This window comes from Arachis ipaensis, chromosome B4 (assembly GCF_059453495.1).
Source record: "Arachis ipaensis isolate K30076 ecotype BB chromosome B4, ASM5945349v1, whole genome shotgun sequence".
NCBI classification, from domain to species: domain Eukaryota; kingdom Viridiplantae; phylum Streptophyta; class Magnoliopsida; order Fabales; family Fabaceae; genus Arachis; species Arachis ipaensis.
In genome coordinates, this window is record NC_142439.1 from 16,016,045 (window position 1) to 16,088,133 (window position 72,089).

General features: G+C 31.5%; 2 protein-coding genes and 2 pseudogenes across 4 annotated transcripts in view; 3 read left to right on the forward strand and 1 right to left on the reverse strand.

Moving 5' to 3' along the window:
- Nucleotides 1-18,092: 18,092 nt before the first annotated feature.
- LOC107636132 (putative GPI-anchored protein At1g61900) lies at nucleotides 18,093-22,231 on the reverse strand (annotated as a pseudogene).
- A 16,921-nt stretch (nucleotides 22,232-39,152) lies between these two features.
- Nucleotides 39,153-48,595, forward strand: LOC107639006 (beta-D-xylosidase 1). The gene is made up of 6 exons (XM_088483676.1): nucleotides 39,153-40,060; nucleotides 43,403-43,684; nucleotides 45,164-45,333; nucleotides 45,644-46,092; nucleotides 46,710-47,123; nucleotides 47,592-48,595. Exons 1-6 carry the CDS (start codon nucleotides 39,446-39,448, stop codon nucleotides 48,185-48,187), a joined length of 2,526 nt encoding a protein of 841 aa, XP_088339802.1. The 5' UTR covers nucleotides 39,153-39,445; the 3' UTR covers nucleotides 48,188-48,595.
- On the forward strand, nucleotides 48,542-50,549 carry LOC148566769 (uncharacterized; annotated as a pseudogene).
- Nucleotides 50,550-68,530: 17,981 nt separating this feature from the next.
- Nucleotides 68,531-72,089, forward strand: part of LOC110270943 (cAMP-regulated phosphoprotein 19-related protein) — a 3,689-nt gene continuing 130 nt past the window's right edge. Inside the window, exons 1-7 of one of the 3 annotated variants that reach the window (XM_088483127.1) lie at nucleotides 68,531-68,666; nucleotides 69,094-69,153; nucleotides 71,041-71,103; nucleotides 71,193-71,240; nucleotides 71,381-71,443; nucleotides 71,811-71,873; nucleotides 71,971-72,089. The exon at nucleotides 71,971-72,089 is cut by the window's right edge and continues 130 nt beyond it. In XM_088483127.1, the coding sequence (XP_088339253.1) occupies nucleotides 69,106-69,153; nucleotides 71,041-71,103; nucleotides 71,193-71,240; nucleotides 71,381-71,443; nucleotides 71,811-71,873; nucleotides 71,971-71,979 (294 nt within the window). In that variant the 5' untranslated portion in view covers nucleotides 68,531-68,666; nucleotides 69,094-69,105 and the 3' untranslated portion in view covers nucleotides 71,980-72,089. The other 2 variants (XM_088483126.1, XM_088483128.1) reach the window with 2 other exon arrangements.

Genomic DNA, 72,089 nt, shown 5'->3' on the forward strand with positions numbered 1-72,089 from the left:
TTTCACTTCAATATGTTTAGTCCTAAAGTGCAAAACTGGATTTTTAGAAATATTAATGGTACTCATATTATCACACATCAAAGGAATATTTTCAGCATTTAGTTTGTAATCGGCAAGCTATATTTTTAACCATAAAAGCTGAGAACAACATGAAGAAGCAGCTATATACTCAGTCTCAGCAGTGGATAGAGCCACAGTTGGCTATTTCTTACTAGACCAAACATTCAAGGACTTTCCAAGGAAGCAACATAAGCCTGAAGTGCTTCTTCTATCAACTCTATCACCAAAAAAATCTGCATCACAATAACAAACTACAGAAAAATCATCAATCTTAGGGTACCAAAGACCGAAAGTGGATGTGCCATGAACATATCTAATGATCCTTTTAACTGCAGAAAGATGTGACTCTTTTGGTTTGGATTGGAACCTAGAACACAATCCAACACTTTGTACAATGTCGGGTCTAGAGGAAGTACATAAGAGAACCAATCATTCCTCTATACCTAGTCTCATCAACATCTTTCTCAGTTTCTCCCTTATCTAATTTAGAATTAGGATGCATGGGAGTTCCCATGGGTTTGGCATTTTTCATACCAAATTTCTTAACTAATTTCTTGGCATACTTTTTTTGATGAATGAAAATACCTTTTTCAGTTTGTTTAATTTGCAGCCCAAGGAAAAAATTAAGTTCACCCATCATACTCATGTCAAATTCAATTGTCATGAGTTTTCCAAATTCAGAATAGAAGGATTCATTGGCTGATCCAAAAATAATGTCATCAACATATATTTGGACTAGAATAAAAGAATCATTAGAGTTCTTGATAAATAGATTTGTGTCAGTGGTGCCTCTTTGAAAACCATTTTTCAGAAAAAAAAGAGCTAAGTATCTCATACCAAGCTCTAGGAGCTTGTCTTAAACCATAGAGAGCTTTAGATAATTTGAAAACATGATTAGAATGCTCTTTATTTTCAAAACCAGGAGGCTGCTCCACATATACTTCTCTATCTATCACTCCATTCAAAAATGCACATTTCACATCCATTTGATATCATTTAAAACCACAAAATGCAGCATAAGCTAAGAGAAGTCTTATGGCTTCCATTCGGGCAACAGGGGCAAAGGATTCATCAAAGTCTATTCCTTCTTCTTGGTCATATCCTTGTACTACTAGCCTTGCCTTGTTTCTTGCAATGCTACTATCTTCTCCCAACTTGTTTCGAAATATCCACTTGGTGTCGGTCACTTTCTTTCCACTTGGCCTTGGAACTAAAGTCCACACTTGGTTCTTTTCAAACTCAAGAAGCTCATCCTCCATAGCTTTAACCCAAGAAGGGTCACTAAGGGCTTCCTTGACATTTTGAGGCTCTATTTGTGAAAGAAGGCAACGTTTGATCCTTCATTTGCCTTTCTAGTGGAAGACCTTGTTTGCACTCCATGAGAAACGTCCCCAATGACAAATTCCTCGGGATAGTTCTTCAAGAACCTCCATTCACGAGATCTGGTGGATTTGGTGGCAGATTCAGTCACCAAGGGATTCTGGGTGCTGCTGTTTCCAAGATTTCCTTCAAATTCATGAGACAAAATGGAATTGTCTCTCAAATTTTGAGCAGTTGCAGTTTCTGGTTCAGTTTGACCAGAATTTTCTTTTTCATGATTTTGAGTGATTTCATCTTCCTTTTGAGCTTGATTTCCTGCATCACAATCTTCCAAAGTGCTTTGCACCAAGTTAGTATCACAAAATGTAACATGTATGGACTCTTCAATAATTCTAGCATCTTGATGATAAACCATATATGCTTTACTAGTTATGGAATATCCTACAAACAAACACTCATAAGCCTTTGGATCAAATTTTCCCAAATTCTTTTTGTTATTTAAAACAAAACATTTGCTTCCAAAGATGTGCAAGTAATCTAAGTTTGGTGGGAAGCCTTTCCAAAGTTCATAAGGGGTTTTCTTCAAAAATTTCCTTATGATTGTTCTATTCAAAATGTGGCAAGCCGTGTTAACCGCTTCAGCCCAAAGGAATTTTGGAACATTACTCTCACAAAGCATAGCTCTTGTCATCTCTTGTATGCTTCTATTTCTTCTTTCCACAATACCATTTTGTTATGGTGTTCTTAGACAAGAGAAGTTATGAGATATTCCAAATTCCTCACAAAAGGATTCAAATAAATTATTTTAAAATTCAGTTCCATGATCACTCCTTATAGAAGAGATTTTCAAATCCTTTTCATTTTGAATTTTCTTGCAAAAAGGTTCAAAGGCCGAAAAGGCTTCATTTTTGTGTGCAAGAAATAAAACCCAACCAAACCTAGTGTAGTCATCCACAATTACTAAACCATAATGTTTACCACCTAGGCTTTGAGTTCTTGTTGGACCAAATAAATCAATGTGTAGCAACTCAAGTGGTCTTTTAGTAGAGATGTCTTCCTTTGGTTTAAAAGAACTTTATGTTTGTTTTTCCATTTGGCAAGCATCACAAGTGATGTCTTTGTCAAACTTTATCAAAGGAAGACCTCTTACTAATTCTTTCTTTACAAGTTTGTTTATTGAAACATACGTGCATGGCCCAATCTCTTGTGCCATAACCACTTTTCAGTTTCTTTAGAGTGAAGACAAGCTACATTTTGATCCTTTAGTTCGTCAAGAGTAAGTCCATACATATTATTAAAACGCTTGGCAACAAACATCACTTCATTTGTCTTTTCATTAACAACACAGCATTCAAGCCTTTTGAAAACAACTAAATATCCTAAATCACACAGCTGACTTATACTCAAAAGATTATGCTTTAAACCACATACCAAAAGTACATCATCAATGAAGGTAGATTGCTCATTACCTACTTTTCCAACAGCAATGATTTTACCTTTACCATCATCTCCAAAAGTCACAAAACTGCCATCATACTTATTTAGTTTGATGAAGTAAGTTGACCTTCCAGTCATGTGCCTTGAACATCCACTATCCATGTACCACATGTCCTTTTTGTTCTTGGATGCTAGGCAAATCTGTATGAAGAGTTTCAAGTAGCCTTAGGTATCCAAATTAATTTGGATCCTTTGAAGTTAATCCATCTTGGTTGCCCAAGAGCATTGAAATCACAAACAACATTATAAACTTTGTTTCCTACAACTCTCTTTTCAATGAAACATTGTGCATATGAGTGACCAAATTTCTTACAATTTACACAATGATTTTCTGATGTGTGTCGCTGAAATTGAGGTGAGTTATATTGCTTGAACTTATTAAAGTGTTGAAATTTTCTGGTTTTTGGAGGAAATGCATTTCTTTTGACAAACTGATTTTTATTAAAGTTATTCCTCTTTGCAAAAGCATTTTCACCAGAATTTCTTTGAACATTTTTACCTTTCAAAAATGAGGTTTTATTGTAAAATGGTGGTTTCTTGAAAGCAACCTCATTTTTCGAAATGTAACCCAAACCTGGCCGGTTTGAACTCGGATCAGTTCTTGGTGAAGGCTCGGTTTCACTTGTGTACACTTCATCAAATTTTTCTTCAAAAGTTGAAACATATCCAATACCCAATTTGGTTGGTATGGATTTGGTATTTGATGAAGAAGCCACAAATTTTATAGAGGAAGTGTTGGAAACTGCATCTTCCTTGGCTATTTAGCCTAAACCAGATTTTTCAAACAATGGTCTTTGACTTGCAAGTAATTTGTCCAAGTTACTAGAGCCTTGAGCAAATTTTGCCAAGTCACCATTCAGCCTTTTAATTATATCATTTAATCTTTCATTTTCAGCAATTAACTCATGAGAAGGATCCACAATGTGCTTTCCTTTTAATTTTTCAAGTTCAGATTTTAGAAATCTGTTTTCTTCAATGATATCCAAAGCACATTCAGTTTCCTTCACTTTTTCTTTTAAAAAATCATTTTCAGCTCTTAACACATCTCTTTCAGATCTGCATTCATTGTACTTGTCAAGCAGTTTTGAAGTGTTTAAAGTGAGATCATCAATAATAGCATGTAAGTCCTCAATTGTCAAATCATAGTAATTTACCTCATCAAGATTGTTGTTTCCAGCCATGAAGCAGTCTTTGTCATCTCCTTCAGATTCTTCTTCTTCATTTGAGTCATTCTCAAGATCCTCCCAAGCTGCCATGAGTACTCTCTTCCTTTCCTTCTTTCCTTTGTCCTCCTTTTTGAGCTTTGGATAGTTTAGCTTGAAGTGTCCAGCCTCCTTGCAGTGATGGCACGTTACCTTGCTCAAGTCGAACTTGTGCTCCTTTGAACTTGAACCCTTGTATTTGCCTTTGTTCTTCATCATCCTTCTAAATCTCCTAGCAAAAAACAAAAGCTCGTCATCTGAAATACCATCACTAGAATCACTCTCTTTCGGTTCTATTTGTGACTTGAGGGCTATTCCCTTTTTCTTTGAGTCTGTGTTTGTGTGTGTGGCTTCATAGGCAAGGAGTTTTCCTCTCAGCTCATCATAGGTTATGGGACTTATGTTGTGACTCTCGGTTAGGACAGTGGCAGTGTTTTCCCATTCTTTTGTGAGGCTTCTAAGGAGTTTTCTCACCAAGATTTGTTCTGCATAGTTTGTATCCATAGCATCAAGGTTGTTGATTATGATTGAGAATCTCTCAAACGCTTCATCAATGCTTTCTCCATCCTTCATGCTAAACATCTCGTACTCTTTTCGCAGCATATCAATCCTCGTTTCTTTGACTTGTTTAGTGCCTTCGTGTGTAACCTGGAGTTTTTCCCAGATTTCTTTGGCTGTCTTGCATCTAGACACCTTCCGGTACTCTTCAAAGCTGATAGCACAGTGAAGAAGGTTGATTGCTTTAGCATTCAGCTCTATCTTCTTCTTATCATCTTCATTCCATCAGCTTCTTCTTTTGGAGTTACCACTCTATCAGCACTTGTTTTTGTTGGGATCTTGGGACCGCTCACAACAATCTTCCATATGTTGTAGTCAATGGATTGGATGAAAATCCTTATCCTTTCTTTCCAGTAGGAGTAGTTCTTCCCGTTGAAGAAAGGTGGCCGGTTGTTTGACTGGCCTTCAGTGAGGGTGTAGGCAACTGTGGTTGTGCCCATGTTGTTCGCCATTGGATCTTTGCTCCAAGCAGTTAAGCTTGATTCTTGAGACCTTAGCTCCTGATACCAATTGAAGGTTGTGGTAGGCTTAGAGAAGGGGGGTTGAATCTATGCCTTCCTTTTAAGTTGCTGTTATAATCCTTTTAAAACAAACTTTCAATTCTGATTCTGTTTGTACTCAGCAGCGGAAATTTATGAAACAATTTATTTTTGTCTCGTGAATATCAGAAAACAGAACACAGCAGAGAAGAGAAAAGCTAACACCAGCATGTATCTTGGTTCGGTTGCCTTGTGCTATGCAACCTACGTCCAGTCTCCTCCACAACTATGGAAGAATTTCACTATAGTTAACAGTATTACATACACCAATTTTGCAGGATTGACCCAATCCTTTCACACTCAAGTTCTAACCTAACTTGACATTGGCTATGCTAATACCTAACTATTCACTCTTAGTGCTAACCCAACTAAGAAAGGGATACCTCACAGGTACAAAATACAAGACATAAACATACCTAAAGAAATCTGAAAATAACTCTAGGCTTTTCTCTCAAGTGTATCACTCAGCCTTTTTTAACTCATGGCTTTTACTTGAGTTTTCTCACAATATGCCTTTTTTCTCAAGAAATTACAGAAAGATAAACATTGAAAAGTAAATTACAATCTGTAAAACATGAAGGAGATTGACTTCATCAACAGCCTCTGTGCTATGCGAAAAACCAGATTGGCAAGCCCCTAATTCAGTTCTTCATACTGGCAGAATGCACCTTTGATTAGGTTACACTGTCCAGTTAGTTGAACTTCTTCAAAGAGCTCTCTCAGAACAAAACCTCTATTCACTGGTTTTCTCTCCTTACTTTCTGAATGAACAGCAAGCTTCTTTTATCTCCTTGCATGTTGCTTGGTTCTTCTTCCAAGGTCAACACCTTGAGCCTTGAGCTTCACCAACCCACAGATTCACTTTTTCTCATCAAACCTTAGAGTAAAAACTTTGCTTCTGACTTCTTCATCTTGACCGAAAGCCATAAAGCAGTAACCATAGAAATCTTCTCATGGTCAACTTGATCTTAGCCATTGAGAAACTACTTGGTCCCCAAGTATCACTTGTGACCGTAGATGTAAAGCAGAATAGGGCAGAGAACAACTTTCCCTTGAATGCCATTTTCGGATAGAGCGGAGAGTTGGGAAGAAGAGAAGAAGATCTGATGCATGTAAGATGAGATGGATTACCTTTAGCCTAAGCTTGATTTGGTTTGGATTTTCTGTTTTAGCTTCTGTGTTTCAATCTTAAACTTTCTCTCTCTTGCTTCTTTGGTTACTAGCTTAGGGAAGAAGCTCTTTCTCTTTTTCTCTTTCTTACTTTTTTGAAGCTTTGATTTGACTTGCTCAGAGAGGAGAGTAACGTTGCTTTTGGTAAGGCAAGATGGAGGAAATTGAAATTCACTTTGAGCTTGGATTGGTTTGGTTCATGTAATCTGTTTGGCCCATCCAATTCCTTTGGCTTCTTTATTTGCTTTTTCTTGGGCTTCTGATTTTTGCTTTCAGCCCATTTTGTTTTATTTTATTGCAATTGGGCTGCTTGAATTGAATTTTGGCCTGCAACGTATAATAAATAATTAGTAATATGCAATTTTTAATTAATCCATACTAATTATTTATTTACCAAAAATAATGTTTGTCATCACTAATTGATTTAGTTAATTTCTTAACTCAACGCTCTCTGTTAGCATATTCCACAACCTCTTCCTATTCTTAAAAATAGGATTACCATACAAAAAGTTACAGCTCCAACCATTGCCTTTACTATCACTAATTTGAGTTTTAATATAATTATCACACCACGAGTAAACATTAATATTCACATTATCTTTCCACAAAATATATAGACCACCGGACAAGCTCCGAGGTTATACACAAAAGTATTTATCAAAATCTAACCTTCTCCTAATCCTTTTTATCTTAATATCCTTAGCTCTAGTTTCCATCAAAAAGACAATAGACGGATTTTTCTGTTTACATAAATTTAAAAGTTCATAAATTGTCGAGGATGCCGCCACGCCACGACAATTCCAGCTAAGTATGATCACGGCTGAGGTTGGGGCATATATAGGCCCGCCTCCTCAGCCATGATACAGTTACCTGATTCCCATTCTGCTGTCATCATAACCAAGTTCTCTTCCTTGTCTTCCCTTACTCCATTGCCTCCCTCCTTGTTGGTCTTCTTTTCCTGGTCATCTTTATTCACTTCCTGAATCCCTTCCATTGCAATTAACCTTAAAGCATTAGCTTTCACAGAGTCTTCACCATCTACCATCCTTGATCTCTTACAGTCCTGAGCTTCCTCTTCCAATCTGTCTTCATTTTACTCAATGTTAGATATCATAAGAATTTTCTTATCTTCCCTCTTCTTTTTCAGACTTAACTCAGTTTCTATTTTACGTACAAGTTGGAGTTCCCATCCTGTTATTTCTCCAAATTCCTCTTTTATAACTTCATTATCTTTTTCCTCATCAGCAGCTAACTCCACAAAGTACTCCACCCCTTCTTCATTATTTGATTTTCCCACCTCCTTTTTCTTCCTACTAAAAGCTGTTTGTTTATTTTTTTTTCTCTATATTCCCATTTTTCTCCTCCTTGATTCTGATTGTCTCCAACGTTGTCATGTTGTTCCTTCCCTTTGAATAATATGCTCCTTCCTAATGTGTTTTTCCTATAAGCTGCTGAGAACCTCCTTAACTCTTTTCTTATAGTGACCTCTTTTCTATTTTCTATTCTGCCTTTCTCTTTTTCCTGCATCGTATAGCTATTTACCTCCTCTGAAAATGTTTGTACCGTCAGTCCAACCCTTCTAATATTGTTTTCTGTTGGTTCAGGCCTTAAAAGGTTAAGAGGGACTTTTTCACACACTTTGTCTTTTTGAAAATTATTTATTTTTTAATGGGATTCTCCACCATATTCAGCCCAAATATTTTTTTCCTCCTGACATTTTTTTCTAATCTTTTCAACTTGGGCTTGCCTCTCCAGTTGGCCTTGGCACTTGTCTACAATCCCTCTCATCTCCCTCTCTGCAGCATTAATTGGATAGGCTGCCCCTAATTTTCTTGTGTTATCATTTCTTCCCTGAAAATTTGGGATATTTTACAATACTCGTACCTGCTCCCCTCCCCCATGCTCTCTCCCAGATTAGTTTTCCAAAAAATCTGCTTTTCTGAATTCATGCTGCAAAATCTATTTAGCTCTGATCATACTCTCCTCAGTGTCTTGTTTTCTGTCACTCTCTCTTTCTCCGCTCTGCCATCCACGCGCTTCTTCCTTTACCTCTTTCGCCTTCCATCCTTCTTGTCTTGAGCTACCAACAGCCATGGATGTATTATATCGGCCTTGATAAACTCCCAGACCTGCTGAATAACGCGGTTTTGTCGAATCCCAAGAAGCTATTGCTATTGGATTTGTGCAACTTTTCTTTTCATGCCCAATGATACCACAGTTAAAGCAATAACAGTCTGGCAGTCTCTCGTATTTGAAATGAACCCACATATGTGGTAAAAATTCTCTCGCTAACCAAAAGCCCGTTGGGAGTTGCTTTGTTATATTGATCTCCATTCTGATCCTCAAAAAATATCTCCGCAGAACTCCTTCCACCCTTCGATCTTTGGCTTCAGCAAGAACTCCCAGCATGTTCCCAATTTGAAGAGCTGCTTCTTTATGCATGTAATCCAGTGACAAGCCATGAACTTGTATCCAAAATTCCATTATATCATGATCAACTTCGAAAACTGATTCTCTCTCAGTCCACAGTATGAAGTTAATCAAGTTACCTCTCATATTCCATGGACTGTTTTGGAGTATCTGCAACCCTTTTCTCCTATCTTTGAAGCTGAAGAGCATCTTCTTTAGACTAATCTCTGTAATTGCTACTCCTTGAGGGTTGCCCCACATCCCCATGAGTGCATTCTTACAAGCTTTGAAGTTGATTTCTTTGTCCGATATAACTTTTTCTACAATATTGACACAATCAGTTTTAAATCCTTGCACTCCTGGTTTGTTGAGGTTGATAACTTTTCCTTCTATAGATTCCATGCCAAACTTTGCCATTTCATGATGTTTTCTCTTGTTTGCAAGTTTCTTGCTTCTGGCGTGCAATGTTTGATATACGATTATGTTGTGGTAAAATTTTAAAGGTTGATGTTAATAATATTTTATGGTGTTAATGTGAGTAGCAGCATTTATAACTCCTTTCTGGAGAAGAATTTATTGTTCTGAGAAATCATTCCTGGTGCGAAAAAAGTGGACTAAGAACTATTTTAGTTTACATTGCTAATATAAAAAACTACCTTGGATTGTAGGTGATAGGTTTTTTTTTTTCATGATATTGTAGCTGAGTTTGATGGAGCCACTATGCTAGCTCAATTAGCTAAAAGACCTATCCGATCCAATGATAATTGGGCCTCTTAACTAATAGTGGCATGATTGAGGTATGTTGCACTTAAATATTTTGAGTTGCCCAACAAAAAAACAATGGCTTGAATTTTAGGATCCACATTCTGAATAGTACCGTATCTAAATATTGAGCTGTTATTCTCTAGGTTTGAACTAGTTATAACATTTGAAATTGAAACTGAAGAGTAACCTTTTTATCATATTTTATAATTTTTTTGTGCTGCTTGATGCTAATATACTCAAATAATGGTGCTTTCTTTTTAACCAGTGGTGCTTAGCACAATAGTTAATGTTCGAAGCAACTAGCTGAATCATAACCATGTTCTTCATGTCCAAGATGAGCAAGTTGTAATTAATTTGTGACATTGAGGATCATGTAATTAAAAAATAAAAGAATGGTTAGTTATTGATCTTGTTTGTGACATGACATGTGTCATGTGTGACTAGGACTGTTGTATGTTAATGTGTGGTTATCCATAATAATATGCTTATGATGATTTTGGACAACAAAACCTTAAAGCCTTATCCAAAATTATCTTCTTTGTTGGGCCATAAACATTGGTTACTTGACTTAAACGGAACTGAAATTTGGGCCCTACTAGACAAAATGCAAGACATTTCTTGATAGGCTTATCAGCATAATCCTATTTTCCCCCTCAAATTCTCGGATCACATGTCAGGGACAATTACTAATAGAACTTATTGGCTTTAATGGAATTAATTCTTAAGGTACTAAAGAAAATTAAATATCTTAAAACGAGTTTTTCAGTGGATATTTAAGAACAGGTAATACTAGCTCAACTACTAAAATTAATCAGTAATATAAAATAATATATAATAATTAATTTTAGTTTGATTTTAGTATATACGTATATTTTTGTTTAAGGATCAAAATGACACTTTAATATAACGTCGTTATTCAAAGGCTGTAAATAACCTATGATCCAAAAATCAAGATTGATACTTCTAGTAGTAATATATTTGAATGGTCTAAAGTTATATGAAATTAGTCTTGTACTAAAGAAAAGTTATCGCTCGGGTTTTTCCACTATAAGGTTTTTTATGCAATTTTTTTAAGAATTTATGCTCGTTATGAAATGGTGCTTTCATTTATAATTAACCGATCAAAGAGGATTATTGGTGGAGGGTTATAGCCAAAAGAGGAATTGTCTATAATTGAATTCATCGTTACCAAGTGAAATATTTCGTAGAGTGCAATTTTCCAATACCCAACTTTCGAAGAAGTTAATAGTACAAGTCTTACACTTTAGTCAATCTAATGTGTGACTATTTCTGTTTTTCTTTTCAAGATGCTTTTCCATTCTTGTACACAGATACACTAATTTTAACCCCTTTTTTGTGATATATATATTAAATAAATTATAATAATATCATAATATTTTGTTAATATTAAAATACAAAGTATTTTTTAATATTCTTAATGATATTTTTTTAAATATAAAAATTATTTAAGATATTATTTATTTTATAAATAATAATATATATTAATTCTATATTTATTTTAAATATTTTTTTGGATATGTCAAACGATATTAAAAAAGTATTTTTTAATTTTTATTAAGATAAATTAAACATAAAAAATGTGAAAACTCAGGTAAAGTTGATTTCACGTGAAGTTGATATCTGAGAGCCGTTAGATGAAAATTTAGTCAAATCAGTCAAATTATCTAACGGCTCTCAGGTATCAACTTCACGTGAAGTCGACTGCACCTGAGTTTTCACCCATAAAAAATACGCGTATCGAATAAATATCTTGTTTAAACTGTGTCTAATACATAGACAAAATAATTCAATGAAGTTGTAACTAATTTTTACAGTGTGATTCTTCCTATTAATTCTACTCCTTACCTTATGTACTGAAATTTGTTATTGATGTTCTAAAATATCAAGGCATGTCTCAATACATGAAGATATAACAGATGAATATTGAAAGGCCAAAAAAGAATTGATGATCCAAAAGTTAGGGTTGGTGATAAGGAGTGATAACGTTCTATACATGCAAATATAACAAAGAAATCATGATTATTGGAAGGACGCAAAGAATGATCCACAAATTAAGGTTTGCAGTGCACATACACACCAATCGATTATTGGTCTGCCACTATCTATATATTCAAGGATTGAATTTATTATAACATCGAATCAAATCGTCTATTTGTATATTAAAAAGCGTTACCATATCCTCTATAGAAGAATCTTGGACTTATATACATATTTATATAATTTGTTAATACATTCTTTGTTTTGTGGTGATCAGAGCAATGACCTGTAACATCTAGAAGGTTGGATTTTTTTTTTTTAAGGGAAAAAAAATGAAGGTGGCGTAAGATAAAATCGAACTACCTGCAGGATAATGCAAATTAAAAGAAATTCTGGCAAATTGGTCATTCGAAGTAATCCTCTTGGTATAATAATAATAATAATAATTAAATTTTTAAAAATTTTAACTTTTGATTAGTTAGTTCTTAAAAAGATATCAATTAAATTTTTTATATGTTATTCAGATTTTTAATAAATCTAAGTTAGTTCAATATCTAATGATTTATAAGCAAATTTATTCCTCTTTAATTATGAGTATCAGTTTTTTAAATATGCACCAAAAATTTCTCTCTGAACAAAACAAAAGGAACAATAAAATATAAATTGAAATTTAAAGACTTCAATTATAAGAGAAGAGAATTACATAACGATAAAACGAAATAAAAAAATTTCTACAAAGTTAAAATCAATAATTTGAAAACTTGAAAAAAAAGACAAGATTATTTTACTGAAAGGAAACAACTTGCATAAAAAGAAATTATAGAAAAATTTGAAAAAAAATGTAAAGACATTGAAAAAATCTTACTTGCAGCAAATTCAGAAAATCACTGGAAATGTATAAATGTGAAAGAGTATTTTTTGAAAACAAAATAGAATTGTACATATATTTTATTATTTATAGTGGTGTTTGTCTTATTATTGTCATATAAATATGAAATAATGTAGTTTTATACCGTAAAATATTCATAATTTTTTGAGTTTTCATACGACTTTTATTAATTATTCTCTATTTATTATGAATCTTTATCAAAATAAGTAAAGTTTTGTTCAAAAAATTAGTATCTACATGACAATTTTTCATAAATAAATACGTCACCATATAAGTACTACAATTAAATTTTACGTAATAAATTAATAGAAGGACATAAAGTATCCATTATTTATTATTGTAAAAAATTAAATTGATATTTTTTTCTTTCAAAAACTAATTAGTCCCAAATCAAAATTTTTAAATCCTAATTGTCATTTTAATCTAATAATAATAATAATAATGGATACTACATTTTCAATATTATAACTAACATGATTTGATTGAAGAAGTTTCTTGCATTGCATATTATTCCTAGACTTGGTTCCAACTTTCTATCAACATGGGCCCCACTTCATATTCTCTTGTGGATGTGAAACCAAACCAAATCATAATTCCTCTACACCCTGAGTTATACTGTGATCTTTATTTATTGTAGTTTGGTTTGTATAATAATATTAGTAAGGACATACATATAAATATTCAACGAATCATACTCTAAATTTATTCTTTAATAATTATTATTTCAAATAAATTAATCTTTTTTAAAGAAATAGAAACTTATTCTCAAATCTTTTAAAATATTATAATTTATAATAAATTAGTCTCTATTTAAAAAAAAGGTACGAAAAACAGATTAAATTATAAAATTTTAAAATATAATAAATATATTTTTTTATTTTATTAGAAACTAATTTATCTAGTATTAAAAAATATTATAGACTAATAATTTGTCATTATTTTATTAGATTAATTTATTAAAAAATTAAGATCTAGAGTGATGATATATAGTATAAACATATATGCTAATTGACAACATAACATTGAACACAAAGAACTATATGACACAAAGATACATATCTTCTAACAATAAATACTAATTGAGTTAGGTGCCGCAACTTTCTGTAAGTCAAGCTGGATGTGTTGGACTAAATTAAAGAAAACTATATAATTGACAAATCAAACCATGTTATTAAGCGAGCATAACATGACTTTAACTTCATCATGTAAGAAAACTCCCAATTGGTTAATTATAGTTCAATTATTTTGCTTCATCTCTTAAGAAAACTACTCCTAATTAATCCATTAGGTTCATTTTTATTTAATTTTTTGGGGGAAAGCTAAGCAAAGCAATGTCTTCACGTCACTACTAGCTATATAGTATAACTTAAGGATAAGAATGTGTACATGCAAATATAACATATATACCCCATACTCATACCATGCATATACCATTGTATTGTTTGTATTTGTATGATTGTACTTTTATACTGTTGTATGTAGCAGCTTCTCCATGATGTGCTGCTGAGGTGGTTCTTCATCAAACCTATCTCATCATGAGTCATGAACCAACAAGTAGGGTCAATTATTAACCATGTTTCTTCTTTTTTTTTTTTTTAATTATTTCCTTTAATCAAAGATATAGGTATACTAGGAAGCACTAATACGACACGCGATACGGATACGACACAATACGGATACACCGACACGTTCTTTTTATAAAAAATTGGATACGACACATTTAGGATACGTTGTGAATTAAAATTTAAATAATATATTAAATTAATAAAATATCATATTATAAATATAAGAGTAAATATAGTTGTATAAAAAAATCTTAAAATTATGCAATTATTTAAAAAAATTTAAACTAGTGAGTAAGTAAGCTACCAAAGACAAACGATAAGTAGATTTAGGTTTTGATTTATTAATTATTTTATTTTTAAATTTAAATTTTGATTTGTTTTAATTTTAGAATATTTTAAAATTAGAAAGAAAAAATTGGTTAATCGGACCATAAAATCACAAAATCAATTGAAGATTTGCAGTCTAGCAGAAAGATCCGTCTCATGAACATCTGAATCGAGTTGGACTCGTTCGGATTCGTGACAACTCTACCAAAATTCTGCATCGCAAAAAGACACGTTGTCGATACGCTCGTTTGAAGTATCCACCCCGTGTCGGTGTCGAATTCGCGTCCGACACGAATACGCTGGCACCATGAGAGAATCCGTGCTTCATAGTAGATATATCAATTAACCATGCTAAGTTTTCTTTGTCTTCAAAATATGTATTAAATGTATTTGGTAAGCATGTAAGAAATTTTTGTAGGAGTGGTGATATTTGCGTATAAACACAATCTAATAGTAGAAACTTAAAATACTAGAATAAGGAGGATCACATCAACCTAATTCAATCAATAGTTAAAAAATAATCAACGTCCCTACACAATTTTAAAAGGTCTAGTTTTAAAAAATCATTTTCTCTTGGATTTGGAATCTGAGTATGAAAAATTGACACCAAAATTTCATGTCTTTCTATTTATAGAATTTCAAATACTAAAAAGTTGGTTTAATTATTTGATTGATCTTTATAATTTTTATTAAATTTATAATTAAATTTTTATATTTTTTCAATTGAGTTTTTACACTTTTTTTTTAATTTTGTAATTAGGTTATTTTCATATAAAAAATATTAAAATTAACGGAATATTTTAAGAAAAAAAATATGTGGTCAAAGATGTAATTAAGTCTTTAATTTGCGAAAAAATATTCAATTGATTCTAATATTTTTTATACTAAAAATGACCTAATTACAAAATTAAAAAAATGTGTAGAAACCCAATTTTTTTTTAAAAAGTATAAGAATCTACTTATAAATTTAACAAAATTATAAGGACTAATAAAGTAATTAAACCTAAAAAAATTTCAAACTAAGATTTCATCTGAAAAAAAAAAGATCTGAAAGTTGAGTATTGTGTATGAAAAAATCAACACTACAAAATCATATCTTCTATAAAATTTTAAATATTCCAATAAAATATCTTAGAAAAGAAGATATCCAATTAGGAATTAGAATTTCATTTTAAGAAAGAAAATTATTGGATTTATTCTTTTTATCAGATAAATTAAACTGCCCCTAATAATTCTATGTATTAGGTTATAAATTCATCCAATTTTACACATTAGAACATAAACTCATTCACTCAAACCTTAAACGAATTTCTATCTATTATTTGATTTTCCCCAAATTTTAAATCCAAATACAAGATATTAAAAAATACATGATTTGTCACTTCAATAAACCCTTGGGTTTGATTGGAGTGCATATAGATTGTCATAGCGTTCTGATCCAAAAGAATGAGAGTGTTGAAAATGAGAAAGCCCCACAAAGGAATGTGGGTCCAATTAATTTATGATCCAGTTGGAGTGTGTTTTTGCCTTTGCCACCTCAACAATCCATCCTCTTTCTCTCACTATCTCTTTGGACACTGTCTTTAGCACGTAGCCAACCCATAATATAAGCTTCCATGCAACTCCAATAATCAAACCAGAATCCGATACATTATTAATTTATTATTGTCCAAGCTAACTCAGGCAGCCACCACAATAATATTAATATTCATGATATTCAAAAATATTTCATCTACGTTAAATATCGGTCATTATATATTTTTTTTATTATATTTATATATAATAATTCAGATTTTTTAAACTAAAAAATAATCAATTTGTCATAATAGAATAGTTAAATATATAATAGAAGAATAATAAAGAAGTAGTGTAATAACTTTTATATAAGATGTCAACTACATATTTCAAGATTCATTATTCATGTTGTTCAAATAAATCATTGGTTACTTAGCATTGTCCTTATAATAATATTTTTGCTGCCTTTAAAAATAATAATACTATAAGTGATGTATATAGTAAAATAAATAATATCATATCATAAGATAATGAAGAAATAAATTTAGATCATAATAAAATCAAATAGTAAAAACCAAATCCTAAAATGTTAAAAGTTAATTAGAAAGTCACATAATTATATAAAATAGTTATAAGATTCTTTCTACTTTTTAATCTTGATTATTGTTATTAATGTAAAATCTTCTAATAATATTTCGTCGAACTTGCCAATCTCAATCTCATATAAAATTATTCCTCTATCTCGCCTACTTCAAATTAAATTAAAAGAATGGATCATACTTGGAAATTGAAGAAATATTTTTTCTTTTATTTAATTCACTTAATTTTTGTTTATATATGTATTCTCCTACTTAAGAATCTGATTCATATTCCTACAACTGCATTAAAGATTGCGAATCATATGTTGAAATTTTGGATTATTGCTTTTCAATTTGGATCAGTATGAATTTACTTGGTAATAAGCAGGCTAACTGATGATAAGATAATATATCACAACCAATAATAATTAGCCTATTTCTTTATTTGCCATTTTTTATTTAATAATTAATTTGATATTTTATCCGAACTTTTAGAGACACACAAAAAGTAAAGGAATTCAATAAACAACTCCAAAAATAACAAAAGAAAGATTTAGTTTCAGATAATGAACAACATTACAAAATACTTGAGAAACAAAAAAAAAAAGTGAGTGGGGGAAACTCTATCTATTTAATTAGTTCTAATAATAAACAGGGAGAGAAAACTAATAACAATCAAAATATGGGTATTAAAATAGATATTAAAAATATGTATTAAAATATAAAATATGTATTAAAATATAAAATAGATATTAAAAATATATAAAATAATATATATTTATATACAAATATATAATATCAATTTTGTATATACAGAAAATATTTGTTTATCAATAAGTTGAAAAATTACAACTAATTAATAATAGAAAATATCATATATATCTTCTTCTTTTAGAAACATATGAACATTTCTATTATTTAAAAATAGTTTCCAACGAACTGATGGTACATTTGGGAGGCTGCGTAAAATAAAAACTAATAGAAAAAGAAAAGAAAAGAAAAAAAGAATTTCTGTAAAAATTCTGTTAAACAATAAGGTCCCACAGGGACAAGAGGTGACCCATGAGCTTTTATTTTTTGGTGCAACAAAAAGATAAACAAAGACACTAATGGATAATGATTATCTGTACTTTGTTCTTCCAGAGAATCATTGGTAGTTTGGAATGTATCCGTATAAATATAAAAAAAAATTATATACACACAAATTTACATATTTTTTAATTAAATAATTAGTCATTACGACAACATTTTTTAACTGAAATAATATTTAAAAAATATTGTCTAAAAATTGATAAGAGTTTCACTACACACACGGATAAGATCGGATCAGATATAACTTAAAATTTTATCCAATTCGCACTGCACTTATTGGATCGAATACAATATCTACATTTTTTAAAATCAGATCTGATCTGATCCGATCTACACATGCAGATCGGACCGGATATCGGGTATATCCGTATAATTAAAAAAAAACTATTTTAAAATTTATTTGACTGTTTTTACAAAAAAAAATCCAAAAAATTTATTTTTCATCTGTTTAAGCCTATTTACTTCTAAAATATTATCAATAAAAATTCTATTGAATAACAAAAACAAAATAATAACACAAGAATTAAGTTTAATTATTCTAAGTTGAAGTACAACATAAAAAATTAACAACAAGATATCATAAAATTCATAAAATAACACACTAAACATTACAAGAGAAACGAAGCTTTGCGGCGGTTTTTTTGTCGAATTGCGGCGGTTTCAAACCGCCGCGAAACAGCACGCCAGCGAATTAGGAGCCGCTGTCCATAAGGGTGCGGGGAATGCATTTTGCGGCGGTTTTCAGCAACCGCCGCTAAATGGGAGAAGTTATTTGCGTCGGTCTTAAAACCGCCGCTATTTGAAAAACAAGTTTTAAAAAAAAAATTGCGTCAGTTAAAAAACCGCCGCAATTTTATGCAAGAATTTAAAAAAAAATATGACTAGCAGTGGTTTTTGATGAAGCTCTGCTTTTGCAAGTGAGACACATGGCTTTCCATTTCATGACAGCAGGCTGTCTTGTTACTTATCCCATCCCCACAACCCTTGGAAACATGCTTCATGTCGGGAACGAAGTATCAACCCATATGTATATAACATAGACTGACTGAAAATCACCTAGAGCCAGCTAAACTTATCGTTTGATGACCATCACTATTAAAATTTTTCGCTAAGCAAAAAAAAAAAGACCTTTGTTAGCATGGCAATTAGACAGCCGTCTGAGAACTTTCTTTGCTTGAAAAGGTTCGAGCTTGCTAGCTACCCACCGAAGGACAATATTCTTACAATCACTGATCCGACTTGAGTTCTCAGTTTGAACACGCATTGCATCTATGCCCATAAGATCAGGAACTTTTGAAGCAATTGTTGTTGCAGCTTCCAATATAGCATTCTGACAAACTTGGTAGCAACATTCTTTCACTGGATCAACTTTCTCACAGGCAGATAAGGAGTTTAGAAGTATCCACTATGTCATGAAACTCATCCACATTTTTCACTGGGCAAGATGCCTCAGTGAAATTTGAAGTACGAATTGAACATATCTGCCTCAGATTAGCACTGGCACCTTGGCCCATCAAAATCTGCTCCACATCCGAAAGGCAGTGCCTGGCAGTGGTCCCATTCAGCAGCTGTGAAGTTCAAAACACAGAGTCCTGCAATATGCATGCAATGAGACCGTTAGTCAAAAGAGAGAGACAATCCAAATGCAAGCAATTGAAATCTAAACAAGCCACAACTATTATACAGAAAAGAACCTAATAACTATGGAATAGAGGTATTTGTGAATGGAGCCAACGGTGAAGGTGTAAGAAGAGGAAGAAAGGGCTGCGGAGCACCAATAAGTGAGATTTCAGGCAGCATAAAATCAACATGGTTGTCCTGAGGTACAGAACTTTGAAGATGATCTAATCTACTGCTATGGGACTCATGTGCACCTGTACCAAAACACCAGTAAGAGATAATATTTAACCATGTGCATGTCCTCGTTCTTTCAGAGATCACTCATGAAAAATTGTGCTATTTGCTGGAATCAAAATTCATACATCTCAATATAACTTGTGCCCAGAGTAACAAGTTAATATATCAAGACATATCATATAAGCCAGAAGCCACGTAAACTTGAAAACATGTAGAAAGCTCTATTTATTACTATCTTAATTTCCTTTTATGTCATGGTAAACATTTGCTACATCTAATACATATGGATGCAAATTTTCAGTGACATAAAACGGAATAGAGTGAGCGATTTGAGCCACTGGGAGTGTCCAGAGAGGGGGCAATATTAGTGTAGTTTCAAACACACTATTTTTGTGATACTAGAATAATTGAAGAGAGGCAAAAGAGACAGGAGTTTCATTGCACTCCCTTTGGAATAATAATACTATACCTGCATTTCTTCTTTTGGTAGCTGTTAATTATTTAATGGCATTCCATTTTGCTAATCAAACTAAGTTGTTAGTATAAGACTTCAATAGTAAAAAATATTAATTAAAAACTAAAACTTTCAATTTTCAACTATATGCAATGAATTAATACCTTCCAAAATTTTTACCAATAAAAGACAATAAAAAAAGTAAAGTATCAATTAGGAGGTGTACCTGTTAAGTCTTAATCCTGACACCATTAGTAGTATCCTTAATAATTGCTGTATCTAAATCACTTTCATCACTATGCCAGTTGAATTGTCTTCCCCAAAGCTTCTAATGCTGAAAAAGTTTAGATTTTTGGGTAATAAATAAAAATTAAAAAAGGTTAAAATGTCAATTAATTAGCTTGTTAAAGTGACATGAAGTTTTACACTAATAAAACTGTCACATGGAAATAAATTGATAACAATTTAAAATATAAGATTATAAGCGAATAAACTGAAAATCTGAGCCTAAAAATATAAACATTTTAAGCTAGCAACTAAAAACAGTGACACGAATTTGAATTAAATGCTGCTTTGAAGATTAAATGATACTTAATTTCATGTCCTGGACCACACAAAATTCAGCTCTGGGTTGTAAACCAGTTTTGTTTTTATTTGTTCAGATTCTTCAACTGTGGTAGTGTTTAGCTTTATCCCAAATTCAGCTGCAGTTGTCACAATCTCCATGGAAAACAATAACCTATTTATAGATCAGTCAACTACAAAACTTCATTTAATATCAGCTCAAACCTTGACAATTATTTCCATGCATATCCAAAGAATTCAACGCCCATTTGCATGCAGGTATAGCATATATAGACAAAGGGTCAAAATGAAGTACCCTTTAACTTAATCCAAATGGAAGCATGCAGAGAAGAGTGATGCTCAGAAAATTTGAATGGAAAGTGAAGAAAACACTAGCAACCAAATGTACCTGTAATTAGTTAAGGGTACAAAGTTAGCAAGCTTCCCACATTCTAGATCATCCTCAATACTTTATGTGTTAAGAGCAACCTTCTAGACCTCTCCATCATGCCAAACAATAACATCTATGACAGACCCTTTATCATCATAGCTCTAAAACACCAAAATGAAGCATAAACAGCAAATAATAAATCACATATCCTACTTTTTCCCTTTAACCAAAAAATAATAATAATTCTCATACAAAATGTAGCAAAACATTGTCGAAATTGCTCGGATCAGTATAGTGAAACATATTCAAAACACTTGGCATATTGTCGAACACTTGGCATGCAAAAACATAAACAACACAAAATAGCACTAACAAGCATTCTTTGCAATACCAAATCAAAATTCAACACTAATAACATGAAAAATTAGCAGCATTTCGCAGTGACTCAGCAAAGTATCAGTCAATTAATCCAAACAAATTGAAATTCAAACTCAAGAAGCTCTTAACAGCATGTTTAATTATATATAAACTAACACTAATTTTAATCAGAAAATCCTAATTCTAACCTAAACTCAACTAACAGCGGCAAATAATCCTAACCAAATCAAATTAACACTAGAATCAACATATAACTAATCCTAAATTAACTTAAATAGAGAAGAAAAAGTGATCTAAGAACCTGAGTCGAAGAATAGAGCAAGAATTCAGGAGAGAGGGATGCAGTGGCAGTGACCAGCCACTGCAGCATCTGAACTCGCTGGAACAAGAGTGGCTATATTCTGATTCTGCTACTGGGAATGAGGGAGGCAGGGGCGAGCTAGAGAGCCACAGTGCAAGGTTGTGAGGAGGGGAAGAAGATGGTCGCGGCGGCACTGGATGGTAGCCGGCGGCAAGACAGAGAAGGCAGAAGACAAGGGAAGAGAAAGAGAAAAAAGGGTTTTTGTGATGGTTGTTCGGCGAAGGTGGAAGAAGAAGAAGAAGAAGAAGAAACCTGAGTTTGGTAGGATCTGAAGGTTTGAGGTTGAAAGATGGGTTAGGGTTAAGTTTGGTTTGTCTTGAGAAAGAAAAGATAATGAGACTGAAGGGCAGAGCGGCAGGGGGCGTTTCAAACAGATTGGCAGCGTTCACCAGATTGGCCGCTACAGCTGCCACAAAATGGAGAGATAGCAGCGGCTCAACCAACCACCGCTAAATAGCCGCTGCTATCTACCGCCTCTCTTGTAGTGAAAATTCATATCACATTAGGGTTTACTTTGTTAAACTATGCTATTTATATGAGATATGCGGATATGCGGATATGCGGATTTGCAGATCGAATCCGCAAATATCACTGCCAAATCCGCAATCCGATTCTACCATAGTGCGAATCGAATCTGATCCGATCTGATGACTCTGTGGATCGGATAATATCTGCAAAATTTACATCGAATGCGAATAATTACCGCGAATATGCGGATATTATCCGATCTATGTGCAGCCATAGTTTCTTTCTTTTGCATATACGATCATTGTGTTATATGAGAGGCAATATTTTTTTCTTATTAAAGAACCGTTTTAATTTTGAAGGCAATCTCTGAGAAGTGTTGTCTATTTTTGAAAATTATAGGGGTTTATATTAGACTTTATTTTTTTAAAAAAGAAATTATTTTTAATTATGTGACACCCATATCTAATACGTTAGTTGATTATCTATCATTTTGCAACCGATTAAACGGGATAATTTGATAAATAATCTTGATGGATAAAGACCTCAATAAAATATTTTGAAATAATTGAGAGACACTTTGCCCCTCAACCAAATAATCAAGTATCGAAATGAATATTTTTTAATTATATTGTAATTTCACTTCATAGAGATAGAAATTTAATATAAAGAGACCAATCCTTAAATTCTAAATCATACTCGTGGATGCACAAATCCCCATTTTTACATAAACTTGACAAATTTTTATTTTTATTTCTGTAAAAAGTAATCTCTAGATATTCGTTTTAATGATTTTTTTGTCACCCCTTGACTAAATACATATATATTTTGTATAATTGGGAATTATTTTGTCATTGACAAATGACAATAGAAAGTATTTGCAAATAAAAAATATTCTACGTACACTAAAAATAATCACTAAATCAATTAATACATAATGTGTATTTATACTCTTAATTTATATATTTTTTAACTAAATAATCAATTAACAAAATAAATAATTAAATATGTCATAATAGAATAATCAAATCTATAATAAAGGAATAATCGATCATCAAACTTGTTTACAATACTATAACAAAAAAAATTTGAGATATCATCAAAAGTATAATTTCATACATAGGGATTGATTATTGTCGAATTTTTAGTATACACGTAGTCTAATTTTTTTTTTAATATATGGGATATTATTTAATTTATCTCCATAAACTTTTTTTGTTTAAAAAAAAGTAATAGCATTCACATATTTCTATGATAAAAATTGATGAAATCATATAATGTGCTATTAGCAGATCTTCTAGCAAGATTATGTTATGAATGCAGAAAGCTACTTGAAGCCAAATAGCCAATGTTATGAAATTTTAATTTGGAATCATGATCAAACCGGTATTTTATAATTAGTATATGAATTTGGCATGAGCAGAAAAGTATATAAAAGATACAACGAAAACATAATTAAGACCATACATATGATCTAATTCATTAATTAAATGTCTATTGCAATTATTTCTCCAACGAAAACATAATTTATTACCATTATTTTATATATAAATTTATTTAATTAATTAAAAGTCAAAGATTAATTTTAATACATCATTAATAAAAAAACATTTCATCCTCACTCCCTCGTATAGGTGCTAGCTAGCTTCTGCTTGGGGAATCTAACTATGAAAAAAATTATACTATTAGTCATGTACATTATATCTTTGATCTTGAGATTTTTACAATAAACTAAATACTTCGCTACAAAGAGCACAGAAAATATTGGCAGTTTTTTTAGGAATTTAAACCATAACAGATTATCAACATTTATACACTATTGTACAGTTATGTAAAATATTTTTACAATAACAATATATAAAATTAAAATCTCAGAAAATAGTAGTCTGAAATTGATCGAATAAAATTTGGAGTTTTTAATAAAATAATAAGCCATAACTTTACAGTAGACAAGGAGAAAACTAAAATAACTATTATTGCCATATATACAATTTGTGTTTATTATACTTCTTTATGTAATTGATTGCTCTAATTTTTATGCATGCTTATCTCTTTATGCAATCAACTTGGGTTGGTCGAGTGGTCAACTCACTCGTCCGCTTAAGCAAGTGTCAGGGGTTTAAATCCCGCCTTGTACATACAGCAACTCATTAGGCCAGCGACAAACCCTTAAATGGAGCTCAGATCCACAACGAATTAGTTCTTGACCTGTCGAGTTGGGAGATATCGTGGACAAAAAAAAAATATCAATTATGGGATGCTAAAAAAAAATGTTGAGATACCTTTCCGAGAGGGCCCAAAAAAAAACCCTCTCACATGATGATATTATTATTATGCCATCAAAAACACATGCAATTGTTTGTTAATAACGTGGATCGACGTGGGATTAATATAACAAACTTAGGAAATATGATATGTGAATGAATAATGATAGGTACTCAAACCAAAAACTACGCCACAACAAAGTTTCAACTATAAAAGGATTACATTTTACCATAATTATTGATGGTGCGTGCTATGCTTCTAGTTTAAGCTTTACCCACAAAATGCCTTTGTGACCATTTCGGTTATTGTTCTATTTTTGTCTTCATTTAACCACTGATGTGTATAATACAAATTGCTTTATGCTTAACTACAGAGAATATCTAACTATTGTTAAAAAATTAAAACAAAAAACCAAAAAATAAAGAAGCTATATACTGCAAAAATAAAGACAACCACCTAATTTCATATGGAGTAGTAGAGAATACTTTTAGTATAATCGAAACAAGATATGATGGGCCAAATGGAAAATAGAAACAAACCCACTTCGCTCATGTAACACACTTAAAGCTTCTAATATATATTAACGGAAATAATAATATCAACTTTTGGAATTGTTAAGTGTTCATAACACATAGTAAAAATATTAAAATAAATAACCAAGAATGATCTATTTTGTGTTAGAAATTTTACTCAAATAATTTATAGATTTAATTATTTTTTCAGTCTCTATAGTTTTGCTGAATTTTCAATTAGATTTATATACTTTTTTTTTTTTAATTTAGTCCTTATACTATATCAGATTTTGTAATTAAGTCCCTGTTGTGATAAAAATGTTAGAATTAACGGAATATTCCGTTAAACAAAACAAATATATCTAATACTTGATTGAATATTTTTTATAGTTTAATAGAATATTTCATTAATTTCAACGTTTTTAGTAAGGTAGAGACTTAATTACAAAATTTGATATGGCATATAGGAATCCAATTGAAAAAAAAAATATAAGAATCTAATTAAAAATTCAGTAAACTATAAAAACGACAAAATAATTAAACCTAATTTATATCATATACAAATATCTAATGACGCTTTAGCTATTTTAAAAATATTTTTCTTCTTCAAATATACAAAACCGTTATATACGATATACCACAACGAAATTAATTTTTATTGTCAATTCCTTATCTAAAGAACGTCTAGTCTAAATTGAGAAAAAATTATTTATCATCATATTTATCATCGGATTATAATCAATAAAAAAATCCTCGACTAAAACACAACATACCGTCGAATTTTTTGGATTTGACGCAAACAAATTTTTATTTTGACGAATTATATTAGTATTACTATTAGATTTGTTTAATGAAATGTGTGATTATAATTTATTATGTTAATTTAATATAATTAGAGATTAAATAATATTAAGATATGTTAAATAGAGTGAAATTAAGAGTGCTTGAGTTATTAGAAGATTTTATTCGAATATTAAGACTTAAGAGTACTTGAGCTGATGAAAAATTTTATTTGAGTTTAATGAATAAGTTTTTTTCAATTGCATTGCATTGAATTTATATCGTTTATTTTTGTTATGTCTATTGTTAATTTGGTGAAATTAGAATTAGGTTTTAATTAATTGCAATGTTGAGTTTTATTTATTTCTTTCACATTAATTTTTAAATTAGTTTTACCTTGTGAATTTAATAACTTATCTTTTTTATTAGAACGGTGCTATTTTCTCTGAGATTAATTGGAGTTCATTTCTTTCATAGTATGTGTAGTCATATTTTGAGTTGGTTTTCTATTTCTGAATATAATGAATTGTTTAAGTTTTATGCCCGACTAAATTTTTTTAGGATAGAGTTTTAAGACGGAAGTGGAAGAATGTTGCGTAGTGGTGCATTCTCGAAACTCTTATTTGCCGAAAATTTGTGGTTATAAGGGGTTGCACGCTAGAATGGTTAGGATTTGATGTTTTATTGAATGTGTATTTGTTCTAATTTATGTTGGCAGATGTTTCCTCTGTCGAATTTTCGTTTAGATTGTTTAAAACATGTTTGATTTATCAGAAAATAATAATTAAATTTAGTGAAAAATTCTAATTATAGAAGGGCACAAATTACCCGATATACAATGTTAATGGATATCGATTCCATTCTTTATAATAATAAGTGGGGAAGAAAACAGACATTGAAATTTGAGTTAGTGGGGATAGAGACAGTAGTCATTCTAATTGGTATAGTGTGTTGCACAATATAATTCGATTAGAGTATTTTTGTCGCACTATGTACAAGGTGTGGGTGTTTAAATGTGAATGATATGATCCAAGTTCGCGACAAGGAACACGAAAGTACAAAGACTACAATATCACTAAAGTAAATGTGACCAGGAAATATAGGTACTTAGATCATTTTATTCTATCTCAAAATGTACTATAAGTATACTATTTGTCTTATCTAAAGTCATGCAAGTCTAGTTGGGTTATTGTGGTTAAGACTAAGTTAAAAGATCACATCGAGTCTTATGCGACAAGGGATCAGCAACCTTATTGTATAACCCAGATAAATGAAAAATAATTAATAATAAATTAATTATAAACAAAAGGAGTTAAGAAATAAAAAATTTATAATTTGAAAAATTACTAGTGATAATTTAACTTAGAAAATAAAATTGAGTGCAAAAATATAATTAATTGAAAAAAAATATGCATTGACGTTAAAATTAACTGTACCGGCTTAAGTCAGTTCGGTGCTGTGAATGAGAAAACTAAAATTATAAAAATGATAAGAAAAATATTTAGAACAAAAATTGAGCACTTATCATAAAGGTTTTGGCCCTAGGTGAGATCAAACGGGCTAAAAATTGAATTGGGATTTCAATTGGACCCAAGTCCAAATCCAAAGCATATAAGCCAACCCCATTTAGTGAAAATTCAGCAACCTTTTTCTGTTTAAGAGTGAGAGAGCAGTGGATAGAGAGAAGAGAGAAAGAGAAGGAACCCTAATTTTCACTATTCACCATACACACTAAGATTCACATAATTTTTAAATCAAAGGTCCGATCGATGACTCGTTTACAATTACCCATTCGTCTCGACTCCTTCTTCAATTCTATCTAACAGTGTGGTAAGGAATTTCGAAAATTCTTGTCCCATTTTTAGTTTTTCTTTTTGATTTCGTGTTTTGGGTTTGACATGTTGAGTGATTTGTGATTTTGATGTTTAGGAGAAGCTTAACTATCATTTTTAGCAGAATTTTGATCCATGAACACGTGGTATAAGGTAAGAAAACTCTTTTCTTTTGATTTTTCTAATTACATACAAAACCCTAGTGTAAATTGAGATTTTGATGAAATTAGATGAAATAAGGTGTCTTGTATGCTTGGGTTGATTTGGTACAAATTTGGGAGCTTGGCTTGATTGGTGGGAGCTTGGAGGAGGATCAGTTGAGACTTGATTGTGCGAGTTAAAGCTTGAGATTAAGCGGAGAAGAAATTCAAAGGTTGGGAGACCGCGTCATTAAAGTACAAGTCTTAGTTTCGGATAGGCATTCTGTAAAGTTATATGAAAATCTAGGTTAAATGCACTAGGATAGTGTTGAATGATGTATGTTGATGATGGCTTTGTGCTGGAAAGGATTGAGACTAGAAATAATGGATGAGGGTTGAGACTTACCATATAACCCTGTTGGGATTAGTAGAATCCTAGGCATGAACCTTGTGTGTTTGGAGACTAGGATTGTCTAACAGGTTCATATAGTTTTACATAATCTTTATTTGGAACTATTACCCTACTGGAAACCTTCGCCTTCTCACCCGTTATGGAATTTGTTGATTTTCAGATACAGGGCGTGACACACCTTATTAAGTGTGCATGACTCCTTTTGACGAAAGCAAAGACTTGTCTGTTGGATTTCATTTTGGACTTAGATGTTTATTCTCAACTTTTGAATATGTATTTGTATATTCTTCTTAGAGATTCTGTATTATGGAGAAACATGATTATATTTTGTATACTTTGGGTTGTAATATTGTCTAGGCGGTCTTTTTTTCACATGTCGAGACTAATACTACTTATGTATCTATTCCGAATCTTCTATTTATATTTATGTCCCTCTTGTTATGTATCTAATGTTGTTTATCTTTAACATTTCATGAGTGATACGGTGATTGTTTTGTTATCTTTTCTTCACAAGCTCCTAATTATATTAAATATCTTCAAATACAATGTATGTATATTTTTTTTTAGGCATCGTAATGCCTCACCACCTTTCATTCACGACTATAGCGTAAGGATTTGTATGGTAGGATGTTACACTTACCAAATTGATAACCCAACTCCTTTGAAAATGGTGGTGGACACCGATGACCCGATCACCTTTAAGTCGGCTGTCATGGATGATGACATCATTAATCTTAGGGTAGATGATCACATACTACCACTAGAGGATGACGATCTTCAAGAAGAAGAGGAGGTCGATGGAGACGACGAAGAAGAAGAAGATGAGTTCAATTATCAAAAAATTACCTTGAAGGAGGAGGATGATGAACTAGAGAAAAAAGATGATAAATCTAAATAAGGTTAACCTAAATATAGTTTAACTAGTTTGTTGCATGTTTGAACCTTATTTTAGTGAAATCATATAATTATAATGAACGCTAGTCTTAGTTCTATCTTATGTATTTCTTTATCAAACTTTGATTATGACAACAAAGACTATCACACTCCATATAGTCATTAGGGCTTTGTTTTGATTAGTTTAGCAATATTTTATTCCTTTCATATTTTTATTTTGTATATTTAATATTTCACATAATATATAAATTACTTTTTTCAGATAAATTACTAATTTATTCTTTACTAATTAGGAGTTGACTATCAATTATTAACTATTGAGGTTCATTATAGATTGAAAAGAAAAATTGACTTTTCTGTTAAAATTTTTTTAACGGTAACGATCATCCAGATTTATTATAAAAAAATAAAAAAATTGATGCTTCCGTTGGATTCACTGTCAGATTTTTTTTATGGTAACAAGGCACGAAGTCTCCTTTGGCGCCACAGTTATCGTCGAATAATTTTTTATGATAAGTGGCATCAGATTGTTGTAACTTAAACATCGTATTCCATCGCTAATTCCACTACAAGTTACCGTTGGAAAAAATAAATTCAATGTAAACATTTACTGACAAGGTTTATATTGTCGGAAACAATCCGACGCTAAATTCAACGGTTATCAATTTACTAGAAAATTATTTTCGTTATTTCGCTGGTAAATTCGACGGTATTCAACATTTTTTGGTAGTAAAAGATTGATTCTTTTCCGTAAATGTGGTTCTTATATGGCTCTTTAAGAGTCTCCACTTGCATAGAGTTGTTCAATCTGTTGGCCTTTCTGATACTATTGACATTGTAAGGTCCTAATTTCCAAGTTTTGTGTATACTTATTCTAGACAATACAAAAAGATTTTGTTACCAAATTGAAATTAATATTATTTGAAATTTCTTTTAAAAAATTGAGACTTATATGTAAATGCTTGGACCGTTCATACATCTACAAAGTCTTAGCTTGTTCTCTTTTTTTTTATATAGAGGTGTTTGAATAGTTCAGAGTTAATTGGTTCGCATTCAAAGTTCATTTGTGAAATTTCTTTTGAAGTGGTTCTAATCTCTAGAGCTAGAGGCACAAAAGCAAACTCAAAAGTTAGAAATACGAACAAAGATATGCCAATCTAGCAAGACATCGCCAATAGAAACAAAATCATCAAGCAAAACATATATGAATCAAAGATGATGAACTACTAGAAAAAATAGAGGATCATTAGCAGAATCGGATCTCTTTTCTCTAATCTCACTTGGTCAAAAAGAGAAGTTTAAATCAATGATAGAAGAAAGATATAGAGGAATAAAGGAGTCGGTGAAAATTTAGGGCTGGAGGGGAGGGGTTGGTAGCGGGACCCACTACAAAATTTCTATTTATTTATGGAATTTTTTTTATGGAGGTTTTTTAAAACCTCCCCAATCTATTTTATTTGTGGCATAATCTAAAACTCCCATTAATTACTGCTAGTTAAAATTTAAAATTTCAAGTCCAAAATAGTCCAGAATCTAAATCAATGTTTATGTGAGATCTGAAACCCTAGATCTACCGCCACCACTTTCATCTCTTCTCCATTATCACCATCAAGCTCGCTCCAATGTTCGAGATCAGAGGAAGAGTAAGCTCGCCACTGTTGCCATTCATGTCCTCGTCGTTGCCGCCATCAAGCTTCTATATCAATGTGTTGTTTCCTTCGTCTACACGCCATAGCTTTTGAGATCAGAGAGAGTGAGTTCGTAGCCACTGTCGGCGCCTCCATCAAGCTTATCAGTCGACGCGTTTAATTTTCTCCTCAATCACCTAAGTTCAATTTCTGTTTGTTCATTTTTTTTTCTTTTTTACTGTTATTTATTTAACTCAGTTTGGATATTCTTTTGTTTTTCACTTTTTCTCTACATTTTTCATGCATATATAACGTGGTTGGAATTTGTTATGAAGAAAGATCGCAGTCGTGGTAGTGTGGCGGCAATGATAATGCGATGGCAATGGCGGCGGTGGAGCAAAGAATGGTTCTTTATAGAGCGCAACAGGTGAAGAAGATTAGACATGGACCGAGGTCCCGAAGCTCAGAGTATCGCGGCGTCACCTTCTATCGAAGGATCGGACAATGTGAATCGCATATTTAGTTAGCAATCAATAATTCAATTATAACTTTCTTGTTGAGTTTTATTTCTCCATTTTAATCATTTTATAATTGATGCTATTTTTATTTTATTTTATTCTTCTTTTTTCTCCTGATTCAACAACTCCATGCTCCGATTCATGATTATTGATTAATTATGCTCTTGATTCAACAATAGCATAATAGATTCTTCCCTTTTCTTGAAAATTGATACTTTTCCTGACAACAACAGCACATATTAGAGACCATTGGAGCAAAGCAAAAGATGTTGATATTTGATAAGCACAACAATGACCCTCAGGTTAGTAAGTAGAACCATTTTCATTCATTTTATTTTTTCAACTCTTGTTTTTTATATTTTATTGTATAAGTTGATTATAACATCTTTGCTCATGTCAGGGTTAATGCACTGTCTAACTAACCTTATTGCAGTTTCTAAGGATGATGGTAATTCATGATGCAGATTGCTTTAAGTTCAGTAGCAGAATTGATTTAAGACAATGAAATTTTTGTTTGCAATTGTTTGAATAGAGCATTCTAATTATTTTGTACTAGTCACTTTTAAGAGATAGTAGTTGGGAAAGCTGTTCCAGTTTGGTACTGCTAGCATCCAAATTTTGATTATTTATTTCTTCAAGTTCATCTGATCACTGTTTCTTGTCAGATATAATCTGTAACAGGTACAATATACTTGATCAAGGTTTTGTTAAGGAATCGGTGTTTTCATTTTGGCTGAACCGTAACCCAGAGGAAGAGAATGGAAGCGAACTTGTTTTTGGAGGTGTTGATCCCAATCACTACAAGGGAAAGCACACTTATGTGCCTTTGTCAAGAAAAGGATATTGGGAGGTTAATCATTAAATATAGTCTTTTTCTTTAAAAATTACAATGCATTTTTTATTTCTCTTCTTTTTTTACTAACTTTTATCCTTTTTTTCTTTGCAAGAATTTGATATGGGAGATATACTTATTGGAGACAAAAAAAAATGATATGTGAAGAACAAAAAAATTAGTATAATTCTGCTAGTTTTTCTTATGACATGATCATAAATGGTTCATGATTTCAGTTCTAATTTACTGACCTGATCACATTTCTATCCAGAAATTTGTACTGACAGCTGTTTAGTTATTGCAGACTTAGGGACTTCTTTGTTGGCAGGTCCAACGATATGAATAAAATAAGTACTCTAACTATAGTTGCCAGTTTGTTCTTCAATTCCTTTTGTAGAATTTAGGGAGGTTAATGAAAGGTAGGTAACGAATTCCTTGATTTGGGATATACAAAAGCTTGGCCCCAACTTGTTCTCAACCACTCTCTCTCATCTCATTGCCACCAACTCTTACCACTTCTTCATTCCCTTCATTCTCATCCAAAGTACTCTCTTTATTATCTTTTCCTCCATCGAAATTTTCAACCCCAACTAGTAAAAATATGAAAGATCTTGTTAGCATTTTTATGTATTTTCTCTATCTTTCTAATATCATCCACTGTATTCTAATGATACTGATCTTTATTGCTGGTGGTAACTTTCTGGTTTTGGCAGGAAAATGGCCAGTGCTGGTTTATCTGGAACTCTTTCGTCAGGAATTAGAAATTTGAGCCATCTCTGAACATTGTGAGTGTCTCTCTTATTCTTCACATAAATTGTCTATACTTTTCAAATTTAATGGTGAATTATGGTGTATTGTTGACTCAGAAGTATCTGAAAGATGCCTTGTTTATTATGCTTTTTGTTCATAAATAGTCATAATAATCTTCCAATAATTTTTAATAGATGCCAAATAACGGTAGGAAAAAAATAAGTAGTCATAAAATACAATGAACTTATTTTATCATGTGACTAAGTGAATTTTTTCATTGCTAAACTTAGGTTACTGAAGAACAATCAGTTATTTGGTCCTATTCCAGCTGAGATAGGCAAGTTGTCAGAGCTCTAGACCTTTCCAGTAACCTGTTTGTTGGAAAAATTTCTAGTTCTGTGGGCTTATTGTCTCAACTAAGTTACTTGTGAGTGTATCTTAGCTTAACAAATGATCTTGACACGCCAAACTTATTTGAAAGAATGGTAAAATCTGACAGTGATTTTGTGTGCATAAACATCATTTAGTTTATTTATGTGCATTTTGGTGAATACAATAATCTCTATCGTCTTTCAATTTAACATGTAGGTTACAGCTCTATCAAAAATAGCTCAGAATACTCAAAATATTGATCCAAATTGTTGTTGCTGTCTCTCAAACAGCTTCAATTATATGGGAAGCAAGTAGTTCATTCAAGGTTTAGTTACTTGAAAATTCTCTATGGTTTCATTGAACTTCCATATTGAGTTTGAAACTGCTTTTTTTTGTGTAGATATTATTATAAGTTAGTAAAAAAACAAACCTGCTTCAGTTGCTCAATTTTTAAAGAACACTCTCAATCTGGATAAGGTTGTACCTTTCATGTAATGCAATTTAATTCTAGATTTATGTTTGTTCTTGTAATATATACCTCTTGGTTGTATTGGGGTAAAAAATTATGAATGAAAACTCTATGAAATTGATCCATGTGTATTTTGACTCATGTGCAAAAAACACTGTTAGTGTTGAATTTTGATAAAAAATTCTATGATTGATAAGCAGCTAATTAATGAGATGAGAGTATGTAAATGAAATGAGATTAATGAATGATTTGAAATTAAAAATAAATAAATAATTACAGAATTTGTGGAGGTTTGAAAATCTCACAAAATAGTTAATTTTTGTTAATTTTAAAAATTAATTTGTGGAAGTTTTAAACTGTCACAAAAGTTCAATATAAAACTCCCACTAAACACACATAAAACTCCCCACTAAATAAATTGTGGAGGTTTTTAAAAATTTTCACAAAAAATTTCGTAGTACCTTAAATTTTGGGGGTTTTGAAAACTCCTACAAATTATTTAGTAGGAGTTATAAACCTTCACAAATAAAAAAAAAACTGTCATAAATAAACAAAAACCTTGTAGTGACCACTGTCCACTTGACGATTTGGGGAAGAGAGGGAGATGGGTTTGAGAGTATGTACGTGGGAGGGGTGCTTCAAGGCTGTGAATGGAGTGAGGAAGGGAATGATATCTTTTAAATTTGGGGTTTAAATAACCATTGTATTTTGTTCGAAAAAATTAGATGGTCATGTCTCCTCATTAAAAAAAATCATTGTGCTTTGGGTTATTGTTAGATTTTATTCGTTGGTAAATATCATCTATTTTCGTCAACAAATTTTCTTATATTATTGTCGAAAATATTTTTATAGTAAATCTGACAATAAAATTTCGCCAAATCAAAAGATATTTTGTGTCATATTTACCATTAAATTTAACGACAAAACAGTAAATCCGACTATAAAGAACAATTTTTTTCACTTAATTATTATTGTCGGGTTTTATTAGAAATTTCTATCGTAATAGTGGCTTATTTTTTCGATAGTAAATTGTCAAAATTTTCTAACAGTAAATTCTATATTAAAAATTTCTGGTAGTGAATACGCATTTATGAATAGAGAAAAAAATCATCTTAAATAGCTATCTTTTGCGGTTAATAATTATTAACTACGATTTTTTACATTTTTTTTAATTTTTATTGACTGAAAATGTAAAAATACAATGAGTCTATTATTACATGAGTTTTTAATTAAAGGGATTCTAGTTCTAAACTGCATGATAATGCCAAATTCTTCTTCAAATAATACAGAGTCATCTTTAGTTTGTTTATATAATATTTGCAATTAGTTTGGTTTTTAATCATCACTAGCAACAGGAGTTTCGCAAATTTTTTTTTTTGGTGCGATTCGTTCGCTAGCTAATAAGCAAAGTGTTAACAAAAGCAATTGATATTCCCTTTTCTTTTCTTTTTTTAATAAGGCATAAAGCGAAAAATAATAATTTATAGCTTATAATTAATTTGGCTTGTATTGAAAAGGTTTAGTCTAGCACTCTAGCTACATTTACCCGATACAATTTAAAGATATAGAATAGACTAAACCATACCTTATTAATTTCACCGTCACTTTTTTCAGTTCACTTTTATCTTCCTCAAAAAGTTGTTTGTTTAATTTTGTCACACAATCAAGCACGAACTAACGAATCACTTAATAATTCATTTAATTTTCAACATTACATGTCCTGCTTTAATATGAAATATTCAACTGACATACATGATGATTATATACCTTTTTTTATGTTGAGATAAAACAAGAAACGGCAGTTGTTCGGTTGTTCCACCTGTTAGAAAATTATAATTATTTTGACTTTTTTTTTTATAAATAATACATATAATTAATTATAATCACATTAACTATTTTATATTATAAAATTTATATATAAATAATTTGATTTATTATTATAAATATTAAATGAAATAAATCAGTATTACTCATAATTTTAGTTTAAATGAAAATAAAATTAAAAAAATTAAAATTTATTATTTTTTGCTATCATTTAATTATTAACTCAATTTTTTTAATTTAATTTTTTTAGTCTAATAATTTAATAATATATTTTATCTTATATTTTTAAATATTAATAATTAATTAATAATAAAAAATAATAAATTCTAATGATCCTATAATATTTTTCTAAAACTAAATATTATATTTTACATAAATTTTCAGAATTTAATAGAAATTAATAGCCAAATATAAATAGAATTTCAAAATTTTAATCCTCAATATATTAAAATCATCTTACAATCTTTATCTAATCAAAAGGTTATTATTTAATCTAAAATAAAAATTTGATAGATTATTTTAATTGAAAATAAAGATCAAAGAAGTACAATTACCAAAAAATTCAGACATGCTTTTGTGCTCTCACGTCTATTTTTTCATAATTCAAGATAGATAGATGGTATTGAAATTAAAGAGCCTAAAATTCCAACACCACCATCTAATTAAATATTTAAAAATTGTGTTGACATAGTGGTATATTTAGCATGTGGCTGGGAATCTTGCTATTGTGGACCTCACATGCATGTACATGCCCATACTCTAAAACCAGTTGGTAGCCCATCACACACACATAATTTACTATTGGAGAGGAACCTCACTTCCTCCTCCATTTTCTTGTTTTTTCTTTTACAGAAAAAAAAAAGGGAATGAAATGATCATGATAGGAAGTTAGCACCAATTTTTATTTTCATTTTTTAATCTTTTAGTCAATGACATGATTCATTTTTAGACTGATGATTGAGAGTTTTAATTTATTCTCTTAATTATTCTTTCAATATTTAAATAAATAAATAAATAATATTATATTTTGAAACCATTAAAAAATAAAAATTTCAAGAAAAAATTTATTTAAAAATTAAAAAGATAATTAAAAAAATGAGTCAGAATTTTTAATTATTTTATTAAAAAATATGACTAAAAATTAACTATCAAATCAGTTATTATATTTATTTATATATATTGGTTTATAATTAAATATTTTTCTCATCAAATAATTAAAATTGTCATAATAATATAATCGAACATTAAACAAAAACAATCAAATTTATTTACAGTTGTATAATACATTTTTTATAACAAGCAAATACGTATTTTAATTTTATACAGCTAGGATGATTATTTTCTATTATATATGTTCGATCTCAATAATTCTTAATTGCACTCGAAATTATAAATATATGCCTAGATGAATACCATTTGTGTACCTAGCCCCTTATACAATCATGTATATGTATACAAGTTGGCGTAGAATTTTTTACATGCATGCATATATATGACAACATATTATAACTAATGCTATCTGATTATATTATTCTTTGGGGGTAAGTAAGGACTAATTAGGAAATAATGTTGAATATAACATAGTTGAAATGAGGTTAAATTATTGTGTTTATAATAATAGAAGAGCGAAGAATAATGAGAATTCTTAGAAAGCTCATTGGTTTCAGGTGAGATTAGATGAACTGAAATGACAGGGTACACAAATAATTTTATATTTAATCAGAACAAATATTGTTTGAATTTTTTAAAAAATATGGAGAATACGTGCTTAAGATCATTCTAGCTATTTTATCTGATATGATATGAAATTTAATTTTACGTAAGAACAAAATAAAAGAAACCCGGATTATTTAACGATAAATATATACTTTTTTTTTAATAAATTTTAATTTATATATAAGCTCTCTTATAAATGACTATAATGGTTTGTTTTAGTTTGCATTTTTTTATTTTTAATGTTGTTTATTTTCAAAATTATATGAAAAAGGTAAAAACAGTAAGAGAAATAAAAAAAAAAAACATTTTTTTCTCTCACAAAATCTCAAAAAAATAAATAAATAAATAAATAATGCAAAAAATATACATGAATGGCTTAAAAATTCCATCACATGAAAAATGTACTCAAAATTGATATATAGAAAACAAAAGAGTCTCCAAAATATTTTAGATCCAACATTTTGATACTAACAAATTTTTATTTTTTAGACTTCTTTCATAATTACTCTTTTTAGACAGAATTTTTGTCTTTTAATTTGGTCACTTTTAATCAAATTTTTAATATACTTATTAGACAAATAAAATTTTAACAAAATGTTTATTATAAAACAATCAGATAAGAAAATACACTATAAAATAAATTAATTTCCTTATAAAATGACAGAAAAATCAAATTATCTAATGAAAAGGATTTTTCAAAAAAAATTTGAAAATAAAAGATTATTGAGAACCAAATTGTATAATCTAGAATTCTTTGAGATTAATTCCGGAGTTTATTCAAAACAAAAAGTATTAAAGAAGGGTGTTACGTTGTAGATATTATAATAAAGAATTGAAGTAGTTGCAAACGGGTGGAAAGATGTGAATATAGCTCGGTAAAAAGGGACAAAACAGGGTACGTATTATTCTTCTATGGGCAAATGGGGTCACGGGATTTTGATCTTTTTTTTTCTCTTACAAGTTTTTATTAGTCAGAAGCAGTAACATCATCACGGGGATGAAAAAAATGCCTTTGAATTTTGTTGTTGTAAACACCCAACCAGAAACAGAGGTTTTGAATGAAGCAGTCATTGTATTTGGTGGGGAGAGAGAAAAACACCCTTCACAAACCGTCAAATTTGTATGTTGACTTCTGTAATTTTCCCAATGTCAATGCACCTTAGCTTATTGTAACACAAATTAAAATGATGCTTTCATTTGTAGACAAACATTATCCCTAAAAAAAGTTGCATTAAAATTTTTCATTCAAAATTTTTTATATTACATTAAAATTTTTGATAAATAAATCTTTAAAAGTGCGAAACAAAATTTTATATTTTATTTTTATAATTAAAATTCAAAGATCTCAACGAAATAATTTCTTTTAAAAAATAAAAACATCTGATACAAAATTTTTCAAAAATCTATTTAAATATATACTCTTATCTGAAATTAAAACATTTGTGTCTTTATGTGTTGTTGTTTATACTATATGTTTTTTACTTTTTGCACATAATCTTTTGAATTCATACTAAAGATGTAAAAAAATATATAATTATATTAGGTATGCACTAAAATTAGTTACTAATATAAAATATATATAAAAATATAATATATATTACAAATAAATTAAATAATACATATATTTATACACAAATATATAATGACTAATTTTAATAGTTAATTTTAACGTGCAAATAATATTTTTAATTAGGCCATTAAAACGTGCAAATAACATTTTTTATTAAATGTCTATTATTTCTTTAAAATAAATGTATATTTCCATTATAAAATAATTACAAAGACCTAGATGTGGAGGTAGAATAATCATGTACTCGTGTATGTGACATATAAACAAAAAGATAAATTTGGAAGAAATAATAAAAATTAGTTAATAATGCTAACACCAATTTTAGATATGTAATTTTTAACCTTAGATGTACAGTTTTTAAAATTGATTCTATTATTTATTTTTGACCAACAAATAGAATAATATGAAAAAGATAAATTTTGATTAATTATATATACAAATTTTTGTTAATTAATTATTTTTTAAGCACCCTGTTTCAGAAAGAAAAAGAAAAAAAATGCACCGTAGGATAGAAAGCCTATTAGCGCGCGGTACAAACTACAAAGTGAAAGAAAACGAGAGATTCTCCCGTCCGTGACCCACTCTTCTCGGAACAGAAAAAAAAAAAGTTAAAAATAAATTAACTCAAAATTATATTAAATTAACATTAATATATATAGAGTAATAGAGACATCCCCCTTTTCCGTTGTTATTTTGTACGATTCTATATACGTCAATCTTCCTAAGTTATGGCATATAACTTGATTTATTCATTTAATTTTAGCATCTACCATATGCTTAAGCCAACTGGTAGGTCACTATTCACCACCACTACCATACCCACTGAGTCCAACTACGTGTTACTCCGAGTCACACTCACTCACTCACTACTCTTAATAAATAGTAATACAATTAATCAGTTAAGTGTTAATTATAAGGTTGATGGATGTTAGAATGATTTTATCCAAATAATTGGATTTTCATTTTCAATTATTTTGATGATCGACGTGGAAACCCAATCAAGATATGAAAAAGCTTCAAAGTTCAAACCCTTTAAAATACGCAACTCCCACCACCATGACCACACTATATATACACAACAACACACAAAGACACACCTCATTCATCACTTCTCACTTACTCATCATTCAAACATGGCTTCTTCCCCTTCTTGTTCTAATTATTGTTACAACGGTAACAAGAGTTTGTTAGCATCGGTTATCGTGTCAGTTATTGTGGTAACAATAACGATAAGTAGTGGGGGCGTGGCAATTGCGGAAGGAGGGAGGGTGCCGTTTGCATGTGACCCGAAAAACGGTTTAACGAAGACGTTCAGATTCTGTTGGACGCACGTGCCAATCCACGTGAGGGTGCAGGACCTCATAGGGAGGCTCACATTGGCGGAGAAGATAAGGCTGGTGGTTAATAACGCCATAGCGGTTCCAAGGCTTGGGATTCAGGGCTATGAGTGGTGGTCGGAGGCCTTACACGGTGTTTCTAATGTGGGCCCAGGGACTAAGTTCGGTGGGCCCTTCCCTGGTGCCACTAGCTTCCCTCAGGTCATCACAACCGCTGCTTCTTTCAACCAGTCTCTATGGCTTGAAATCGGACGGGTAAGATTTTTTCATCGTTCTCCATCTGTAGCCGTTTCATTACTCCATGCATCATTTTCTCAACAGTTAAACAACACAACTCACTAATTGGATGCAATACTTTATCCATATTCATAAAATATTGATACATAAGAAAGCTTCTTTTATTTATTTATTTATTTTATATTTAGACTAAAATTTATTAATTATCTTTTTTCATTAAAAATAATTAAAATGTTGATTCTTAACATTTTTATATTATCATTTTATTCTAACTTTTACGCACTTTTATGTGTGTGCGTGACTCTTGTTTATAACTAGCAATGATGGTGCTCCTTTGAGTTTTGAATGCGTGGAAGCAGTTGCCTTTGTGTTGATAGTTAAATATGATTAAATAATAATTTAATTAAATTTATTAAATTATTTAATAATTTTTTATTAATAACTTTACGTATAGATAATAATTGTATATGAATTTTTATCTTAATATGATATTGTAAGAAAATGAATCATTTTTTTCTGAAAAAAAATAGAAAGTTCACGTGTAAAATAAAAGAATTGAGTAATAATAATAAAACAGTATGTAATACTATAGAACCAATATAATTTTATTATTTTTTGTTCATATTTAATTAAAAATATTAGTTAAAAATATAGTGATGAATTGCTAGATTATTAAAAGTATTAAACTACGGATTAAGTCAGGAATTAAATTTTTATATAATAGACTTTCTCTTTTTTTATATATTTCTTAATATATATGTCAGGAATAAGCAACTAGTTGTCATTATTCAAATGTAAGAAACTAATCTTGACATATAAATATATATAATATATCCTTTTCATCCTTTAAGCTCTTAATTTTTATTATATTTTTTATTTAAAAAAAAAAAAGGGAAAGGAGTGGCGAAGTATACACTCAACTTTTCCTTTCATCCATCAGTTAGGCTGTTCATTCATTGATTGGTTCTCCTTTTCGGCCAATTATGATTAAATTAATAATTTTTCCATACAAGCATCTAAACTCTAAAGTATATGTATGATAACATAACATATTATTGGCTTCGAATACAGACAGTAGCCAAAAGGGTCAATTGCTTTTGTGGAAGTATAAAGTACACTTATCATATTTCTCTTCCATAAGTTACCCTTGGATATAAGAAATTAATTATTTTGGGACCACTGCCTTTAATAACAAATGATACTTATTTTCCATAATTAAATCATTAGTTTTAGTGTATAGTTTAATTTATACATAATTATTTCATTATTTATAAAATCACGGGGCATAATTATTTTCATGAATTTTAAAAAATGTTCCTTAATCTTTAAAATAAGCTGTAGTTTTCACTCTCTACCAATCTAATCAAGTTACAAGTCCTCAATAAAATTGAAAAGGTATCTATCTATAAATAGGGCTCAAGTGCTTTCTTAGCTTTTTCAATTATAATTACCAAAACATAGATATACGACGACGACAAAATAAAATTGTTTTCATAAATCATATACAAACTATTTATAACTACCCGTTATATATATGTTTTTGCTGTCCTATCATATGTGTGAGCCAAAAGACCATTCATTTTCATTTGCTGATTCTAACCCCTTTTTTTAGTTTATTAGAAAATAAAAATTGTCATCAGATAGAATAAGACAAATGTATATATAAAAATAAATAAATAAAATAAAAAGGGTTAAAATATATTTGTTATTTAATCAAATTATGGTGTTACTCGGCTACTCGCAGCTCCTACATGGAAACAAACAGTGTCCCATGTGCCTTGCATGCATTTGAAGATGATATAAAATCTGACAAGTCGCGTCACTTTATAATAATTTATAGGTTTAATTTTGTGTAAAATGTTTTATACAATCATATAATTATATTATTTTTTTAAATAATTATTCACGTAGTTAATATAAAAGCTAGTTATTTTTATTGATGTGACGTTACGTAATTAGATATACGTATAAAACTATTTTACATTGATAATATATCAACATTAAATTCTAATTTATATTTAGTTTATATGCTAAAGAAAACGGGAGTTGATGTTGAAAATTCATCAACTCAATTTGTCACCAACCAGTTTCTATAAAAGAAGTCCCATTACGCCATTATTTCATTAAACAAACGAAAGCAACATGTTTGTGATGGTTAATTAATTAAATGGACTTTGGTATGGTTATCCTTTGTTATTATTATTATTTATCTTCCCTTAGCTTGGTTAAGTTTAATTTATATAATATATAGTACCCTTTGACGTATCTAATTAATTTAACAAGTTAAACATGTACGTGTATGTTGAGATTGGATAATCAATAATTAATAAAGATTTCGGTGACAATTAATAGAGACCCGTCTAATTCCTTGATGAAGCATGCAATACACAAAAAAGTCTCCTCCTCAAGGATTGTTATAGTATTATTTTTGCATGTTGTTGGATGTTGCTTAGTGAAACATAAAATCCAACCACCTCTTGATTTTTTCTTAATCTTGTGTAATTAATTATTGTTTGGTGAAAACTGACCAAACACAAGGTGTTTGATGTGTTGCCCATCAACACCGCCTCTACATTCAAGTGGCAAAACCTTGAGTGCACCTTTTCATTACGTCTTTTTTTTTTTTTTTAAATTAAATATTTTTAATTACGACGTAGAAAGAATGTGAAAGAGAATCTTATATTATATAATGCCATTTAATTATATCCGAGGGACTTGTAAGAAGAAATTATTTATGTATCTATTTATTAACTTAAATTTTTATTTTTTAGAATAAATATTTTTTATGATATAATATTAGAGGTTTTGTGGAATTGTGGTATTATGACAAGATATTTAGATGTATATTATTTTTACAATAATAATAACTTAAATAAATTAATTTTACTAATATAAAAATATATATCGGTAACGATATATAAAATTAAATTAAGTTTATTTTTAGGCCGCTTTCTTCAATATAGATGATGCTCCCAAAGGTCATTATTCAGTTGCTTTAATTTTTAATAATTTTCTGTAACACTGATGAGCCAGAATTAATTACCTAAACACATTGAAGGGAAGTCCTTGTCTAGGTACAATATAATCTTGAAATTATTAAAGAAAAGGAAACTCGATATTCATTTGGTGGCATTATAGCATGACCATGTGACGTTTAGATTCCAAAATTGTCAAAGATAGAGTTTCTTGCTTGTTTCTTATTACCAATTGGTATTTCTTTAATATTCTCTTTGATGCTTTAGCCAAATTGATATTGAGACAAGACACAAGAAAAAATTAAAAAATTAATTAAAGAAATATTGTACTATTCAATTGAATGAGTATGTGAATTATATTTAATTTGATTGCTATGCTCATCAGGTGGTGTCTGATGAAGCAAGGGCAATGTACAATGGTGGAGCTGCAGGGTTGACATTTTGGAGTCCTAATGTGAACATTTTTCGCGATCCTCGATGGGGTCGTGGCCAGGAGACTCCTGGCGAAGACCCCACCTTGGCCGCGAAATATGCTGCAAGCTATGTGCAAGGACTCCAAGGCAACGGCGCGGGTGACCGGCTCAAGGTGGCTGCTTGTTGTAAACACTACACTGCCTATGATCTTGATAATTGGAACGGCATAGACAGATTTCATTTCAATGCCAAGGTACGTTTCAATAAATATAATTAATTTGTATAGTCAATAATATTACACTTATTTCTTAAAAAAATAATTTAGGAAAGATTACACATAGTATTATTCTCTTTGTAAAAAGAAAAGAAAACTAGTGCGTTTGATTTGTGTTTTTATTTTTTATTTTTTATTTTTAATATTTTTTAATTTTTGAATTTTGTGAAAAAAAATAAAAACAATAAAATTATATTTTCTGTTTTCAGCTCGTGTCCTTTGCAAAATCTAAGAAACACCAAACATTGAAAATGAAAACTAAAAATAAACACATAAAGCTAGTGCACTCTAACTTTTTTGAAAGAGAAAAGTTTAAGGGTCAATAAAATCTATTTTTTTTTTGTTAGTACATTTAGTTATCAACTTAAATACCTAATACTTTTATTTTAGTGGTCTAACAACATATTTTTAGCCGACACTTTTAAATATTATAGACTAACTGCTACTAAAAATAATAAATTCTACTAATTCTCTAGTATTTTTTTTTTAAATTTTGAATTATATGCATATATAAATATAAATACAGACATGACAAATTAAGCATACTATGTCTGATATCATCACATCATTTTTGGCAGAAAAATTAATATAATTTACCCATTTTTTAAAAATTCTCCATATATATACATATATAAATATCAAGCATATATAAGGGTATAGTTGAATTTTCAAACTAATATTTAATTTTTTTTAGTTTAGATATATAATAAAAAATAATTAGGAATTTTAACTCATTCTTTTAATTATCCTCTTAATTTTTAAATAAAGAAAGTTTTGTAATTTTTATATTTTTTGTATTTTTTTTAAATAACACAGATATATATTTAAATTCTTATTTATTTAAATATTAAAAAAATAATTAGAAGATGAATTAGGTCTGTTAATCATATATATATATATATATATTATCTTATGCTTGAATTCGGAACCACCCAATCATGTGATGAGCTAAGTTCTTCAAGTGGTTGCTCTATATGGGCGTTGATCGCACTTTTCATTATATGTCTCTATGCCTCTGCCTTTATTCACTTCTTACGTTGGAGGGAATATAAAGTCACACACCCTTTATCTAATATCCTTATCTAATATCCATATTCAGCTTGCAAAGCTATGAGACTAGAACCATATGGTGCTTGTATCATTCTTATTTCTTGGGATGTAACAAGTATTATTTTCCATTATTGCTATGAGGCATTTTTTTCATTAAAGTGATGCAAGTGGTTGATAATGACATTTGTCCACTTGCAATTAGTTTGGGTTAATTGACAGCGATGCAATTCAAACTACCAAATCATCAAAGATTATTTCAATAGAAAACATATTTTAGAATAATTTAATTTGTTTAATATAGAACTTGTTTGTCGAGATAACATATAATACTTACTAATACATAGATAAAATAAATAGATGTTCACTCAAAACTAACTAACTAATTAAAGAAAATATGGATTCATGTAGGTTAGCAAGCAAGACTTGGCGGACACCTATGACGTACCATTCAAAGCTTGTGTGTTGGAAGGGAAGGTGGCTAGTGTCATGTGTTCCTACAATCAGGTCAATGGCAAGCCCACTTGTGCCGACCCCGAACTCCTTCGCAGCACCATCCGCGGCCAATGGGGTCTCAATGGGTTAGTACTTATCTCTCATTCGATTCTTTTGTGTTAAAATTTCACATGACTCTGTCGATGAACAAAGTATCGACAAAGTTATGTTAAAATTTAAGTGAAAACTCAGGTGAAGTCGACTTCACGTGAAGTTGATATCTGAGAGTCGTTAGATGAAAATTTAGTCAAATCAGTCAAATCATCTGGCGGCTCTCACATATCAACTTCATAAGAAATCGACTTTATTTGAGATTTCACCTAAAATTTAACATATATATGGATGATTGCTTATAGTGTTTTTTTTTTTTTAATTTCTTATGAAATTTGTATATAGGTACATAGTGTCGGATTGTGACTCGGTCGGAGTATACTATGATAGCCAACACTACACAAGGACGCCGGAAGAGGCGGCGGCGGATGCCATCAAAGCAGGCTTGGACTTGGACTGCGGCCCATTCTTGGCGATCCACACGGATGCGGCCATTAGACAAGGGCTCATTTCAGAGAACGATCTTAATCTTGCTTTGGCTAACCTTATTACGGTCCAAATGAGATTGGGCATGTTTGATGGTGAACCTTCGGCCCAACAGTATGGGAATTTGGGCCCAAGAGATGTGTGTACCCCGGCCCACCAAGAACTGGCCCTTGAGGCAGCTAGACAAGGCATCGTGTTGCTTGAAAACAAAGGGAACGCGTTGCCTTTATCCCCTACGCGGGTTCGCACCGTAGCTGTCATTGGGCCCAATTCAGATGTTACTGTTACAATGATAGGAAACTATGCTGGTACGTCTTCACCAATTTACCAATTATTAATTAGCTTAGCATAGTTAAAGTGTATTTTCAAATTGATCTGGGAAATTCAAAAATTTTAATTTAAAAATATAAAATATTTTTTTGTTAAATTGTAACAATATCTTGATATCTAATAATATTAAATCACAAACTAAATTTTTAAAATATTTTTAATGTCTTTTTTAATTAAGTAAATCATGCAAGATAATTTTTTTAATAATAAATAATAATACATAAAATTTTTAAACCCATTTCAAAAAAATAGGCCAAAAGAATTATATTAGACACTGTGACTTGTGATAATATTTAGCTGTATCTAAATATTTTTTGAAAAATATATATTTTTTTTATTTTTATTAAGACACAGTTGAATAAAATATAATGCATATTAGACGATTATCGAATGAGTGTCATGTTTAAAATGTGTTTAAAATACAAATATGACAACAAGATGTCCATACTTCATAGTTTTTTTTAGAATACTTGTTAATACAACTCTTGTTTTTATTACTAACTAAATTTTGAATTAGGTCTAACTTTTGTTTACCAACATAAATTCTGGTTATTGATGATCTTTGTATGATACTGTGTATTTTGATTTTGGGTAGGTGTTGCATGTGGCTACACATCACCATTACAAGGGATTTCAAGATATGTTAAGACCGTACATCAAGAAGGGTGCAGGGATGTTGCATGTGGAGGCAACCAACTATTTGGAGCCGCAGAGATCGCATCCAGGCGAACAGATGCAACAATACTTGTCATGGGCCTGGACCAGTCCATAGAGGCTGAGACCAGGGACAGGGTTGGGCTTCTCTTACCGGGCCTCCAACAGGAGCTTGTGTCCAGAGTTGCCAGGGCCGCCAGGGGCCCAGTTGTCTTGGTCATCATGTCTGGTGGCCCAGTTGATGTCTCATTCGCCAAAAATGATCCCAAGATCACTGCAATTTTGTGGGCTGGTTATCCTGGCCAAGCTGGAGGAACTGCCATTGCTGATGTCATCTTTGGCAGAACCAATCCAGGTACCCTAAAATTCTTTTTTTTTTCTTTTACAAAAAAAAAAGAAAATAAAAAAAAATTAAAAAGTTCAAATAAGAGTATTTAGGATTTATATGGAATTAGCTTATGTTTTTAGAAGTAGGTTATATATATATATATTCACTACCTAACAAGAAATTGTTTAGATTATTTTTTGTAATTTGAAAGTGGCATGCAGAACATTGAAAACTGGCAGCTTTTAAGTTTGAAATCAATATAATTATAAAACATATTCTTTTTGGTCAACAAAATAATTTTGATATATCTTGTCCAAAAATAGAATAATTTTTTTTTATATACATAGTACTATAGTAGTGACAATCCAAATCCTGTCATATTTGATTTCATTTTTCGTTTTTTTTTTTTGGTATAAGATGGGGCCTAAAGGCCCAGATTTCATTTTTATAGTAAAAATAAAAAGTTGAGTTGTTTCTTTCTCTAATTTTGGGCAGGTGGAAGGCTTCCAATGACATGGTACCCACAAAGCTATCTATCGAAAGTGCCAATGACAATAATGGACATGCGTCCAAACCCATCAACAGGGTACCCAGGAAGAACCTACAGATTCTACAAGGGCCCAGTTGTGTACCCATTTGGGCATGGACTAAGCTACAGTAGATTCTCCCAAACCCTAGTACTTGCACCCAAACAAGTCTCAGTGTCCTTCTCAACTCCCCTCAAAGCCCAAACAAACTCAACTTGGGCCTCATCTTCAATCAAAGTGAGCCATGCAAATTGTGATGCCCTACATATGGGCTTCCATGTTGATGTGAAGAATGAAGGGTCAATGGATGGGACACACACCCTTTTGATTTTCTCTAAGCCACCAATTAAAGGGAATAATAATTGGTCAGAGGATAAGAAATTGGTGAGTTTTCATAAAGTGCTTGTTCCTGCTGGATCAAAGCAAAGGGTTAGTGTTGGTGTTCATGTTTGCAAGCATTTGTCTGTTGTTGATGAGTTTGGGGTCCGAAGGATCCCAATGGGTGACCATGAATTACATATCGGTGATCTCAAGCATTCTATTTCTGTCCAAACTCAGGACTAAATCAATAGTTAGAACGGATTTAAAACATTGAACCGGGTTAATCAGACTCCTAATAATAGGACCTAAAAGCCGACGGTTCAATGGGATAAAAAGAAAAACAGAGGAACCAAATGATTTAAAATGTCAAACAAATTTGACACATAGAACCATAATTTTCTTTTTAAAAATTTTACAAAATAGAAATGATTGGAAAGTGTATTGATTGTGTGTTTGCAAATGCAAATGTAAAATAAGGAAATAGGGTTGGTTGGTCTCATTTGTAAGTGTCCATTATTATTCTTGATGCAAATGTAAAATAGGGCAAGTATAGGTGACATACATTTGTAAAATCAATCATCATATATATGGTTGCAAATGTACTATTATGGGAACTTTCTTAGTATGTTGAAAAGAGGTTTTGTGAACAAAGTATCCTTTGTCAATTGTCATGTTTCTAAATGTCATTTCAAGATTGAATGTCTTGCTTACTCAAAGTGAACAATCTATGGCAAGTTGTGTTTACTTTTGTTGCTTCTTTGCTCCCTTATTACTGGACAATTTTTGCCCATTCATGCAACAAGCCTCACAAATAATGATAGACTGAATTTCAAATTCCTATTTTTTTTTTTTTTTTTTTTAAATTTCAAAGAAAGAGAGCCTTAAACAATGTTGGATCTTGAGGACTATAATGTAAATTTATAACCTTTTTTTTTCTTTGGGGTCATTAATCTCTTAAGGCTTAACTTGGATCTTCTAGGTATGTTAGATAGGTTAATGGTTTTTGAATTAAATACAATAATTAACCAGAAACAGAAAATATTAATTAAGCATTCTAAGGTCTAAGCTAACCCTATGCGGGCTTAACATGTTAAGGCCTATTCCATCATTCAATTTCCATGAACTACAAATTTTCTCCCTCAATTTTTTTTTTTCTGATGAATTTTTTTTAGCATTGTTTTTATTTTGAGCTATCCATTCTTTCCGGAGAAAGGAGGAAAACTATAGGGAGTGGGTGGTGCCATTTATTATACATTGTTGCCAAAGAAAACTTTATCGAAAGTAAACAGATCTTATTCCGTTAATTAATTGTATAATGAAGGACTAATTTATTCCATTACACACACACAAAAAAGAACAATGAAAATTTATAGATGATCATCCACTAGTGAAGTAGTTTGGTGTCACTTGCATATATAGTTGGTACTCCCATGCAAATATGTTATGTAATATCATGGAAATCTCTGAAGAGCCAAAGCTAAATAATTCCAAATTATTTAAGAACATAAATACGATAAGATAGGACAACAATTACATCAATCTCCCTACTAATCAGTCCTTTATTTATTTAATTTATTGAGTCAAAATTTAATTTAGTATTTTATAATAATAAATATAATTAATTATTTTTTATTATAATTAATTATTATGATAAACAATGTAAAAATTAATTAAGAATGATAAATCAAAAAAGTTAGAATTATACAAAATAACAATATTAATAAAATATTAAGCCCTGTATCATTGTGGATCTGGGCCTGGAAAGAAGAAGGGGGCAAGCCAGGAGATGGAATGCGGTATTGAAGCTGGTCCAGGTCAGGAGCAACATTGCGGGTCTGGGTTGGAGAAGCAGGTTAGGCCATACCAGCACCAAGAGAGTGGATCTGGGCCGGGTCAGACTCCTCCACGCGTTCCAGGGTCGTGGACGAAAGAAGCTGATTCATCCAGGGGCGCCTTCAGCGAGAATAGCTGCGCGACACCTCCCTTGGTGGACGACGTGGGCGATCGGGATAACTCACTTCCCTGTGCGTCGAGGAGAGGCGCGGCTGAATGTCCTGGCGGCGCGGCTGTTCGGTCTGGCGGGGGAGCAGAGGAACATAGCCATGCTCTGGTAAAATGCACCAGTGAGGGAGCTGCGACAACGGTGGGACAGAAAGCACTTGTTGGCTTTGTAGACGAACCGGAAGTGGAGGGAATTGTTGATGAGGTAAGAAGCCGGTCTGAACATGGCTGTCAATACATGATATGTCGGGGAAAGGTGAGTGAATTGGAAGAGATAGAAGGCGAAGATGAAGGTGTGGGTCAAGGCAATGTGAATGAATGGCGTAATGAGGATGCTGGATCCGAGACAGAAATTGAATGTGCAATACCAGATTTTGATCAGATGGGTACGCAGGCAGGACAACTAGTAGAGAATAATGAAATGTTGAAGCTAGCAGTGGAGTCAGGTGCGGTTTTTTATGACGATGAATAAGATATTATGGCGATTCTACAAAGTCAGAATGAAATAATCGCAGCAAAAAGAAAGATGGCAAAACAAAAGGAGAAAGCTAGGAGGAGCAGGCCTAAACAACATAATAAGGTGTGTAGAAATTATTTTAAATGATTTATAGTTGTTGGAATGTTAGAGGCCTAGGAGGGTATGGAAAGTGGAGTATGGTGAAAGAGTTAAAGAAAAAATATAGGTTGAATATGTTAGGGTTGATTGAGACGAAGAGGGAGGATGTGACTAAGTTTGATGTAGCACGCTTGTGGGGTTGTGATGCGGTGGATTGGGAGTTTGTGGAATCTGTTGGTGCATCGGGCGGTTTATTGTTAATGTGGGATAATTTCTTATTTAAAAGATTGAACTGCTATAAAGGAAATGGCTGGCTGTGCGTCGAAGGTTCTCTGACAAAAAGTAATTTCAAATGTGCTTTCTGCTTGGTGTATGGTGCACATGTTCGGAGTGAGAAACTGGTGATGTGGGAGGAGTTAAGTTACATGGACGGTCTCTGTCAGGTTCCGTTTTGCTTCATGGGAGACTTTAATCTGATTCTGCGGTTGGAAGAAAGGAAAGACGCTACTAGTCTACCGGCATCTGCGGAGGATTTTAAGGAATGGGTACAAGATTTACAGCTACTCGATTTACCGTTAATTGATCGAAAGTCCACATGGTTTTGAGGTCGTTCTTGTAGCCGCATTGATAGGATTTTGGTCAGCTTGGAGTGGCTTGAGGAGTTTCCAGATACTCGTTTGAAAGGAGGGCCGAGGGGCCTATCAGACCATTGCCCTTTGATTTTAGAAGACTCTAGAATTTGTGCGGGTCCAAGACCGTTCCGCAGTTTGGATTCCTGGTTTACACAAGAAGGGTTTCTGAAGCTGGTAAAGGATGAGTGGAGGAATTTGGGAGACGACATGTTTACTAACAAGCTGAAGGCACTGACAGTACCGCTCAGGAGATGGCATACGGATAATTTTGGGGACATGGACAACAGGATAAAGAAGTTTGAGGAAGAGATCAAGAAGATTGATGATAAGGTTAGTGCTGGTAGTTATGATGGAACAATGGAGGCTAGACGTAAGGCTCTGGTGACTTGCTGTGCGAAGTGGTATGTCAGAAAGGAGTTGCATTGGAAGCAAATGTCCCGATCCAAGCATACTAGAGATATGGACAAGAACACTAGGTACTTCCATAACCTAGCATCGGCAAGAAGGAGGAACAACAGAATCGATTCTTTAGTGATCAATGGAAGATTGGTACGGAATCAGGCCAGAATAAAGACTGCGATTATGGGTTTTTATAAACAGCTGTATAGACAGGAGCATGCCCCTTTGATTGGGATCCGTGATGGGATGGTTAAGCAGATTACTAACGAAGAGGCAGCAGTACTAGAGGAAATGCTGTCGACAGAGGAAGTACGAGAGGCAGTTTGGGATTGTGAGTCCAGTAAAGCTACAGGGAGTGATGGCTATAATATGAACTTCATAAAGAAATGTTGGGATGAGCTTGACCAGGAGTTTACTGCAGCTGTGTTGGGCTTTTTTCAGAGTGCTAAGCTACCAGCAGATGCTAATGTCACCTGGGTGGCCCTAGCTCCAAAATTTGTGGGGGCCAAGGAAATAAAAGACTTAAGACCGATTAGTATGGTTGGCTGTGTCTATAAGGTGATATCCAAAGTGCTGGTAAGAAGAATGCGATCAGTGATGCCACATCTAGTGGGGGAGACTCAGTCCGCATTTGTAAAGGATCGCAAAATACATGATGGTGCCCTCATTGCTTGTGAGACAATCCAATGGCTTAAGTTGCGAAAGAAGCAAGCGGAAATTGTTAAACTGGACTTTCAGAAAGCCTATGACAGAGTGAGATGGAGCTTTGTGGATATAGTGCTACAGAAAATAGGTTTTGGGCTTAGATGGAGGACCTGGGTGAAGGAATGTGTGACTACAGCATTTATGTCCTTGTTAATCAATGGGTCACCAACCAAGCCGTTCAAGATGGAGAGGGGGATCAGACAAGGCGATCCTCTCTCCCCTTTCCTATTTGTTCTTGTTGTTGATGTTCTGCACAGGATGGTGGGGGAGGCGGTTGGAAATGGCAGAATTTCTCCACTGCTGGTGGGAAGGGACAATATAGAATTGTCGCATCTCCAATTTGCAGACGACAGAATCCTTTTTTGTCCACAGGAAACGGAGTCGCTGGTGAATTATAAGAGGCTTCTGCGTTGTTTTGAGTTAATGTCTGGCCAGAGTATCAACTTTGAAAAGTCGAGCCTAATTTCAGTCAATTGTGAGAAGGAATGGGTGACGAACATGTGCGGTCTGTTGGGATGTGCCGAAGCTGTTTTACCTGTCAGGTATTTAGGAATCCCTCTTAGCGCTAATCCTCGGCTGGTGAAGACTTGGAAACCAATCATAGATAAGGTGGAAGACAAGCTGAGCTTATGGAAAGCTAGATCTCTCAACATAGCGGGTAAGTTGGTCCTTATAAAATCTTTTCTCAATAGCCTGCCAGTTTACTACTTAAGCTTATATAAGATGCCAAAGGGGGTTGCAGAAAAGATTATCGGACTCCAAAGAAGGTTCTTGTGGAGTAAAGAAGATGGGAATAACAGGATACCACTGGTGAAATGGGAGGTAGTTCAAGCGCCGAAAAAGCTAGGTGGCTTGGGGGTGGGAGATGCTCTAATTAGGAATGCATCGCTTCTGTTCAAATGGTGGTGGCGCTTTTCAAAGGAGGACTTCCCGCTTTGGAAGAAGGTTGTATGCTCTTGTAATCACCTGGACCCATCTGTAATGTTATCAAGCCAACCTTTGCCTTCAAGAGGGGGGCCATGGAAAGATATTTGCCAGCTAAATATTAAGGAGCAACAGGCAAGAGATATGATGATCAGGGGTCTGTCCATGGAGGTCGGAAATGGAAGAAACATTCGTTTCTGGGAGGATGCGTGGGTACAAGGTGGCCCTTTGAAAGATTATTTTCCGAGACTTTTCTCTGTTTCAAATCAACAAGGATCCGTAATAAGCGACTGTGGATTTTGGGATGGGTTAGAGTGGGTATGGGACTTCCAATGGAGGAGAGAACTCTTCCAATGGGAGTTAGAGCTGCTCAATCAACTTTACAAGCGGTTACGGGTTGTAAGATTATCGGTTGATAGAAAGGATTCAGTTGTATAGAAATTTGATAAAAATGGTATTTTTTCTACTAACTCCTTTGTGCATGTGCTACAGCAAGAGACTCTCCCAGCTGACATCACGAGTTACAAATTCACAAGTTCCATTTGGAGAGGGTTGGTTCCTCCAAGAGTGGAGCTATTTGCATGGTTTGTGCTAGTAGGCGGGGTCAACACGAAGGAGAGGCTAAGTAGACTTGGCATTATTAATCATCATGACAATATGTGTGTGTTGTGTAAAAAGGACATAGAGTTTGTACACCATTTAATTTTTGCTTGTGAGTTTACGTGGCAGGTGTGGTGTGCTTTGTTGATGCTTACTGATAGAGCGTGGACCGCCCCGGGAACTGTTAAAGAGTTCTTTGAGAGTTGGACTAGAATAACAGGTGAGAAGTCTGAGCAAAAGAAATGGTTGATAGGATTCTGTGCAGTTATTTGGAACATCTGGTTGGAGCGGAATAGCAGAGTTTTTCAGAGAGTAGAGACAAATGTTGAAGGAGTAAAGATTCTGTCCTTCTTGAGTTACAAGGAATGGTGTGAAGTTAATCCGTTTGGTTGTTGATGGCAATGCCGGAGATGACAACGGGTTACAACTTTTTATTTATGTTTATGTTTGGTTTTTGTTGTCTTTTGTTCCATTTTGCTCCACTTTATTGTGTTGAACTACCTATGTTCAAAAAAATAAAAAATAAAATATTAAGCCAAATTTAAAAAGATGCTGCACAATTAAGATAGTAAGATATACGGTCCAAGATTCTTGAGTAATTACACAATTGCTGTACTTTACAATCAAGCTAAATAAGGAAAGGATTTTCATTCAAAGCCAATGGCTAAGAGCGTTGAAGAGGAGATATTAATCTTTATAAAAGAAAGATCGAACCAAGAAAGTACTTTGAACAAAATTTGATCTGACATATATTGCTGTTATTCTTTATTTATTGAGTGTGTTCTTGTTTATCTTTAGTCTAAACTCAAGCTTATTTTAAAAATTCAAAGGATTAAAAAAATAATACAAAAGTCATTTTAATCTTTTTGTTTGAGTGTTTTGAATTTGAAAAGTGTGTTGGTTTAAAATGGATTTAGTTCCCCGTAGAAGGTTGAGTTAGTACCTAGCAAATGTGTTACTAAGCTTGAAATAGTTTAAGCAAGGTAAAGTATTAAATTGGTCTCTTAGGTTTGGGTGTAATAATTTTGTTTTGTTCTTTAAGGTTTAAAGTGTCTTATTTAAATTCAAAAAAGTTTCATTTAGCTTCAATTTAGTTCTACTGTGAGGTTAAAGTTAAATAATTAATGAAATGTTTTACATGACAGCAGTACAAGAACAAGGTCGATAATCTAGAGAACAAGTACAAGCTCCAAAGGCACAAAATCAACTGTGAATGCATCAATACATTTATTTAGCATTGTCCTTAGTTCTATAGAAAATATTTCATTTTAAGTTGTAATAAAAATGATAAATAAATGTATTGATGCATCCAGTCATCCACAGTTGATTTTGTGCCTCTAGAGTTTGTACTTGTTCTCCAGATTATCGATCTTGTTCTTATACTACTACATTTATAATTATTTAACTTTGATTTCACGGTGGGACTACATTGAAACTAAATAAAATTTTTTTGGATTCAAATAGGACACTTTAAACCTTAAAGACCAAAACAAGATTACGCCCAAACATAAGAAACCAATTTAGTACTTTATCCTTTAGGTAAAATTATAAGAGTGTGAATCTCTTAGAATTAATATTCGTAATTCAAATAAATTATAGTAAAAATTCTACCATTGTTATAATAAAAAATAGACATAAATTGACATTATATTTTGTAACAAACCAAAATATATCATAATATCATTTTTCTCCTTTTTTATTCTCTGCAATTTCAGTTATGTTTATTCTACACTATAGAACAAAACAAAATTAAAAATAATCTCTTAAATTCAATATTTTACACAATCTGTTTTATTAAATTGTAAAAATAATTCTTTGATTTAACCCCTCCTCAACTCACTTGAACCTTCGTATTTATTTTGTTTTTCTCTGTTTCAACGCTCAATAATAAATACCATGTGGTCCTTGTGACGAAACTAACTCTATAATCCCCAAAATATAGAATTTAAAAAAAAAAATAATAATTGAATATTACAAGTAGGAGAGGCACATGTATGTTGTCCAAGATATGGATATATATTATAAATTAATAATAATAATAATAATTTGCAGAATATCCTTTTATTCCCCTCTCAACTAAATATCTTCTTAATAAATTCGATAATCAGCAGCTAGCATATCTTCTGTATTCATAAAAATATTGTTTGTTATTTTATAACAATAGCAATAATATTTTTCAAAAAATTTGAAAAAAATTACCCTTTTAAAGTATAAAATAATTATTTAGTTAATATCAAATTTTTTATTATATATATTTTTTATAAATAAAAATATGAATTTAATTTGTGTCTATTACTACGCTAATCATTACTAATACAATTTCTACCTCTTACTGGATTTTTATGCTTTTCTTCTTACTTATTGATAAACTATTATTTTAATAATAAATTATTAAGAAAATCCAGTAAACTATAGAAGAGGAAAACGAAAAAGAAAGAGTAATTTATACTAATTAATTGACAAATTAATTTTATGGCATCACAAAACACGTGCAATATGGGGCCATTAATATAAACAACAATTAACCAATTTAGGTTAATTTAATTATTAGTTTATTAATTTATTTAAATAAATATTTGGAGTTTAAATTGACTGATTTTATATAAAAAAAATATTGATATTTTTTTTTAAAATGGAATTATTTGGTGTAATTATAGATGGGTAGATTTTGTAAGAGAGAAGTCAACACGTGGGGGGCGTGTTGCAATATGTGGGGACATGTTGAATGATTTCCACAATACTGTAATACATTTCAAATATCAATATTCAACTAAAATACCATATCTATTTCCATATTAAAAATAATTTCTGGTTTAAATTTTATTTTGTATATATAATAATTTATTAACCAAAAATAAACTCTTAAATAAAATTTATATACTAAAAAATAGCAGCGTAATTAAAAAAAAAATAAAGAACAATTAACAATTTAGCATATCCACCTATTCTTCATAGAAATGTCGAATGTACACGATTAAGTGTGAGACTCAGAACTCTTTTGAGTGAGTTTTAACAAAAAAATATTTTCTTTTAAGTTATTTTTGTTTAAAAGATTTTTTTAAAAAAAATTAAAATAATTTAATGTTTAGATGTTTTATATAAAAATATTTTTTTATTTAGTAATTTAATTTCGTTATATATTCAAATTTTTTTATAACTAAATTTAACTAAGTTGGTTCAAACTTAACAAACACCAATTTTACTAATAAGAGCGTGTAGACACGCTCCAACTCTCAGTGACACATTGGCGCTTTTTTTTCTTCTTCGCGCTCTTTCTTTTTTTTCACGCTCTTTTTTCTTCTCTGCATGCAGTTGTTGCGTTTTTTTTTCTCTTTATTTTTCTGGTATTTTTTCAGCATTATGTATGTCTTTTTTTTTTGTTTGATTTTTTTCTTCTCTTTTTTTTGTTTTTATTCTTGTTAAGAGGGTAAAACAAGAAGAATTATGAGAATGTGAGATAAGAAAAGAAGAAGATGATGATGATAATAACGAAAAAGAAGAGGATGAGAAGTTTTAAATTATGCAGAATTTATTAAAAAATAGGGGTAAGTATTGTTTTGGTCCCTAACGTTGAGGATGAGAATCGAAACCGTCCCTCATCTAATTTTTGATTTAAAATCGTCCTTAACATTTTTTCATATTAAAATCATCATTTTTAATAAAATTTTATTCCTAAACTACCCTTATTTTAATAAAAAAATATAAAATTTAAAAAAAATAAAAAAAAGAACGCGTTTGGGGGGGGGGAGGGCAAAGGAAACATGTTTTTGTTGGGGTTGGGGGGAGGGAAGGAAACGCGGGAGGGAAGGGACGAGGCCATTGCTATAGCCGCCGCCGCCATCCGCCCACGAGCCGCCGCCAGAACCACGAACAGAGTGCGTCGCCGGGAAGGAGAGCTCGAGCTGCCGATCTACCCAGCCGCTTTTGCCGCCACCGTGGAGTGCGTCACTGCCATTCATGCATGCTCCTGCCACTGCCGATCTACCCAGCCGCTTCTGCCGCCACCGTGGAGTGCGTCGCCGGGAAGGGGAGCCCGAGCTGCCGATCTACCCAGCCGTCGAGTGCGTCGCCGCCGTTCATGCATGCTCTTGCCACCGCCAATCTACCCAGTCGCCGTCGCTCCGTCGCCCACGAGCTGCCGGTAGTCCTGCAATGCCGCTTGCATCTGCTTCTTTGTGCTTTGAATTTCTGATTTGGCTTTGTGCTTCTCTGTTGATTTGGCTTTGTGCTTGAATTTTCTACTTCTGCTTTTCTTTCTTATTGAATTTTCTGCTTTGTGCTTGAGTTTCTGCTTCTGCTTCTCCATCGTTGAATTTGTGCTTCTGCTTCTCTTGTTGAATTTTCTGCTTTGTGTTTCTGGTTGTGTTGATTTAGTTATTGAATTTGTTGAATTTGTGTTGATTTGTTGAATTCCTGATTCCTTGATTTGTTTAATTTGTGTTGATCATGTTGTTATTCTTGGTGGTGTTGTTGTTGGTGTTGGTGTTGGGATTGGTGTTGGTGCCGGTGGTGGAGGTAAAGGTGCCAGTAGCAGGAAAGGGTATTTTTGTCCGAAATAAATTAAAAGGACGATTTTAATACGAAAAAAAAATGTTAAGGACGATTCTAAATAAAAAATTATATGAGGGACGGTTTCGATTCTCACCCTCAATGTTAGGGACCAAAACAATACTTATCCCTAAAAAATAATACCGAAATTTTTTAACAATGACATTGAAACTCCTTAATTTTGACATCGAAATTTAACTAAAAAACACAGCTTCTTTAATGCTGCATTTTTTTTGCTTATGATGATGATGATGAGGAGGAGGAGGAGGAGTAGTTTTGAATTGTTATTTTTACTTCTCATATTAGATTTGAGTAAACATGTATTATAATCTTATTTAATTGAATGAATGTAAAAAATAAATTGCATACTAAAAGAATCACAAGATAGCACCGAAATTACTTGAATAATGTAGGTTCACACTTATTGAATTGAATTCTTATAAAAAAAAACACCGAAATTTTTTAATTTTAACACCAAAATATTGCTATAAAAACATAAAAAATTCTTAATTTTGATACCAAAATTTTACTGCAAACTTATAAATGAGGAGAGGAGAAGGAGGAAGAGTTTTGAATTGTTATTTTTACTTTTTTTTAGGAGTATTGCTTCTCATATTAGACTTGAATGAACATGTATTACAATCTTATTTAATTGAATGAATGTAAAAAGTAAATTGCATACTAAAAAATCACAAGATAATACCAAAATTACTTGAATGAACATGTTTGTACTATATTAGAATCTTATTTAGTTGAATGAAAGTAGGTTCACACTTATTGGATTGAATTCTTGCTAGAAACAAAAAAAAACACCAAAATTTCTTAATTTTAACACCGAAATATTTTTATAAAAATATAAAAATCTCTTTTTTAATATTGTATTTTTTGCTTCTTATTTTTTTTCTGTTGCTCTTACTTCTTTTAAGAGTATTGCTTCTCAATTAGACTTAAATGTACATTTATTGGATTGAAATCTTATATGTACACAAATTTAAAAGAGAATGAAGGAGGAAAAGAAACAATGTAATTTACGTATAAGCAAAAAACGACAACGACGTTGATAACGAAGATGATGATGAAGGAGGAGGACAAGGAAGAAGGAGAATAAATTCAAATGAAAAAGGAAGGAGGAGGAAGAGGAGGTGGTAGTGGGGACAAGACGACGATAACGAAAGAGAAAGATGAGAATTAGAAGAGGCAGTAGCAGCAGCGATGATGATGATGATGATGATGATGATGGAGGAGGAGAAGGAAAAAAAGGAAGGAGGAGAATAAATTCAAATGAGAAATGAAGGGGGAGGAAGAGAAGGAGGAGGTGGTGATGGTAGTGACAACGACGACGATGATAACAAAAGAGAAAGATGAGAAAAAATGAGAAGAATAAGAAGAGGCAGTAGCAGCAGCGATGAACGAGAAACACATTATAACAACTTGATTGGGTTTGGTTAGATAAATGACTTGGATGTAGGATTTTTCTATTAGTAATTATGTTTAGATATAATAATATAAAAATATTCTTTTGTTTATTTATTATGTTAAAACATTTTTTTAAATAAAAAGATCTTTTAAAAAAAATATAAATTGTAATTTTTAAAAAAAATATTTTTTAAATATTTTTATTTTTATTATAAAAATTTTGTCAAACACACTAAAAAAATAAATTTTTAATAACTTAATAATCCTAAAAAATCCATTAAAAGATAGATTTATTTTAAGTAATAAAAATACACATTATTTAATTATTTAATGATAATAAAATGAATGAATGAATATGATGTGTCATATTTGTTGGATATTTTTCTATTATAAAATAAAAAATATTTATTTTTTGAAAAAATTATTAAGATTTTAATTTTTTGATTTTTTTTATATTTTGGACAAAGTTGCTGCACTTCCGGCGAACTTTGTAATTTTAATAGGATTTGTCGTCCTCTCGCGAACTTTAAGTATTATATGAAGTTCACCGTACCTCCAACGAACTTCACTTTGAGTTCGTTCAGTATAAAAATTGAAGGGGAGACCACTTCATTTTTCACATTTCAATTTTACTTTCACCTTTTCACTCTCTTCACTCTCATCCTCTCTTTTCTTGTGAAACTTATTTCTTTTGACAATATTAAAGTTTTTAATCTCTTCAATTTGTCAGATTTAGATAATTCTGTTCTTCTGTTTTTTTTATTTATTATTGTTTATTATTTTAACATAACATGTTTCTTTAGTTAGTTAGATTAAGTTATTAGTTAAATGTTAATTAGTTTGTTAATTAGATGATACATGTAATTTACATGACCATGTATGTGTTATTAGTTTAGAATATGTGAAATGATCTTGTGGCGTTAGTTAAGAAAAAAAATTATTTTGATTATTGTTTCTTTTGAATTAATTATGGTTAATTTTGGTAATTTTGCTCTTCTATTTTTCTTTTTATTTGATTATTATAAAATGTGGTTGGTAATAATTTAGTTAATTTTAAATTAAGTTATTTTATTTCGATTATTGTTTAAGTCAAACTGATTATGTTATTTAGATTTAGTTTGAATATGTCTGATAAAAATTTAGTTAATTTAAAGTTATTTTATTCTAATTTATTCTATTAGAGTGGAGTTTCATGGAGCAAGAGTTGTTGGCGTACGAGGATACCCTATATAGACTGGATCAGGTTGACCATATAGTAGGCAGACTTGGTCGAGTGGTACACTTTATAACTCATATCTTTTATATGCTTGAAATTTGAATTTGTGTTATTACTTGTTGACTTATTTTTTTGACTGATTTATTTTGTTTGGTAGGCACTTCAGATCTTGCGTACGAGAAGAAATTTATTGGGACGTCTGTTTGAGAAAATTAGGTCACATCTTAGACGAGCAAGATTTAGCATGTTAATGCGGGCTAATAGCAACCTCACAACTCGACAAGTGCACTGAATCGTATCAAGTAATACCACAGTGAGTGGGTTATCGTTCCCACGAGGATTAACGGATAAAGCAACCATGATTAATTGATGATTCTAGTTAAAGGTTCAAATTGTAGTTTGTTGATTCAAAATTAAAGAACAAATTGAAAGCCAGAATCTAATGGAAATAAAAGCAAGTAAATGAAGTTATAATGAATTTAACAGAAAGCAAATAAAGGAGCATAAATAAATGAAAGCAATAAATGACAGAATTTAAATTGCAATGAATAAATTGAAAGAATTAAAGACAGGGAATCAAGAGAGCAATAAAATTACTAGAATTAAAGATAAACAGTAAATGACAAGAATTAAAGAAAAACTATTAAATAACGTGAATTACAAGCAAGCAAGTAAATGACTAGAAAGAGTGATATGAATTAAATCATTAAGGGTTGAAGATATTGGAGGTTGTGGAGCTCCCCTCTTTGGTGTTCTTCTTCGAGTTGGGCTTAACATAACCCTCTCCATGCTTCTAACAGTGATTGGCTTGGCCATTTTCACCCAGGTGGTATCTCCATCTTCAAAAACCACCCCTGCTTGTTCACAAAGGCAATAGATGAGACTTGGATATCCAAACTTTGTGTTTGAAAAAGTGCTCTCTGCTATGCGTTGGAGGGTTTTAGGGATAATATCTTCTATGTTCATTACCTCTCCTATCATAATGCTATGCACCATGATGGCCCTCTCTCTGGTCACCTCAAAATTGTTAGAGGTGGGTAAGATTGATCTCCTCACAATTTCAAACCACCCTCTTACTGCTGGTATTAGATCAATCTCTTCAATTGATTTGAACTCCATTGGCATCACGGATCCATTTAGCCCCAAGTATATAAATGTCACTTATGATTTCCTCATAAATCGGATAAGTACTTATTCGCATTTCATAATTTGTCTGTGAGAACGAGGAAGGGAGCGCTCTTAACTTGAGGGCTCTTCGAATGGCATTTGGCCCAAAATTCACTAGTGTTCCCCTTACAAAGCTCATGTAAGAGGGCTGCTCCCCTTGATCATTTTTAGCAGCATTCACATAGAATTCTTGAACTTGAACAAGGCTTACATAGGTAGGTGGATCACACAAGAGCTTCCATCCTCTTCTCTAGATTTTCCCTCAGATTGTTGCGTAGATGTCCTTTTCAAGTTTAAATCCTGTTTCCGGTATTGCTCCCTTATTTGACAACCACCCAAAAAATTAGAGTTCATGGAAGTATAATTTGAACCTTGTCTCATCATATTGAGGTTCACTCTCATGTTTCTTTTCTTTTCTCTCCCTGGATAAAGAGGTATGGGACTTTGGTGTCATTGAATGTTATATAAAGAGTGAAATGGCTACCTCACTCTTCTAGCGTGTTGCACGCTTTAATTGATGAGAAATGAGAAGCTTGAAGGCGTTATTGCCATGCACGCTTCACTACTTTAGCGTGTTACACGCTTCAGCTGATGAGAAATGAGAAGCTTGAAGGCGTTATTGCAATGCACGCTTCCTTTTACTAGCATGTCACATGCTTCTTTGTCCCTTGGTTCATTATTTCTTTGGCGTTTATGAGAGACATGCTTCACTTTTGTGGCGTGTCACACGCCTTGTGTTGGTGAGAATTGGTTGCTCTAGGGAATGAATCAAAGCTCGAAGGCGTGTGTGCCATACACGCTTCATGAAGTTGGTGTGTTGCACGCTTTGTTGACTTCATTCCTTGAAGATTGAAGGCGTGCCTTAGAGAAACGCTTCTTTGGCTTCAAAGTGGACCTTAGGTGGCTTGTGTTTTTACTTTTCTTTCTTCCTTGACACTTTCCTATCATAATCATTAAACCAAGATACTCAAAGCACAGTTCAAGTAATAATAAATATTTCATTATCAACTAAGATTCATTGATTCTCTACATGCAATAACAAAGGAAAATTAACTATAGAACACTTCATTATCAAGTAAGATTCATGGTTATTCTATATGAAATATAACTAAAAAAAGTAACTCTGATACACATGCATCACATGTTTTATACATGGTAGAGTGGGAGCATGACTGGTCATTGGTCTCAGCTTTGATCGAGAGATGGCGACCTGAGTTCCATACATTTCACCTGCCATATGGGGAGATGACTATCACCCTGCATGATGTGGCATATCAGTTGGGACTCAACATTGATGGAGATACAGTCAGTGGCTATATCAATGGGTGGGAGCAGTCAGGGACGATTTATTGAGGACTTATGCCAGTAGTTACTAGGTGTTATTCTGGGCCCCGATGATAAACAGTCACAAACCAAGTGAACTGTCAAAATTACTTAGTTTTAGAATACTGTTTGCAAGGAGTTGGAAGAGCATCCGACGGAGGAGCGCCTACTACGTTACACCAGAGGATATATCATGCAGATGATCAAGGGCATTCTGTTTCCGGATGTCTCTGATTTTCGGGTGCATATTATGTAGTTGCGTCTATTAGACAACCTTAACAGATGTGGAAGGTTATCATGGGAATCAGCAGTGTTAGCATGGCTTTACTGCCAGATGTGTCGGTCCACGGACTATCGTCAACGGAACCTGGGTGGATGTGGCAGTTTGCATCTCTCTTGGGCATATCAATTATATACCACTGGTGCGGCCAGAGGGATATGTCATGCGTCGATTTTCCCTAGTTGAGAGATATTATTATATTTTTGAATCTTTTTCATTAGTTACTTAAATAGTTTTATGGTGTCTAAACATTCGTGATGTTATAGGTGGACGGAGTTGCAGCTAGATAATGACAGAGGTGACAGCAGGCTTCGATATTACAGGCGTCTCCTCAATGGACTTGGCATCCTTAACATAAGTGATAAACATTTAGGCATTATAATTGTATATTAGATAACTTTTGAACTTCTATATGATGCTTCTTGGGGTGTGTGCACAGGTTGACTGGATGCCTTATGCTGACCCAAACCTGTAGCCTCTAGTTCCATAGGGGATCGCTAAGGCTGAAGCCTATGCTGTGGTAGTATGCCTGATTTTGCGCTTTGCCATCGTCGAGTGGCATCAGGTTGACCGTATCGTGCGTCAGTTTAGTGGCCTCCAACACATTCTGACTAGGCCACTGAACATCGATGAGATACATGGGCACGATGGGAAGTTCGGCCGAGGTGAGTGGTACCATGAGTTCTTGGGAGGCTGGCATGAGATGTGACATGCTGCCTCAGATACAAAAGAAAAAATGACCAAGTCTCATTCGTCTCACCCTCGACAACATCAAATGCAAAAGGCTATATATTTAAATTGCCATCTTGAGCAATGGTCATCAGCAACGTGCCTCCGTATTTACCATACAAGTGGGTGCCATCAATGGAAATAAGTAGTTTGTAGTGCTTGAAAGTCTCAACATACGGAAAAAATATCTAGAATACCCGATAAAACATGATAGTATTAGCTACAGTCGGCCAAGGTTGTGTTACAAGTTGAACCCAAGTACCTAAATAACCCAAGATGTTATAATATATATGCGGTGACTACATTAAGCATACATAACTAAAGATAATGTATTGAATCATACCAGGTAAGTACATCTGCATAGCGAATAACTAACGAGGAAACTCGTTGTATGACTCCTCCCAGTCTTCCTATATCCTAGCAATGACTCTCTGCTTTGCAAGCCAAACCTTTCTATAGGACGCTTTGTAATTGAAGTGATTCTCTGTGCCTCCTTGCAAAACCCTTATGCTGGTGGTTGGATCTGCTTTGACCATTGTGAATATGTGCTGCACAATTACCTTCGAATCTAACCTTCGATGGTCTTGTCCCACCGATATTTGCATGCAAGTGTAAGGACCGTTGTATCTTCTCACCTCCCATTTTTTCTGCTTTCGGCGATAATATACGTATGTTCCACCGACAACCAGACCCAAACTGGGTACATTGTATAGGATATTTTAACTAGTCACTCTTTAATATTTTATACTCCACAGCCCTCTTAATGTTGTATGTCTTAACTGCCAATATGACTTCCTCCTTGTTTTCAAACTGTTGTCCAATCTTAAACTCATTTGTGGGATCCTCATCAGGGCCTCCATGTCTAAATAAATAATCTAAAGTCATTGCCTCGAGATTTAAAGTGAAAAAGTGATCCGACTGGTCATATGGTCGAGAAATGGCAGGCAGTGTCACTGCGATTTATGGGTCACCGTAGTAGTTCATCTTTTCCTCCTTCTCACCTTCATCAGGAAATTCCGTTGTTTCAGCCTCAGCATCTTCACCGTCATCGGGATTAACTTGATAGGGATCCATCATCGGGTCCTTGATAATAGAACCCTCATGACTTTCAACATAAGATGGCATCATACCATCATTAGAATGTTCAACGTTTGACCCCTCTTGACCACCTTCAGGTGGCATATTTAGGTCAACCATCGTCCTTCTAATATTTCTTCTGACTACTCCATTTAAAGGATAATCGTCAACAGTTCCTCGTCCACCGAACTCAACTAGAAAAACAAATAATTCCAACAGATGGATATTTGTCCAACGGTTGTGCCACACCCTTATAAGACATATGTTCTCATCATCGTGTAACCGATACCTAATTCAAAAAATACAAAATATTATCAAAACTTAAACTCTAATAAAAATAACACAAAAATAACAATCACAACTATAATAGATGATATACCTTTTGTAAAATAAAGCGTTATCTATTTCAGACGGATATCTGTAGTAAATTTTTTCAATCTCTTCGTGTGTTGTTGGCTAATGGAATGCGATATCAAATTCTTCAATGCTGCTAGACTGTTGACTTCAGGTGCCATGTATGCAATTACTGGTTGAGCATACCTAAACACGATAGAACCTTCTTCATCATACATAATAAATGGATAACAACAGAATTCAGACATTATAGAGAGCAAATTAGAAGATCAATATCAAAGAGAAGAATGAGCTATTAGTATTGAATTTTGTTCTGAACCAATTTGAATATTTATGGAGGATTCGGCTCAAAGTTGTCGGGGAGTTCAACGAACTTCATATAATACTTAAAGTTTACTGGCATACGACAAACCTTATTAAAATAACAAAGTTTATTAGGGGTGCGACGACCTTGTCCAAAATGCCAAAACAAAAAATTGGACCCCAAAAATTAAAGCCTCAATAATTCTTTTCAAAAAATAAATATTTTTATTTATAATAAAAAAATTTATATTTACTTTTTCTTATTTTTTTCCAGACATAGACACAAACATAAACATAATACCTAATCTCTTTGCCAAATAGGCCGTTAAAAAAAAAAGAAGATGATGACATATTTTTAAATGAGAATTAATTTGTATAATTTTTTTATACATATCTCTTTTATATTTTTATTTTTATAATATAAAAAATAATTATATATTTTTTTCTCGATTTTTACAATTACTTTTGATTTAAAAATTTAAAATATACATAAAATATTTCTTTTAATTAAATTTAACACCCCCTGATCTAAGATGAGGTTCAATAAAGCTTTTCCAGTAGTAGTTAAAGAATGAAAAGCCCCTTACCAAAACAAAGTGTGCGCCCATGATCATGATCCAATCAATAATTGTTAATTGTTTTATAAATAATTTTAATCCAAATTGTTCTCAAACCCAGATTTCACTGCAAAAAATATAGATTATTTTTTAGGGTTATATGTGTAAAAAAAAAATTAAAATTCGTCAAAAAAATAAATTTTGACACTATTTTAACTATGAAAATATGTTAATAAAGTCAAAAATAATATTTTTAACATATAAGTAATTATAAAAAAAGTTTAAATCTTATTTTGATAAATATTGACCGTCAAAAATAATTTATTAAAAAAATTTGAGAGTATATTTTTTATGATACTTATTAACCGTCAAAAATACTATTTATTTTGACACTTATTGACCATAAAAAATTTTCAACAAAAATTTTTAACAAAGAATGAGATTAGATCTTGAAATCGAAGAATAAACTGAGATTTTGAAGATAAAGAATGAGTAGTATGATCCTAAACTGATAGCGCCAAAATTGACGGAGCCAAAGAAAAAGAAGAATAGTGGAGTATATAAATTGAAAACAAATGAGCGTTATGATTGAAGAGTAATTTTCTACGGTCAAATTATTTATCAAGAAAACATAAAAAATTTGATATTTGTGATATTTGTCAAAAGTATATATTAATTTTTACACTTAATTATGGCTGTTAAAAAAGATAAGGTTAAAATAGCTTTCTTTTCTTGTAGTGTTTATTTTAAGTGAAATTCACACGTTAAATAGAGATAGATAAGATATGACGACATCTCATATTTAATATGCAAATAATATTTTATTATTTTTATATGGGAAGTCATTTGCCTCTAAATAGATTATTTATGACAAAAAAAGATTAGTTATTGCAATTGCTACATTGTTGGAAAACCAAATCATGAATTTTGACCATGATAAATCATAGATACTCTACAACTCAATATGTAAGATTTATTTAGTAATTAAAATCCGATAAAAATCTCTTAATTTGAAAACTTGAAAAAGTATATTTGGAAATTAATAAAAAATTTAAAATCATCATCCTCTAAATTATAAAATTTCTGAAAAGTAAATTTTCCAAAATCTTTCCATCCTCCTCAAAATCTTTATAAATCTTAAATCTTAAACTCGGAAACACACCTTAAAAATAAACGACAAAATCCAAAGATATTTGTGAATTATCATTTTGCACATGATAAGCAAAGATTTGAATATTGAAGAACACAATAAATATATAAATAGCATTAAACAATATTTAAAATATAGAATATAGCAAGCAATGCATATATAGGGTTGGAGGGTGTCGGTAGTGTGCATGATTGGCACGTGAGAAAATTGTACAATAGGGGGTATGAGTCTATTAGATGGACCAATTGATTGTGATACCCTAACGTCTCAAACTACATCATCCAATAGCAACACACCTCTTACCACTTCTTTATTTTCCACCTTTGATTTTTCTTTCATTTTTTTCCCTTAAAATAATAACACTAGAATAATAGTTTTATGGAATCTGGTCATAATTTATTGTCCCTTTCCTACTTTAGTGGAATATTAAGAGAAAAGAAAAATCCAAATTAAGAGAGAATTATATGGTAAGTAGCCATTACAAAACCGCCACCATATCATCATCATGAAAAGTGTCATGGGATTGGATCCTTGATATATAGGACGATTCGAATTTAAATGCTTATTTATTTATTATTTATTTATTTATTTAAATCCTTCTTTGTTAGGCTCCCCACTCTTGCCATATAAATGTGATATCTTGGCATGTGTTGTGGATGCAGATTCTTATCTAACCCTCTCACTCAAACTCCTCTATCTTCTAAAGTTTTAGTTACCTTATTGTCTTTTCATTTTTTTTCTTTTTTCCTTTTTCTTTTCTCCTTCTTCCTTGCTCTTATCACAAGGTAATTATGTCTCAAATATGGTTCCCTTTATGCTTATTCTCTTTTCTTTTGTTATTTTCCTTTCCCCTTTATGCCTATTCTTTTTTCTACCTTTTTATCTTTTGTGTGTGTTTTTTCACTTTTCACTTGTCCTATTTATTTGGGTATGCCCATTAACCATTTACTTTGCAGCAACAATTATTCTTTGCTTCATTGTTAGAGTGAGTGAGTTTTGATCTATCTCTTCTTTAATTTCTTTCTTTCTTCCTCTGAGTTTTCTTTTTCTCTGTTTCTCCTTTTTTTTCTTGTTAAGTCGATAATAATAGTCTTCAACAATTTGCACTCAATTTGCATTTCATGGATTAATGTTGAAACATTAGTTTTATTATTTATTATTAATATTAATTATTTATGGTGTGACGATGAATTAATTGGTTTTGTTGAACAGGTAAAAGGAGATATGGCAGATTGCAATAGAGAAGACTATTTTGCTGCAGCCGAAGTTGAGGTAACCTTACCTAACTTTCCCAACATTTACTTCTTCTTCTTCTTTTTTTTAATTTAATATATTTTCAAGAAAATTATATTGTACTTAGATATTTTGGATTAAAAATAGTATACTATATTTAGAAATAGGAAATTCTTAATTATATTTGAATTTCATGCTGCTGACAATAATTATTCTTTTTCAAACTAAATGCGAACTATTAATCACAATTCACAACATTTACAAATGCTATTTAAGTTTACTCAATTTTACATAGCCAAAGCCAACTACTCAATAACTACTAATTTCTATGCAAATTTTTTTAAAAAAAATCTTTCCTTCGTTCCAAATTTTCCTCTATCTACATATTTAGAGAGTGTATTTGTGGCTAATTAGTAGTTGGTGCATTTTAGTAAATAGCAATATTGCACAACATTATTTTACTAAAATGATGATGATTTATGTTTGTATATATGATGTAAACGTGGCACTGCAAAATGCATATAATTTGCAAAGGGGTCATAATAACAAGTCCCCAATAATTTTAGCAAAGGAGTGGGGAATGAAATGGGACACCAAAATCTAGGTGTCTATATGTGATTGAATGACATGAGTCCACGTGTCAATCTCTTATTGGGTATATCGTTACATTGTTGTACTCGTATGGTACTATATTTTTTTCCATCATGGTTATGGTACCATGTACTTTAGTTGTGTGAATCATTTTGGTATAAGTTGCATTGTTTCGAGTTTTCATTGGATGTCTAATTTCAAGTAACAGTAATATCACAACAAACTGGGAAATCAACATAGAATACTATCCATTATGTACTTTTCTTCTTCACTTTTTATATACGTGGAAAATAAAAAATATATAAAAATGAGTGTCCTCTATTATTTTTAAAAATACACATGACATTGGTAGATATTAATATATATTTTTACTAACAAGTATAGTTTTTTTATAATTAAATAAAATTATGGAAATTTTATACTTACATTTTGTAATTTAATTAATTAATAATGTAAAAAATTTATACCGTTTATCTTTAATTACTAGCTCCTATCAAAATTAAAAGTTCCATGCTTGATTTGATTTTATATGGGAGAACAATTTAATCTAGCGTGAAGATATTTTTGGAGGACAAAATAAAATTGTCGGTTACAAGATTTTAATAAGGGATCCATGTGACGATATTTTTTACAAAATTCCTTAAAAAAAAAATAAAAATAAAAAAAAGCCTAAATGGTCGTTGGGCTGTCAAGCAATTCATGTGACGAACATCTTTTCCTTCGAAACATGAGGTTCCCATGGCTATCACTGATTCATCTTTTTTTGAAAAAAAAAAGGGAATGAAATTAATGTCTTGTCGAATATTCTCTCAATCCCTCTCTTTATTCAATTATTATCCACTCAATTGGGTATTATCCTTTGCATTAAGACTTGTTTTGAGTTAGGTTTTGGTTAGGTTGGACATAGAATTAGTCAAATCCAGCAATTAAGCATCCCATGAAGTCTATTTGGTTGTTATATTGGGTTGGTTTATTTAGACCAATTTTGTGTAAGGAAAAATTACCATAGCATATATCAAGGCCTAGTCTTATTAATTAGTTGAATTAAATATGTAATTAGAACTTAGAAGTCTTTGTTTTATAGGTTGGTCAAATAATTAACTCATTTGTTTGTTTAAATAAATATTTTTGTTTTATTTTTTATTTTTATATTGGATTTAAATTTTAATTCATTATAATTGAAAATTTTTAAATGCATAACACAGTTAATTTATAATTAAAAGTAACTACTGATGAGCATCTGTTATTTTTTCTAACTATAATGTGAAAATTTAAACTCATTGTAATTTTTTTGTGTATTTCAATAATTAAAAATAAAAAATATAATAATATCAGTCACCTACGGGAGGAAAGAAGTATGGTGGGCTTGTTCCAAAGAAGAAGCCTTTGATATCCAGAGTAAGCCCATTCTATACCATACTTTTCATATATTAAAAAAATATATATATATTTTAATATATTTTTATTTTTTTGGGTTTATATAAAAGGATCATGAAAGGGCATTCTTTGATTCAGCAGACTGGGCATTATGCAAGGTACTATATAGTCTATATATTTATATTTATTTTAATTGAAGTAATAAATAAAAATAGTAAGATGTTAATAATTATTATAAAGATCATATGTAGTTTTTTTTTTCTTTTGTAATAATTATAATTTGTTTGTACCTGAGCAGCAAGGAGGAGTGAATAATCAAAAAAATACAGCAGCCGTAGAAACCCTTCGACCAAAACTACAGGTAAACTTTTTGTTTTTTTAGTATTATAATAACAATTCATGATTTAGAGTTTACAAAAAAAATCATGATTTATTTGTCCTCTGCTTGTTAATTATTCTTGTTAGAAAAACATCACAGCTACAAAGTGTCAGTCAATTATTGCATGTTTTGGACAAACAAATTTGAATTTTTCATAAAAATAATTTGTTGATGTTGTTGGTTTTTTTTTTCTAAATATATATAGTAGTAACTAGTAACCCTCTTTTCACACACACATACACAGATAAAAAATTTCATTATTTTGATAGTTAATTATTTTAATAAAAATATATAAAAAATAATTTAATAATTAAATTTTTAGTGTGTGTGACGAATAATTTTTTTACAGAGAACGCCACATCAGCAGCTTCCCCCAAGAAGACCTGCATGCACATCTGGCCGAGATAATTTCGTGAGTTATTTGAACAATTTTTTAATATAATTATAGCATGCATGCTACTCTCACTTCTATTATTGTAATAATAATAATAATAATATAATTTTTGTAGGGAGAATAGATTGATTCTTTGATAAGTGGAAGAAGAGGCTAAGGGATTTGGTGAATGAGTTTCACTACTCCTTCTTACACATGAATCTCTTGATGATGTATATTACTAAGATTGGCTTA

What these genes read in the sequence shown, in the direction of transcription:
- LOC107639006 (XM_088483676.1), top strand. Translation starts at nt 39,446, where the DNA reads ATGATCGACGTGGAAACCCAATCAAGATATGAAAAAGCTTCAAAGTTC. An exon ending in TATGGCTTGAAATCGGACGG is followed by an intron (nt 40,061 to 43,402) that starts GTAAGATTTTTT and finishes TATGCTCATCAG; the next exon opens with GTGGTGTCTGATGAAGCAAG. An exon ending in GATTTCATTTCAATGCCAAG is followed by an intron (nt 43,685 to 45,163) that starts GTACGTTTCAAT and finishes GGATTCATGTAG; the next exon opens with GTTAGCAAGCAAGACTTGGC.